General features: G+C 38.3%; 2 protein-coding genes across 2 annotated transcripts; both read left to right on the top strand.

Annotated features, from left to right (window-relative positions):
* Positions 1-52255: 52255 nt before the first annotated feature.
* On the top strand, positions 52256-56627 carry SRF2 (STRUBBELIG-receptor family 2). Its single transcript, XM_079063501.1, has 15 exons — positions 52256-52784; positions 53228-53360; positions 53491-53562; positions 53655-53720; positions 53801-53872; positions 53946-54017; positions 54097-54168; positions 54256-54321; positions 54399-54788; positions 54870-55143; positions 55235-55500; positions 55590-55737; positions 55812-55942; positions 56008-56164; positions 56259-56627. The coding sequence occupies exons 1-15, from the start codon at positions 52691-52693 to the stop codon at positions 56436-56438; spliced, it is 2193 nt and encodes a 730-aa protein (XP_078919627.1). The 5' UTR covers positions 52256-52690; the 3' UTR covers positions 56439-56627.
* Positions 56628-62464: 5837 nt separating this feature from the next.
* On the top strand, positions 62465-65195 carry LOC145133163 (alpha-soluble NSF attachment protein 2-like). Its single transcript, XM_079068098.1, has 9 exons — positions 62465-62596; positions 63374-63583; positions 63709-63758; positions 63837-63909; positions 64006-64085; positions 64177-64328; positions 64401-64608; positions 64707-64787; positions 64912-65195. Exons 2-9 carry the CDS (start codon positions 63439-63441, stop codon positions 64993-64995), a joined length of 873 nt encoding a protein of 290 aa, XP_078924224.1. The 5' UTR covers positions 62465-62596; positions 63374-63438; the 3' UTR covers positions 64996-65195.
* Positions 65196-72089: the final 6894 nt, after the last annotated feature.

Raw genomic sequence — 72089 nt, 5'->3', positions numbered from 1 at the left:
GTTGGGTCCTAGCCCTAATATTACATTTGGGTGTCTTATTAAGTACTATCATTTTATCTAATCTAAACTTGTCTCTCTTGTTTTCAAATGTCTTCCAACAATGCTGCTTTTGGCTCAAACCCTACCGGCTCCTTCTCTCTCATGAACCTTTGTGGGAGAGTCATCTTCGATGGATCCAACTTTATGGATTGGATTAGGAACATCAGGATGGTCACTCGGTATGAGGACAAGGAATATGTCCTCGACAAGGAGCTTAAGGAACTTGATGAGTCATCTGCTACTCCTGAGGAGATCGTTGAATACCAGGCACATGAGAGAGATGCTACCAAAGTGGCATGTATCATGTTGGCCACTATGACAGCCGAGCTCCAAAAGTCCTATGAGGACTTCTACCCTTTTGAGATGCACCAGGACTTGATGGACCGCTACCATCAGAGTGCTCGTCAAGAGCGGTATGAAATCATCTCCTCCATGATAACAACCAGGATGAAGGATGGTGAACCCATCACGGGCCACATGCAGAAAATGCAAAGGTATGTGGACCGTTTGCTGAAACTGAATGTGAACTTCCCAGAGGAGTTGGCAATTGATATCATTTTGCACTCTCTACCTTCGTGTTATGATCAATTCTGCATGACATACCACATGAACAAGGAGGAAGTTACACTCAGCAAACTTCAAGGACTTTTTAAGACCGCGGAAAGTGGTCTTAAAGGTAAATCGGTTGTTACTACTCCTACTCCTACCGCGGCCCCTGTCTTGGCAATCGGGCAAGGCAAAGGAAGGAAGAGGAAGATCCCTTCGAAGGGTACCAAGGGAAAGTCCCTTGATGGCTCCTCTTCAAGTGGAACCAAGAAAGGTTTCGTCACTCCTTCTGCTAACCCGAAAGAGGTTGAATGCTTCTATTGCCATGAAAAGTCGCATTAGAAGCGAAACTGCCCAATGTACCAGCAAGATGTTAAGGATGGGAAAGTAAAACCCAACCATGCGGGTATTTACACTATATTGTCTAATAACTCACCATATTCTAATTCTTGGGTCCTTGATACAGGTTGTGGTATTCACATATGTTGTGATTTGCAGGGACTAAGAAGAAGTGAGAATATGGAGCATGGGAAGATAAACTTGATCATGGGAAATAGGAAAGTTACACTTGTCACCAAGATTGGAGTTTATTCTGTGTTGCTAAGTAGTGGGTTAACATTAGATTTGAATAAATGTTGTTATTCGCCTGAAATGGCAAGAAATATTATTTCCTTTCATGGTTTGTACAAACAAGGTTTTACCTTTTCATTTGATAATGATAGTGGTGGTATTAATGCTTTCTTTAATAATGTTCTTTATTTTAAAGCATTACCTTGTGATGGTGTGTATGAAACTGTGTCGGTTGTAGATAACCTAGGAAATAATGTATTGTGTATCGACTCTTCCACTAGTTTGGATAAAGCATCATTATGGCATTATCGTCTTAGACATGTAAGCAAGAAACGCATAGGCCAACTCCAAAAGGATGGAGTCTTGGAGTCATTTGACCTAAAATCAGATGATAGTTGTGAATCTTGTTTGCTTGGGAAAATGACAAAGTCACCCTTCACTGGTACTTATGCTAGGGGTGAGGGTTTATAGGACCTCATACATACTGATGTGTGTGGACCCTTCAGAACCGCCACAAGAGATGCTAACCATTTATATGTGACTTTTACTGATGATTTTAGTAGATATGGATATGTCTACTTAATCAAGCATAAGATAGAGACCTTTGAAAGATTCAAAGAGTTCAAATAGGAAGTGGAGAATCAGTTGGGCATGAACATTAAGATGCTTTGATCCGATCGAGGTGGTGAGTATCTTAGTACAGATTTCCTTGACTCATAAGGAATGTGGGATTGTCTCACAATTGACACCTCCCAGGACACCGTAGTTGAATGGTGTGACTGAGAGGCGCAATCGAACCTTGTTGGATATGGTTCGTTCCATGATGAGTCGAGCTTCGCTACCAATCTCGTTTTGGGGGTATGCCTTAGAGACTGCCGCCCATATCCTTAATCTAGTCCCTACCAAAAGGTTGCCAAAACACCTCATGAGATGTGGACTGGAAAAGTTCCCAATTTGGACCACATCAAGATTTGGGGTTGTGAGGCTTTCGTGAGGCGCGAGTCTCACGATAAGCTCGAACCTCGAAGTGAGAGGTGTATTTTCATCGGCTACCCACAAAGATCCTTTGGTTACCTCTTCTACAAGAAGTTAGTTGTCGAAGTTGTGATCACGGCTTTTTGTGTTAAAATACTCCTATAGTATTTTTTTAAGTTTGATTCTTGGAATCTTTGGTAAGTTGCAGACTTGTTGCTCACCATGATCCTTCTTCGGCATACATTGGTCCTACCTTGGCTAAATATAGTTGATCAGGCTATATTCATCCAAGATCTGACTACATACCCCGCAGCTGAATCATGGTGTTCAACTGGTCTTGATACTTTTATGTTATTGTCATTATGATACTGAATTAGTATTGCGATTGTGCGAATACTTTTATAAAAATATAAATTTTTATTTTAAAGTATTTTTGAAAAGCTACGTCAGAGAATTTTATCCCGTTGTATTTATAGTTTGTATATCATACGTGGTTCGATATACTTAGTTCACTATAAACAAAGCTCTGATACCAATCTGTCACACCCCCAAACCGGAACGGCGGAAACGTTCGGGGGCGAAGGACGTCATGTTCAGTATCATAACCATAGTGAAGAAAGTAAACACAACCATCATAAATATAATTTAAAAGGTTACATCGTTGCAAAATACATGTTTCCAAATAAATTACATATGATGTCAAAATAGTTCAAAAGAAATCTACGCCTTAGCGTCTTGCCTTCAAAAGTCTTGTGGTTACCTGAATTACTGATTACCTGATAATACAAGTTGTTTTTGAAAGAGTATCAGCATTAAAGCTGGTGAGTTTATAAGCAATTTATGAATGAAAAATGAATGTTGTTCCTTAAAGTTTGTTACAAGTTTGTTTCCAGAAAATCCGATATTTTCTAAAAGGTTTAGTGTAGTCTTAACTGAACCAAGACTTAGTATATGTAAGTAAATTATCATACTTATATGTGGTTTTATATTTAAATAAAAAAAACTCCTTTTTGTGAAATCCTTAAATTCCCGTGAACGGTGTGTTTGTTAATTTCCCATGTGAGTTGTTATAACCATACTATGACTCGAACACCTCGTACTCAACGTTCTTCAAGCGTCGGAATGTTATGACACTTGTCACCCCAGACCTGGCGGTCTAGCTGTTGCAAGCAGCTCAGGTGCGGGTTGTCAAACCCAATATAGATCTATATACAACTATCACGCTCTCCCTACAAGAGATTCTGGCTATAACTACAGGACTTTTCTGTTGTACTAAAGAGTACTCCGAAGATGAATGTCTCACAAATTTATTCATTAACATGTTCACGTAGTTTGTAATAAAATACCCGCTTTGTAAATCGATAGTATTACCACTTCTTTGTTAAATGAGGTGTCCAAACTATACCTATTATAGTTTTATCAAAATGCTTTATGTTGTAAATGAAACCTTGTTATGCATGACCTTGTATTTCAATAAACTGACATTGAAAATGCTAAGAATAAAATCTTACATACCTTGCTCAGCATGTTACAAGGTGTGAATAACTCTTAAACTTGTTTTGACAATTTAACTCTTAACTGCCACTGTTTTAGATTATTTATAGAAAAATCATCGTAAGTCGAAAACTAAATCCGTAAACTCGGAGAGTTTGGAAAAAGAGTCTACTATGTTCACAGATTTTCTTATACATTTTGGTGGTCTCAAACCAGTGTGAAAATGTTCATTTTCACGACCTGGTCTGATTTCGTTGCTGCAGTGATAGGCAGTTTTGTAAAAATCACCAAAAATTGTAGAAACATCATATGTAGATGTTCAAGTAGTCATTTTAAAGGTATAAACCTGAACCATTTGCATATTGAACAGTTTTGAAAAATATTAAGTTTAAGTTGGGTAAAACAGCTCGTGAACAGGTCACAACTTTTCTGTTGTAAGCTGTCAAGTTAAGTTTCAAATATGTTTTGGTGTTTTAACTTGTATTCCCCCCCTGAAAACTAAAGAAAACTAGAAAATGTAGGGGTATGAACTCACCTTGAGTGATTCTTGGAATAGTGGAAGGTCGAAGACGAGGAGTATCAAGTCAAGAACACTTGATGAACACGTAAGAGTTTGGATGATCCTAAGAACGATTTTTGGTGTTAAGATATGAGTCAATGATCCAAGAGTGTTATGAAATTATGGAATGACACTTGAGTTTAGATGGAATACTTACCAAAAAGTGCAGTAGCAACTCAAGAACACTTGCACAAGGTGGTGGAAAGTAGAGAGAAAGAAGCTTTCTTGAGGTGATATGAGAAGTGTGTATGTTTGAAATGAGCAAGTAAATCAAGAAATCCTCCAGGGATTTCCTTATATGGAAGGTTGCTGGAGCAACTTGTGAGTTTGAAGTGATGTGTGCATTGGTTTGTGTGATGTGGATAAGGTGGCAAGTGTGAGGGTGACACATGGAAGGCAAGTGGGCACACTTGACCCACTTGTGGGTTAAATATCCTCTTAATATAAAATAATGATTTTAATTAATAAATCCTTGAGAAATAAATAAAATATGAGTTTTGGGGGTTAAAAATGGTAAAATTATGAATTTGGTGAAAAACTCCCGTCAAAAACGGGCTTAGGAAGCGAAAGTAGTCGAAAACCGGACAATAGGGACCGAACCTGCGAGGTTCGGCTCTAAGAGGTTGAGAACCGAGAGAAGGGGAGAAGGAACCGAGAGAAGGGGAGAAGGACCGAAGGTGCGAGGGGGAGGGCCGAAGGTCAGGTCTCGGTCCGAAGTACCTAGGGAACCGAAATAGACCGAGCCCTCGGTCCATTTCGGTTGAGAGGGTTTCGGCTCTGATGTAGGTTCGGTCCGAGAGTGGGAGGTTCGCTTCTAACAGGTTCGCTTCTAACAGGTTCGCTTCTGACAAGTTCGGCTCCTAAGAGGTTCGGTTCCTAAGAGGGGTTTCGGTTCCTAAGAGGGGTTTCGGTTCTATTTAGCTGTTTTTCGATATAACTCACCGTTTCGAGCGGTTTTTGGCCAAGTTAAGGGTCGGGATGACTATAAAAAGTTGAGAGAGATTGTGGAGAGATTTTGGGAGAGATTTCACATACTTGGAGAGATTTGGGAGAGATTTCACATATTTTGAGAGATTTAGGAGAGATTTCACATACTTGGAGAGATTTCACATTCTTGGAGAGATTTGGGAGAGATTTCACATATTTGGAGAGATTTCACATGCTTGGAGAGATTTGGGAGAGATTTCACCTTAGCCATTATTATCGTATAATCTCGTAATGCAAGGTTCGTGAACCCCGTTATGCTTCGTTTATGATTGTTTTAAGTCCCTGAAAGGGTCCTTAGTCGTGTTTTGATGCGTTTAACTCCCTTTTTAGGGTTTTTACATTGATAACACATAGATTCTTCGAGACATTTGAATCCTTGACATACAAATGTACAATTTTATACATAGAATAAGTTTTAACATTCAAGTACAAATTAAGTTTGACCGGTTTGACTTGTTGACCTTGGCTTGAATTTGATGGTTGTCACATTATCCCCCCGTTAGAAGGAATTTCGTCCCGAAATTTGCATTTTGAGTGGGACTTCAAGGGTTGGGAAATAGATGTGGGTACTTTTGTTTCATTTGGTCCTCACGTTCCCAAGTAAATTCGGGTCCTCGCTTGGTGTTCCACCGGACCTTTACGATGGGAGTGCGGCTTTGTTTCGTCGATTTGACCTCTCAATCCATGATTTCAACAGGTTCCTCTACAAAGTGGAGGTTCTCGTTGATCTCAATTTCCTCCAAAGGAATGACGAGGGTCTCATCAGACAAACATTTCTTCAGGTTTGACACATGAAAGGTAGGATGGACGTGGTTGAGTTCCTGTGGTAATAGTAGCTTGTATGCCACCGGGCCAATCCTGGCGAGGATTTCGAATGGCCCGATATACCTTGGATTTAATTTCCCACGTTTCCCAAAACGTACTAATCCCTTCCAAGGTGATACTTTTAGAAGTACTCGATCTCCAACTTGGAACCCCAAAGGTTTTCGTCTCTTGTCTGAGTAGCTCTTTTGTCAGTCTTGCGAAGCCTTCATTCGCTCTCGAATTTGGACGATCTTTTCGGTCGTTTCCCTTATGATCTCCGGGCCAGTGAGTGTGCTGTTAGGAACTTGCCCTTTTGCTAGTTGCATATCGCCCACCTCAGCCCAGCACAGGGGTGATCTGCACTTACGGCCATAGAGGGCTTCGAACGGAGCAACTTTGATGCTAGTGTGATAACTATTATTGTATGAGAATTCGATAAGGAGTAGGTGAGCATCCCACGCTTTACCAAAGTCCATCACACAAGCTCTTAGCATGTCCTCTAACGTTTGAATGGTCCTTTCACTCTGCCCGTCGGTCTGTGGGTGGTAGGCTGTACTCATGTCCAGCCTAGTTCACATAGCTTTCTGCCGTGACTGCCAGAATCGTGACGTGAACCGACTATCTCTATCGGAGATAATGGATATCGGTACTCCGTGAAGTCGCACAACTTCTTTAATGTAGATCCTTGTCAGTTTCTCCATTTTGTCGGTTTCCTTTATTGGCAGGAAGTGAGCGGATTTGGTTAATTTGTCGACGATTACCCAAATGGTGTCAAGTCCACCCGTTGTCTTAGGTAACTTGGTAATGAAGTCCATCGTAATCCGCTTCCACTTCCACTCGGGTATCTCTGGTTGTTGAAGTAGTCCCGAGGGCTTTTGATATTCTACCTTAACTTTGGCGCAAGTCAGGCACTTGCCCACAAAGGTAGCTATTTCAGCTTTCATGTTCGGCCACCAATACATCTTCTTGAGGTCTAAGTACATCTTGTCTGAGCCGGGATGCACGGAGTAGCGAGTTTTATGAGCTTCATTCATGACAACGTCCCTGAATCCACCAAATTTTGGTGTCCAGATCCGGTTCGTGAAACAACGAACTCCGTCATCCCTGACTTCAACATTTTTGTCCATTCCTCTCAATGCTTCACCTGTCACGTTCTCTGGCTTCAAGGCTTCCTCCTGAGCTTCCTTGATTTGTGCGGACAGGTGTGAGTGGATGGTCATGGTTAATGCCTTTACTCGGCGGCCCGAGTACTCCTTTCGGCTTAAAGCGTCTGCAACCACATTGGCCTTTCTGGGTTGATAACGAATCTCGCATTCGTAATCGTTTAGTAATTCCACCCATCGCCTTTGTCTCATGTTGAGTTCCTTCTGATTGAGGATATGCTGGAGGCTTTTGTGATCGGTGAAGATGGTGCACTTGGTGTCGTAAAGGTAATGCCTCCAGATTTTTAGGGCGAAAACCACTGCTCCTAATTCAAGGTCGTGCGTCATGTAGTTTACCTCATGCGTCTTCAGTTGTCTTGAGGCGTAGGCAATGACTTTTCCTCATTGCATTAACACACACCCTAGACCTTGGTTTGATGCATCGCAGTAAACCACAAAGTCTTCGGTTCCATCTGGTAGGGACAAGATCGGAGCACTGCATAGAGTTCGTTTTAGTGTTTGGAATGCAGCCTCTTGCTTATCTCCCCAGATGAATGTCACCCCTTTTTGAGTCAGGGTGGTAAGTGGTTTTGCGATTTTGGAGAAGTTTTGGATGAACCTCTGGTAGTAACCGGCGAGTCCTAAAAATTGTCGGATCTCCGTGGGTATTCTTGGTGCTGCCCAACTTTCAATTGCCTTGATCTTTGAAGGGTCCACATGGATTCCTTCCTTGCTGACTACATGCCCGAGGAAAATCACCTCTCGAATCCAGAACTCACATTTTGAAAACTTTGCATACAATTTCTCCGCCCTCAGCGTCTCCAGGACTCGACATAAATGTTAGCTGTGTTCTTCCTTACTTCGGGAGTAGACTAGTATATCATCGATGAAAACAATTACGAACTTGTCTAATTAAGGTCGACACACCCGATTCATCAGGTCCATAAACGCTGCGGGTGCATTTGTTAAGCCGAAAGGCATCACTACAAATTCGTAGTGACCATAGCGCGTTCTGAACGCTGTCTTGGGAATATCCTCCTCTTGAACTCGTAGTTGATGGTATCCAGATCTAAGGTCAATTTTCAAGAAGAAACTCGCTCCTTGTAGTTGGTCGAAGAGGTCATCGATTCGAGGCAAAGGGTATCGGTTTTTTATGGTGAGTTTGTTTAATTCGCGGTAGTCAACGCACATACGGAACGATCTGTCCTTCTTCTTAACGAACAAAACCGGTGCTCCCCAAGGCGAGAAGCTTGGTCTAATGAAGCCTTTGCTCAGTAGTTCGTTCAGTTGACTGGACAGTTCCTGCATCTCGGCTGGAGCTAGACGGTATGGCGATTTGGCTACGGGGGTAGCTCCGGGAATTAAGTCGATTCGGAATTCGACTTGTCGAGGACGGGGCACTCCTGGAAGGTCTTCCGGGAATACATCGGGGAATTTGCAGACCTCCGAAACGTCCTTGATGTCTTTCATTCCTTGACCCTTATCTACGACGTGGGCTAGGAAGGCGTGGTACTCCTTGCGGAGATACTTTTGGGCCTTGACACACGAAGTGATCTGAAAGTTTGAACTGGGTTTGTCGCCATAGACGAAGAGGGTTTCGCCATTTGGCAGATTAAGGCGAACGGCCTTTTCGTGACATAGGATTTCGGAATGGTGAGGGCACAGCCAATGATGACATCAAAACTTTTTATGGTGACCGGCATAAGGTCGATTTGGAAAGAGTGATTGTTTAGGGTGAGGTTACACCCGATGTAAATGTCGTTAGTGTTCTCTGTTTTTCCGTTAGCCATTTCTACGGTGAATGTATCTTTTAGTGTTTGTGGTTTTTGTTTAAGCAAGCGTTTAAATTGATGGCTCACGAAGCTTTTCTCCGCGCCACTATAGAAAAGAATGCATGCGTATGTATTGTTGATGAGAAACGTACTGGTGACCACAGTTGGGTCTGATACCGCTTCCTTATGACCTATCGCCAGAACCCTGCCCACTCCACCAGGGTTGGGGTTTCTTGCCTTCGGGCAGTTCCGCTTGAAGTGTCCTGCCTCTCCACAACCATAGTAGGTTTGACTTGCTCCGGCGTTGGCAGCTTGTGCGTTTTGTTGGACTGGAGCTTTACAAAATCGAGCGGTGTGCCCCTTTTTGTTACAGTTGGTGCAATGCATTTCACGGCATGCACCGTTGTGGTGGTAGTTGCATTTGTTGCACTTGGGCAGGTTCCCGGCGTATTGCCTTATCGGAGTGGGGTTGGCAGTGGTTGTGGCGGCGTGCACTGCAACCACTTGTTGTTTCTTGGCAGGGTCTTGAGTAGGCTGGCCCTTTTTCTTATTCCAGAATTTTCTTTTGTTGTTTCCCCCTTTTGCTTGCTCGGAGGTGGTCGTTACAGTGCCATGGCTGGCGTTATGGTCGATGAGTTGTTGTGCCAGTTCCTTGGCACTGTCGAAGGTAGTTGGCTTTGAGGCCAATACGTGTCCTTGGAGTTGTTGAGATAGTCCCCATACGTATCTTTCCACCTTCTTGCCTTCAGTAGGAACCATCCCAGGACACAGCATGGCTAGATCGCTGAACCTTGAGGTGTACGACAGGATGTCAGAGCCTGTCATTTTAAGACACCAAAATTCTTCTTCCAGCTTCTGTATCTCACCCCTGGGGCAGTACTCCTTCATTAACATGGTTTTCAGATCTTCCCATGTTATCGCATTAGCCACCGGGAGCGTTAGTGCCTTGACGTTACCCTTCCACCAGGTGAGGGCTCTTTCGAAGAATGTACATGAAGCAAATTTGACCTTGCTTGCTTCAGGGCATGCGCATATTTCGAAAATGGTCTCGGTTTTCTCGAACCATTGTAGCAACGCTATGACACCTCCGCTTCCGTTGAAGGTTTTGGGCTTGGCGTTAGTAAAGTATTTGTAGGTACACTCTCTCGAGCGTCCCTGGCCGTCCCCGTTATTAGAATTCAAGGCACCACTGCCTGCACCTCCTGAATTACTGGGGTTGATTTGGGCTATCACGGTTGCCACTGCGGCCGCCACCGCAGCCTAGAACATGGCTGGGTCGAACTGAGAAGGTGGTGGTGGGGGTGGTGCAGTCTCAGCTGCGTCGCCGCGTCTAGGATTCCTACGAGGTGGCATTTTCTGCCATACTCAAGAATGAAAAGACAATAAGTCTTTGATACAAGTCGAGTGTTAAACTAAACATTATTAGTTCTTTATATGCACCATGATTCCGACTTGTAAGAATGTTGTAAGAATTCATTCATACTAGAAGTCTATAAATAATGAAATATAGACTTTATGAATTTCGATAGTATTGATTCTCATGAAATGTCAGTGATAGTATCTATACCGGGTCCAACCAACAATCACTTGATGTATAATATTTACATGTAATTAAGATTAAATAAACTTTCGAATCTAATGGTTCTGCCATGGGCCCACAACCAAACAAGGAACAGGATCCAAGGCGGAACCACCATTTCTAGGTCGACATGGTCTCAATTACATATAACTTTGATTTATACTTCGGGCGATCGTAGGTTGGTCACCAATAAATTTTTATCTGAAAATAGTTCATGTTATGAATTTGATGTAGTGTTCTCAATAAAACAATTAGCGTGTCAATATCATTGATATAACTTAGTATACAATACTTGGGAAAATTTGACCCTACCAGGGGTCTATGCTACATCAATGTACGGAAAATTTTGACCGCCTACTGATCCCGGAAGTGAAAACACTTAAATCACGAGATCGGACACAAAATACTAGAAAATGATAGCAATATTTATCCGCAAACTAGGTTAAACTAAAGCGAGCAGTGCAAACACTACTTGCGGTGGTTGAAGTTCTGAGGATCACGAAGTGTAGACACGAAGTTCCTCATTTCAGCTCAGGATTCCGCCGCTTGGCGCTCTGCTTCGGCCAGGCGTCCTTCAAAAGTGGCTCGGTGTTCTCGGAGTTCTTGCACTTCGGCTCGGGTCGCGGCCATTTCCCGTCGAAGAAGCTCGGTGCGGTCCCGAGTTCGATCGTGTTCATCGTCCAAACGGCGAATGCGAACGGAGTTGACATGGCTGGTTGCACCAACTTCCATGAGGTGGCGGAGGTTTACTCCTGTTTGCTCCTCGTGGTGTGTAACACGGTGAACTATGACAGGGAGAGCTCGGTCGGCTGACCCTCCTCTGCTGAGATCGTAGAAACCTCGTTGCATTCCATAGGGAGGTCGTTGACCTTGCTCTCGGCTCCATCGATGTATAGTTTCAGCCCATTGGGGCATCGGGCCCTGGAAGTGTTGCGGAGGAATAGGGGCAGGGTGTTGATTGTAAACTTCGGGTTCGGAGTCGGTTCCATCCGAGTCTTCTTCCTCTTCACCGTCTACGGATTCTTCTTCTTCCATGGGTTCCTCGTCCTCCATGGGCTCTTCTTCGGGTTCTTCCTCTGGGTCTTCCACAAATCCAACCAGCATTCCCTTGGTTGGGAAAGTAGGGATCACCTGGTAAGTGGAATCCTGCCATCGTACCTGTACGAGAATGGAGATAAGGAGGAATGTCGCGAGAAAAACTTTGGGAACAAGAAGTTAGTTGTCGAAGTTGTGATCATGACTTTTTGTGTTAAAATACTCCTATAGTATTTTTAAGTTTGATTCTTGGAATCTTTGGTAAGTTGCAGACTTGTTGCTCACCATGATCCTTCTTCGGCATACATTAGTCCTACCTTGGCTAAATATAGTTGATCAGGCTATATTCATCCAAGATCTGACTACATACCCCGCAGCTGAATCATGGTGTTCAACTGGTCTTGATACTTTTATGTTATTGTCATTATGATACTGAATTAGTATTGCGATTGTGCGAATACTTTTATAAAAATATAAATTTTTATTTTAAAGTATTTTTGAAAAGCTACGTCAGAGAATTTTGTCCCGTTGTATTTATAGTTTGTATATCATACGTGGTTCGATATACTTAGTTCACTATAAACAAAGCTCTGATACCAATCTGTCACACCCCCAAACCGGAACGTCGGAAACGTTCGGGGGCGGAGGACGTCATGTTCAGTATCATAACCATAGTGAAGAAAGTAAACACAACCATCATAAATATAATTTAAAAGGTTACATCGTTGCAAAATACATGTTTCCAAATAAATTACATATGATGTCAAAATAGTTCAAAAGAAATCTACGCCTTAGCGTCTTGCCTTCAAAAGTCTTGTGGTTACCTGAATTACTGATTACCTGATAATACAAGTTGTTTTTGAAAGAGTATCAGCATTAAAGCTGGTGAGTTCATAAGCAATTTATGAATGAAAAATGAATGTTGTTCCTTAAAGTTTGTTACAAGTTTGTTTCCAGAAAATCTGATATTTTCTAAAAGGTTTAGTGTAGTCTTAACTGAACCAAGACTTAGTATATGTAAGTAAATCATCATACTTATATGTGGTTTTATATTTAAATAAAAAAAAACTCCTTTTCGTGAAATCCTTAAATTCCCGTGAACGGTGTATTTGTTAATTTCCCATGTGAGTTGTTATAACCATACTATGACTCGAACACCTCGTACTCGACGTTCTTCAAGCGTCGAAATGTTATGACACTTGTCACCACAGACCTGGCGGTCTAGCTGTTGCAAGCAGCTCAGGTGCGGGTTGTCAAACCCAATATAGATCTATATACAACTATCACGCTCTCCCTACAAGAGATTCTGGCTACAACTACAAGACTTTTCTGTTGTACTAAAGAGTACTCCGAAGATGAATGTCTCACAAATTTATTCATTAACATGTTCACGTAGTTTGTAATAAAATACCCGCTTTGTAAATCGATAGTATTACCACTTCTTTGTTAAATGAGGTGTCCAAACTATACCTATTATAGTTTTATCAAAATGCTTTATGTTGTAAATGAAACCTTGTTATGCATGACCTTGTATTTCAATAAACTGACATTGAAAATGCTAAGTATAAAATCTTACACACCTTGCTCAGCATGTTACAAGGTGTGAATAACTCTTAAACTTGTTTTGACAATTTAACTCTTAACTGCCACTGTTTTAGATTATTTATAGAAAAATCATCGTAAGTCGAAACTAAATCCGTAAACTCGGAGAGTTTGGAAAAAGAGTCTAATATGTTCACAGATTTTCTTATACATTTTGGTGGTCTCAAACCAGTGTGAAAATGTTCATTTTCACGACCTGGTCTGATTTCGTTGCTGCAGTGATAGGCAGTTTTGTAAAAATCACCAAAAATTGTACAAACATCATATGGAGATTTGCAAGTAGTCATTTTAAAGGTATAAACCTGAACCATTTTCATATTGAACAGTTTTGAAAAATATTAAGTTTAAGTTGGGTAAAACAGCTCGTGAACAGGTCACAACTTTTCTGTTGTAAGCTGTCAAGTTAAGCTTCAAATATGTTTTGGTGTTTTAACTTGTATTCCCCCCCCCCCTGAAAACTAAAGAAAACTAGAAAATGTAGGGGTATAAACTCACCTTGAGTGATTCTTGGAAGAGCGGAAGGTCGAATACGAGGAGTATCAAGTCAAGAACACTTGATGAACACGTGAGAGTTTGGATGATCCTAAGAACGATTTTTGGTGTTAAGATATGAGTCAATGATCCAAGAGTGTTATGAAATTATGGAATGACACTTGAGTTTAGATGGAATACTTACCAAAAAGTGCAGTAGCAACTCAAGAACACTTGCACAAGGTGGTGGAAAGTAGAGAGAAAGAATCTTTCTTGAGGTGATATGAGAAGTGTGTATGTTTGAAATGAGCAAGTAAATCAAGAAATCCTCCAGGGATTTCCTTATATGGAAGGTTGCTGGAGCAACTTGTGAGTTTGAAGTGATGTGTGCATTGGTTTGTGTGATGTGGATAAGGTGGCAAGTGAGAGGGTGACACATGGAAGGCAAGTGGGCACACTTGACCCACTTGTGGGTTAAATATCCTCTTAATATAAAATAATGATTTTTAATTAATAAATCCTTGAGAAATAAATAAAATATGAGTTTTGGGGGTTAAAAATGGTAAAATATGAATTTGGTGAAAAAAATCCCATCAAAAACGGGCTTAGGAAGCGAAAGTAGTCGAAAACCGGACAATAGGGACCGAACCTGCGAGGTTCGGCTCTAAGAGGTTGAGAACCGAGAGAAGGGGAGAAGGACCGAAGGTGCGAGGGGGAGGGCCGAAGGTCAGGTCTCGGTCCGAAGTAGCTACGGAACCGAAATAGACCGAGCCCTCGGTCCATTTCGGTTGAGAGGGTTTCGGCTCTAATGTAGGTTCGGTCCGAGAGTGGGAGGTTCGCTTCTGACAGGTTCGCTTCTGACAAGTTCGGCTCCTAAGAGGTTCGGTTCCTAAGAGGGGTTTCGGTTCCTAAGAGGGGTTTCGGTTCTATTTAGCTGTTTTTCGATATAACTCACCGTTTCGAGCGGTTTTTGGCCAAGTTAAGGGTCGGGATGACTATAAAAAGTTGAGAGAGATTTTGGGAGAGATTTCACATACTTGGAGAGATTTGGGAGAGATTTCACATACTTGGAGAGATTTAGGAGAGATTTCACATACTTGGAGAGATTTCACATTCTTAGAGATATTTAGGAGAGATTTCACATACTTGGAGAGATTTCACATGCTTGGAGAGATTTGGGAAAGATTTCACCTTAGCCATTATTATCGTATAATCTCGTAATGCAAGGTTCGTGAACCCCGTTATGCTTCGTTTATGATTGTTTTAAGTCCCCGAAAGGGTCCTTAGTCGTGTTTTGATGCGTTTAACTCCCTTTTTAGGGTTTTTACATTGATAACACATAGATTCTTCGAGACATTTGAATCCTTGACATACAAATGTACAATTTTATACATAGAATAAGTTTTAACATTCAAGTACAAATTAAGTTTGACCGGTTTAACTTGTTGACCTTGCCTTGAATTTGATGGTTGTCACATCTGAGGCGTTCCACGAGAGTTAGGAATGCACCTGAGCATTACTATGGTTTCCATATTACTGCGGAAGGTGATAAACTTATCAGTGATAGCACACTGGTGAGTCTGGATGAACCTAACAGCGACACGGAAGCCATGGCAGGCCCTGAGGCTGCTAAATGGAAAGAGGCTATGGACAGCAGATACAATCTATGTATGAAAATCAAGTTTGGAACTTGGTTGACAATGTACCAGGTCGTAAGACAGTTGGGTGCAAGTGGATCTTCAAGAAGAAGACCGACATGGATGGTAATGTACACACTTATAAGGCGCGACTGGTTGCAAAGGGCTTTTCTCGAACTCCGGGAGTTGATTATGATGAGACCTTTTCACCAGTAGCGAAGATTAAGTCTATTAGGGTTATGCTAGCCATTGCTGCATTTCATGACTATGAAATATGGCAAATAGATGTCAAAACTGCTTTCCTTAATGGAAACTTGGCTGAGGATGTTTACATGAGTCAGCCAGAGGGTTTTGTCAGTGCAGAGTACCCTAATAGAGTGTGTAAGCTTGAGAAATCCATCTATGGATTGAAACAAGCACCTCGCAGATGGAATCTTTGTTTCGATGAGAAGGTCAAAGAGTTTGGCTTTTCGAGGAGTGAAGATGAATCCTGTTTATATGTCAAGGCTAGTGGGAGTATAGTTAGCTTTTTGGTACTGTATGTGGATGACATACTACTCAGAGGAAATGACATCCGAACTCTGCAGGAAGTGAAGTCCTGGCTTGGGAAGTGTTTCGCTATGAAGGACCTTGGTGAAGCTGCCTATATCCTAGGGATAAGGATTTTGAGAGGCAGGAGTAAAAGACTAATTGGACTTAGTCAAAGTACTTACTTGGATAAGGTGCTGAATAGATTCAGCATGCAGAATTCCAAGAAAGAAGAGTTACCAATCCAGAGTAACGCCAGACTGAGCAAGACTCAGAGCCCGAGTACAGAGGCTGAGATAGCTGAGATGAGTCGAGTACCTTATGCTTCCGCTGTAGGCTCGATCATGTATGCTATGACTTATACTCGTCCTGATGTGGCCTTTGCACTGAGCATGGTCAGCAGATATCAGGAGAACCCTGGCAAGGCTCACTGGACTGCGGTAAAGAACATTCTCAAGTACCTACGGAGGACTAAGGACTGGGTCCTTACCCTCGGTGGGAGTGATGACTTCAGAGTATTAAGGTATAGTGATGCTAGCTTCCAGACTGACAGGGATAATTTCCGCTCTCAGTCAGGCTGGGTCTTTACCTTAAACGGAGGAGCAATTTCTTGGAAAAGTTCCAAGCAGGAGACAGTGGCTGATTCAACTTGCGAATCAGAGTATATAGTGGCAAGCGAGGCAGCAAAGGAGGCTATATGGCTAAAGAACTTCATTGGAGACCTTAGGGTTGTACCAGCTATAAAAGGAGCCTATGGAGATTTTCTGTGATAGTGAAAGTGCAGTTGCCTTAGCCAAGGAACCAAGGGATCACGGGAGATCCAGACACATCGACAGAAAATACCATTTCATCAGACATCGAATAGAAGAAGGACTCCTCGTAGCAAAGAGGGTATCATCGGATGAGAACCCGGCAGATCCCCTCACGAAGGGACTAGGCAGGGTTAAGCATCTCCAGCATGCAAGGCGCATAGGGCTGAAGGATGATATTAGTTTTAGTATTTAGATAGCTTTGAAATGTGTAAAGTGTAATTGACATTTGATGATGAATAAAAGTTGTGTTTATTTATGAGTAAAGTGTTGCTATCTTTTGTCAATCGTTTACTATCGTTTCATTTTGCATGTTTGACTTCCAGAATAATTATGTTATTGTATCTCATATTATTCAAATTCTCCATATTCGGTCATATGTAGGAAGTAGATATGAATCAAGACTGTCATGAGTTGGCTTGTAGATGTCCAAGGTACTGGACATAGCAAAGTGTTGCTACAACACTCATGAGTGCTCATAAGTTCTGAGTATTGGATTCAACCCTTGCTCGCTGGTATCACTTCATGGAATTTATCTCGAGAGATCGCGAGATGGTAATATCATATAAGTCTTCAAACCTAGAGATATGACTTGTTGCCTATGAGTTGGTTATACATTGATTGTACGAAAACGCATTGGTAACTAGATGTTATAAAACGTGCCTTTATGTATGATTCAACAAGTAGTAGAACAAGCATATGAGTCGAAGTTTATCTGTTCCTTCTTGGATTAGAAGCGATATCTGGGCCCCTCAATGATTTTGTGTTGACCCATGTACCGGGCCCGGTCAGAACTAAGTTGATGTGTTCAATTAAGTTCTATGTCAAACAAATCGGAAATCGAGAAACAAACTAATGGACAATAAGTAAGACATTGTTCCATGTATTTGTCCGGCTGATATCTAGAACAGAGGATTATATGATCACTTATCTTAAATGGCGTATCATCATCATCTCAGTTCCGCAAGACCTTGGAAGAGCTACGATTGCTGATCGGTTCCTGAAGTCATTCTTGCAGTTATAGTTATTAGACTTATCCAAGTGGGAGACTGTTGGATTAGGTGTCTAAGTTCATAGCTATTCCTGGAATGTACTTGACCCGATTAGCATGGTCCATTTGGGTTGCATGGCATTGCAATACTTGGATAGACCAAAATGAGAGAAAGGACACTTAAGGATTATTAATATATTATAAGTTCTAATATATTAATAATATTATTTAATTAGTATTGATCAAAAAATTAATTAAATGCTCAAAAAGAGACTAATTAAATATATGGGGTTGATTGTGTAAATCATCTATTCTTGTATAGTGGGCTAATGATCCATGGTTTGTATGGATTGGGTTAAAACCCATAAGATGCTCCATGGATAGTTCATGGAGGTTACAAACCCATGGATCATGGAATATGGAAAGCCATGACAATTAGGGTTTACATGGTGTAACCCTACTTGTGCCACAACTATATAAAGAACCCTATGCAAGCAAAATCGGGCACTACTTGTACAAGTGAGAGGGCAATCCGATTTTGAGGCTTAGTGAACTTCTCTCAAGGTTATTCCAAGTGTTGTAGTGTTGTGTGAGACATTTGAGGCATCACACTTGAGGTGCTAGGCTCACGAGGTTCTCAAGGAATCCAAACTACAAAAGGTATGTTCTTCTTCTAGCATTTATGTTTAAAAGTTCCCCATGCTATGCTAGATAGGTTAAGAACCTTGGAAAATCAATTTTGCATGTATCTTAGTAAAACATAGATCCAAGGTTTCTAGGGTTGCATGTACACCTTAGGAGTGTTAGAATGCTCAAAACCCTACAGTAGCATGGTATGTGGAGAGATGCTTGACCTGCACGAAGGTCAAGGCCAAGCATCAGAGACAACATGGTAAGATGCAGCCGCTGGACATTCCCGTGTGCAAATAGGAAGATATCACTATGGATTTCATTACCAAGCTTCCCAGGACCGCACGTGGAGTAGATTCGATATGGCTCATCGTGGATCGGTTGACCAAGTGCGCTTATTTTATCCCGATCCAGGAGAGTATCTCGGTCGAGAAGTTGGCCGAGATATACGTGTGCGAGATAGTGGCACGACATGGAGTGCCTGTCTCGGTGGTGTCAGACCGAGATGTCCGTTTCACTTCCATATTCTGGAAGCGGTTTCATGAGGAGATGGGTAATCGGCTCCATTTCAACACCGCTTTCCACCCTCAGACGGACGGGCGGAGCGAGAGGACGATACAGACTCTCTAGGACATGCTACACGCATGTGTTTTGGATTTTGGTGGAAGTTGGGATACGTATCTTCCGTTAGCGGAATTTTCATATAACAATAGTTACCACGCCAGCATAGACCGACCTCCCTTTGAGATGCTCTACGGGAGGAAGTGTAGGACCCCAATCTGTTGGGGTGAGTTCGGTTAGAGAGTCATGAGGAGTACTGAGGTAGTACTCAAGACTACAGAGCGGATCCAGCAGGTCCGGAGCAGGCTCCAGACTGCTCAGAGTCGGCAGAAGAGCTACGCCGACAAGCGACGTTCAGATTTAGAGTTTCGGGTGGGCGATATGGTCCTACTGAAAGTGTCAGCTTGGAAAGGTGTCATCCAATTCCGGAAACGGGGCAAGCTGGGCCCCATGTACATTGGTCCTTTCAGGGTTATAGCCCGGGTGGGCAGGATGGCTTATCGGTTGGATCTACCGGCAGAGCTCAATCACATCCACAACACCTTCCATGTTTCCCAGTTGCGGAAGTGCTTAGTGGATGATTCAGCGATTGTGCCCTTGGAGGATATTCAGGTTGAAGACAGCCTGAACTACATCGAGAGACCGGTGGCGATTCTGGATCATAAGACGAAAACCTTGAGGAACAAGGTTGTTCAGTTAGTGAAGGTGCAATGGCAGCACCGCAAGGGTTCGGAGTGGACATGGGAGCCCGAGGAGAAGATGAGGGAGCACTACCTAGAGTTGTTTTCAGATGCAGCAGACTTCGAGGACGAAGTCTAAGACAAGTGGGGGAGAATTGTAACGCCTGGTTCCTTGTATGCATTTAACTTATTTATTTATTCATTTTAAGAGAGGGACTCGACGAGTTAGTGGCCCTAACCCGTCGAGTAGAAGGCAGATTATGCACGGGGTTTAAGCTATCTACTCGACGAGTCAAGAGCCTCGAATCGGCGAGTAGATCGGCCAGAATGAAAACCTAATTTCGGGGTTTTGCACCTTATTTAAGCTCCTTAACCCCCATCCCTTAGCCTCATTTACAGCCTCCTTGTCCCAAACCCTAATCCACGAAACCCTAGAGCATCTTGTGAGTGTGTGATCCATTTGTAAGCAATCTTTGGTGTTCTTGAAGCTTGAAGAAGAAGAAGGAGTTAGAAGGCTCAAGAGGAAGAGAGTAGATCCATAAACTACACTTCTTTGGCTACATTTTCTGGTAATCAAGTTTCTATCTTGACCTCTATTTCATTAGATCTCTTCCTTCCCCTTTTATGAAGGTTTTGGCCCAAGAATGATAACCTTTGGAGAATGGATGACCAAAGTGGATAATCTTCTAGATCAAAGACTTAGAGGGATTTTTATTGTTTGGTTTTGTATACTACAAAATCCTATGGTGCACATACAACCATAAATGCCTTGGATCTATGTTTTCTCTAATTATACATGTAATGGTGTTTCCAAAGCATTAATCCTATAACTAGCATGCAAATAACATATGTATAATAAAACAAGTTTTAAACATACCTCTTGATGTTGTTGATGTTGCTAGAAAGACTTTGGCCTTTAAGAACTTAGTGCCCCAAGTGTTGCACCCCAAATGGAATCACAACTCATCTAGGACAAAGGTGACTCTTGAGAGAGAATTTCCATGCACCAAAAACACCTCCATGAACCCCAAGAACATGTCTAGGCATTTTTAGGTTATAGAGCATATATTTATATGTAGGATTCCAAGAGTCATGGGTATAACCAAAATCCATACCCATGGGTTTTATGATCCATGGTACATGTGGCCCAACTCATTATGTATTCATACATAATCTTAGTCCAACATGGACCATAACCCCAACACATATAAATATAACTAATTTACACAATTAGTCCCCATTAATTTAATTAGTCTCTTTTGATCACTAAATTAATTCCAAACTAATTCTTGATCAATACTAATTAAATCATATGATTTCATATTAATATATTAGAACTTATAATATATAAATAAATCATATATAACCTCTTCTCAAAAGTCCATCCTAACAAATTGTCCTGATGTTATGCAACCCAAATGGACCATGCTACTCTCGGGTCGAGTACATACCAATAATAGTTATGGGCTTAGACATCTAATCCAACAGTCTCCCACTTGGATAAGTCTAAAACTATTATTGCAAATATGACTCCAAAATCCCGACTAGCAATCGTAGCTCTTAAAAGTCGTTGTCGAACTCTGACCTAGTCAATGACGTGTCCATTAGATAAGGGATCATATATTCCTCCATTCTAGATATCATATGGACTGAGACATGGATTAAAATCATTCTCTCTGTCCATCTGTTGTTTCCTGATTCCTGATTTATGACAACCGACTAATTGAACAAATCAAATCAGTCCAGGCCCGGCCGAGCACTTAGGGTTGTCATCACTAAATCATCGAGGGGCACACAGATATCGCTTTTATCCACATGGGGTAAAAGGAACAGATAAAATTCGACCCAAATGCTCGCTTGTACTCACTCATCAAATTACACACAACGATATGTTTTATAACATCCAAGTTACTGGTGTGTTTACATATGTCAATGTGCAACCAACTCGCAACTACAACTCACACGTCTCCGTTTGAAGAATATAAGATATTATCTTCCATTGAATACTCATGATAAAATCCATGAAGTGATTCAAATGAGCATGAGTTTAATCCAATACTCGAATCTTATTCCAGGAGCACTCATGAATACTGCAGCTATGTCATACCACAAACCCATTCATGACAGTCTTGCCTCAATACCTACTTCCAAAGTATGATCGACTGTGGATGGTTTGAATAACCTAGTTATTCGGGAAGTCAAAACATGCAAAGTGGAACACAAGAATAATACTAATCCTATATGGCCCCAAAACTTTGAGTCATATTGATTACTCATTATTCATTGTATAATGTTTCAAATAATCAACTTAATACTTGAACTAAAACAATAGTTGTCCCATGCTACAAGCATGCACACTATGTTTACCTATGGTCCTCTCTTTGTGGAATAGATCAATTGAAAACATATCAATGATGCTCATTTCATAATTCCAAATCCTTATGACAAATGTAAGAATACAAGATTCTTTGCGAATGTGTTAGATTCTAAACTTTTATGCAATGATCCTCTGGTAATGACTATGCACAAAAAGTCACAAAGACTTGGCTACAGACATTACAAAGTATTCCAATGGAGAGCAATTCCATGGAAACGAAGTCTCACATTCAAAGTACATTCCTTTGAACATCCTTCTTGCATTAAGTTTTCTAATCTTACACAGATTTAATGAATAACTTCCACCTATGGAAACATTTTCCATATTCCCATTTTGACTATCACTTCTGAACAAGAGTTGCCTCTTTTCAGAATATGTCAATATGGTCCTTCCAAAATTAACACTATACTTCCAACTGTCCATGAGAAACCAATCTTTGGTAAGCCTCAGATTGTCCTCGACAATTGCTTAATCATTTTAGCCATATACAGTTCTGGTCCTTTTTCCTTCTTAATGCCCTAGGCATTTGGAAAATTCAGAACACATAGAAATATTATAGCATATGCAATCGATCCTATACCCTAAGCATATGGTATACGATTCATAATGTCTCACATAAAGACATGATCCTAGACCAGTCTTTTGCTATAATTTTTTCTATTAGCCATGTTCTCAAAATTCTGACTATGAAGAGGGATGTCGTAATCATAATCGAATATTGAGAACGCAATTAATATTTCCATATATAGAATTTCCTTACGTTGAACCATTCCAACATAACATTCATATATATACTTGACTAAATTTGATTAAAATCTCAATCTAAGCTTTTAGAATTGAAATGAAGTATGAATTCCTCTCCCTTAATTATAGCAAAACAACTTTTCAAACCCTGCAACTTTTCAAATTGAAACTTTTGTTTTCTATAACTAACATTGCTAACTTGCAACACTTAACATAATAATCATGCTCCCACTAACATGATAATTATATCCTTATCAGCATAACACTTATGCTCCCACTAGCTTTGACATGTATCCAGAAATCAGTTGGACTTCTAGAAGTCAATACTTTATTAACTTTCATTACCATAGTTCAGGTTTCTGATACGAGATGCTTTGATAAGACTTTATCTAAGCTTCCCAATATCATACACCTTTCCTTAGATAGCTCACATGAGTGTCTAAACAATTTTAGAACTATGAAAAGAGATGTCGTAATCACAGTCTCAAATGTTTAGACCTTTGCCATTGCTCATAATTCGAATTATGAAAAGGGATGTCGTAATCATAATTGAATTTGAGAATGCAAATATCACAATTTCTATCTCCTTAAAATCTACTTAGTGAAAGCGTTTCCTCACCATCATTTTCATGAATCGAAGAGAAACCTTATGACACTTAGATTTTATGGTATATGTGTTCCTATCCATGTGAATTTGTCAAAAAACATAACCACAAGAGGAGGTTAGTGACAAATCCAAACTCATATGGACCGAACTTGTTCAATCTTAACTTCTTGCCACCTTGCAGCACAAGGGCCTACCATTGCTTCCAAGTAGTTATGCAAACAACTGAGAACTCATAGAACTCACATGCATAGTCAACTTTAACTGGAATGGGCACAGAAACAAGAATATGTCAGCACGATAGGTTATAAACCTCAAGTCGTGTGCTAGTGATAAACAATACCCTTGATTAGTTCTTGAAAATTTTCAAGATCTTTAAGACTCCCACTGACCTCTTGACATATAAGATTCTCTTGTCAAGAACTATTCCTTGACAAATCAAATATTCAAGAGTTAGTGTTGATTCTTATCAAGACAAACACTTCACACAATTGGCCTTAGTTGGTCTTTGTTTTATCCAAAACATCACAACTCACCAATTTCAAATGTACAAGAGTAGAAAACATTTTACTCTACATTTGATAAGTGCTTTAAACCTTCTTAACATTATGTCACTCAAGGCTCGATCTTGGAGTATGACTATAAGACTTGTTTTGGAACGAAGTATGACTCATCTTCTTGATTTAACCATTTCAACAATTCACGATTCCTCTTCTTACCCAAACAAATTCACCAAGATGTCATTAGAGGATCAATTGTGATATGGTTTTTCATAATCATTAAGATGATCATAAAACATGATACTGAAGTACTCTCCCATCTTTCAGATTGGAGAAACTTTTATCTTTCTGCCTAATTTGATTCTTCTCATTCGTCCTGCCATACATTGAAACTTTTCCAATGTTTCAGAATTATACTTAAACTTGTAAGCACAACCATATTTACTAAACTTTAGTAAATCATGACGAATAGCCTTATCGTTCTTTGTGGTGGACCTGATCAGCACACAATCAAGTGTACCTGATCTCCTAGTCCTTCACTTGACTCCCATATACATGTGAACAAGGAATTAGTCTTAATTTCCCAAAGATGAAAATTCTCATTCATCATACAATACAAGTTTCATGATTCCAAGTTTCTATCCAACTGAAACTTGGGTGATGAAAATCTTTCCTTATTTGGTAAATTATGACACTACCAAAAACGAAAGAATCAAATCCATTTTCCAATATTGTTATCAACGGAATCATATAAACAACAATTTTCACAAATCCCATTGTAAGGATACTTAAAATAAATAAAATCAAAAATTTTCCTTTTATTTTAAAATTGCGGAAAAACTTATCCTTACAATGCAAATATATATGGAAACTATGTTGTTATCTATTCAAGCAGTCTATCATAACTCTTAAGCAGCGGCTCAAAATTCTGATCTTCGAATCATGCGATCGAAATCCATCTTCGCGATCAGATTCAACATACTCTTCTTCTAACCTTCCTCTCCTTTTTCGATTCTACAAAACATCAAAATGCGACCTAGTCACATCATGTAATAAGAATCTCCAAATAGGAACTTAATAGAGTTAGATAGTGGACTTTACCTGAAGCATAGTCAAATTTTTTGACTTTTACCATCCTAGTGAACTTTCAGGTAAATAAGGCAGCTTCGAAACCAATGCCCCTTCCTTTGGCAATAGAAACATATGGACTCTTTAGTAATGGTACATGGGACTATCTCAGACTTAGCCTTTCTCTTTACCATTTGGTCAACCAGGTTGACTATGGCCGATCCCTTTCCATTGGGAAGAGTAGACTTTTCTGGACTTCCAATGTTTTCCATTTTCAATGTCCATGTAAGTTTAGGAAGCAGATCTTCCAATCAAATTTTGCTTTACCAGTGCTCCAAATCATTGTTGATTCAGCAGCAACAAGCAAATAGGTAAGATCATTAAGGGTCATGTCGTGGTCTGTCAGATAGTAGTCCTCAAAAGAACCCGTTTTTGACTTAGGAAGTGACTGAAGAACCCAGTCAACAGCCAACTTCCTTGAGACTTCGACACCCAACTCTCCTAGCTTTGTCAATATGAGACTTCATCTCCAAGATGTGAGTACATATAGACATTGCTTGCCAATAGGGATTGAGTGACCTTGAAATTTTCAAGAACTTGTGGGTTAGGGAGAATAATTGGAGGAGGTGGAGGAAGTGAAGTATGATTTTCAGTCCCATTAATGCACAACAAAGGGATTAATCCTTCACCTTGATCGCCATGTGGGATATCATCTTCATTAGGAAAGCTTTACCCAAAAGGATAAGGAAGACCATAGTTGTCATAACTAGACATCTATGAGGGAGAAATTCAAGTTTAGTTGATTTAAGTCCTTAATATAACACCCAATATGAAATATTAAGGCTAGGACCCAACACAATATTTTATAACTTGGAAGAGGGATGTCGTAATCAAAGCTACAAAATATTTGAAGATAGGTAAATGACGATTTACCAATTTCCACCATGAAAAATGAAATTTAACATTAGGTTTTAAATGAATTGAAACTCCTAGATCTTTTGAGATTCATTGAACTATTCAATGGCATGTTTAAATCTTGATTGTGCCCTTCAAGTTTGTGACTGGGATGCCGAGGATCACAAACAAGGAGTGAATAACCATGCAAATTAACTTGGTACACTTAATGTTACAACCACCTAATCAATGTGCCGGTTAACCACACACGCTCCATTGATCTATGATTAACATCAAGCTACCCTTTGCCACACATTATCAGTCCCAGATTAGTGTGTCGGTTAACCACACACGCTCCACTAATGACTTAACAAGGTGCAAAGTGCAATTTCATGGGTTAGCACCAAATTCACATTTTCCTAAAGTAACTAAGATTGGGAATTTAATAAAGTTTAGTTACTTTATATTTATCATTATACTTTTAATGAAGGGAGAATTAATGTCCTGTCCTACCCGTTCGGCTAACGACCCTCCACCAGTCAAGGAAGCGGTGGGTGAGAGTGGACACCCATTAAACTGCCATTTTATAGGCGGTAACCTTATACCCCCCTTATAGACCGGCTTCGTGAATGAGGCCTACTAACGGTAAGACTGACTTATTCTTATACATATATATAAGTATTAACTTTTAATATTATAATAGTATAAGAGTGTATTTTAAACATTTAAAATACTTGATGGTTTCATCTATTAATTAAACTATACTCTTAATTTAATTAAACTAAACCATGTCATTATGGAATTATTAATCTCCTTTAATCAAACACTTTAATTAATTTAATAAATTCCATAAGGTTTGAATTTTAAACTTTTGAAATTCTAGGGGTTGGAATTAAAGTATTCATGGGGGTGACTTTACAAATTCCAAAACTTGAGGGCAAGTTTTGAACAATTCAAAAACTTTTGTTTTCCATAACTTATGAGTTTAAAGTATTTTAATGGAAAAACTCTTCAAGTTCCATAACTTGAGGACAAGTTATGGAAGACTTTAAAAACATTAAAAATGAGACTCTTCATTTTCATAACTTATGGAAATTTTATGAGTTTTAAAATTCATAAATGAGACTTTTCATATAATTTAACGACAAGTTACAAAAACTCATATTATGAACAACTTTTAGATCAATATGAATCGAAAGCCAATTATCACATAATTTTTCTATTAATCTAAACTAACTCATAAGAACAAAATAATTCATATCATCAATCTTCAAGAAATTAGCATAAACATATAAACTAATACAAATCTTGAAATTATGAAAATTATCTTTTAATTGGAAGAGAATCATCATTACCATAACAACAAAATCAAATTTTATGAACAAAACATTTTGTGGTATTGATTCTAATCCAAAACAAGCCAAAAAAACGAAATTTTGCTCACATGTGCATCACCACGTCGTGGTAAAAGCTGCCACGTCGTGGTGAGCAGTCAAATCCATACCCATTTATATGGTGGATTCCAAGGGTCATGGGTATAACCCAAATCCATACCCATGGGTTTATGATCCATGGTTCATGTGGCCCAAGTCTTTATGTATCCATATATAAACTTGGTCCAACATGGATCATAAGCCCAACACATATAAATATAACTAATTACCATAATTAGTCCCCATAGATTTAATTAGTCTCTTTTGATCACAAAATTAATTCCAAATTAATTCTTGATCAATACTAATTAAAACATATGATTTCATATTAATATATTATAACAAATCATATATAACCTTCTCTCAAGAATCCATCCTAACAAATTGTCCTGATGATATGCAACCCAAATGGATCATGCTACTCTCGGGTTAAGTACATACCAATAATAGTTATGGGCTTAGACATCTAATCCAACAACATCAACTTCTTTACCACCATTTATTTATCCAATTCCATCTTCGTTACCTGCTTCTACCATTTCACCCACTTTTTCCAACATTATGCATCAACCTATTACATCACTTTTCTCTTCTCAATCCACTGAAGGTGAAAAGTCAGTTCCAAATGATGATGATGTGATGGCAACCTTTGCAGAAATTCAGTTCGACCTTGAAGAAGATAACATTCCCGATCACATGCTCATGTCAGGGAAGCAGTTCAAAATTCCCAGTCATAAGCTGAATTTGTTATTACAGATTCAGGCAGATACAAGGGGTCGAAATTCAGTATCTGGGATTGATATGGATGTTATGCTTAAGTCACAAGAGAATCGTTTAAAGATGGTTATGGAGCAGATTGAGCAGAAACATGAAGAGCGTTTAAAACTTCATGTTGAAAATTTCCAATATGAGGTGACCAAGCTTCGTGATGTTGCAAAAGAACGTCATGTTCTTTTTGTTGAGCAAGTTAAGAAAATGGAAGAGACTGTCCATCTCAAAGTGGAGGAACTCAAATATGAGATGACGAAGGAGGTGGCCAATATCGAAAAGAACTATTTTGGTCATCATGGCAAGGTAGACGTTATTGCTGAAGCGATATAGAAGCTTGTGGAGTATAACACTTCATTTTCTACCAAGATTAATGCCAAGTCTGACTAAGATTCGAAAGTGTTTGAAAATCTCGAAGAGTTTTTGGGAAGATTGAAAGAGTCTCTGTCGAAGATTGATTTTTCTAAACAATCTTATGTCTCTCAGGATTCTATATCTCAGATGATTTCTTCTCTTGAGTCGAATCTCAAAGCAGAACTTGCTCCTCTTCTCAACTTAGTTCATCTGATGCCAATGAATGCCCCACATGTGATACAAGTGGTTCAAGGGGGAGAAAAGGGGGTTGAATCTTCGAAGGACTCTGATCAAGGCAAAGAGGTAGAGAAGGTGATGTCAACTTAAATTCCAACATCACTTCTTGTTTCTCTAACAACCACTTCTACTACAACAACTTCGAGACCAATAATGAAAGGCATAGTTATTGGAGAATCTGTTGGGGATCGAGTTCGAGTTCAAAGCCACCACCTTCTAAGGATGATAAAGGTGACAAAGGGAAGGCTATTGAGAAAGTGATTTCTGATGAAGAGAAAAAGAAAAATCTGGAAAAGGAAATAGAGAAACAAAGATAGATAAACATCATACTGAGACAAAGACAAGGTGATCCACCTATTTAAACAAAGGTGATCCAAGTAAGCAGTATTGTTATGAGACAATCGAACAAATCGTATTATCTACAAAAATGCATGATTTTGAAAAGATTCCTAAGAAAATCTATGAGATTGAAAATATTGATTTTAATCATCTGGATTTTCCAATCAATCATATGATGTTCATCTCTGCTCAGTATCATCTGGTAGATAAGTTTAAAGATAAGGATGAGTATAAGAGAATGAAGATAAGGTTCCATGCTGTTTTGGGAAAGAAGGAGGAGGAAGTGTGGTCTTATGTTAAAATCGTTAAAGTGTTGAACATTTCAAGAGAAGGCTTGTTCGAAGGTTTCCTGCAAAATTTTCGCTTCTATGTGGTTAGAGCAAACAATGTAGCATGTGACTTTTCAGTTGCAGACTTTCCTCTGATGAACCTTAATGATCTTATCAATGTGGCGAAGATATTAAGCATTGTCGATGTGTCAAAGCTTCAAGTGAACAACAAAGATGATTTCTTAATTGGTTTTGCTTATATCAAAGTTTTCATAGATAACTACTATGATTGCTTGGTTGTGACGGATATCAAGCTTGCAATGGCAGTGAATAGAACCTCGAAGGTGCCTCAGTCGATGTTGAAAGGGCAAGGTAGTCTCAAGGACTATGAGGATGGGGAGATTGTTCACAAACCTTTGGGTGTTGTCTTTGTTGGAAAGAACAAGGATAATAAGATAAAAAAAATTTGTTCCAAGTTTGTGATGTGGAGAGGTACACGAACTCTCAGTATACAAGTCTTCTTGTTCATCTTGACAATTGCAAGAGGAATACAGCAGAAGAGAAAGTTGAAATCTGAAACACGATCATCTGGTATACGGAGGTTCGCTGAGTACTTCACCAGGTCGTGAAGATGATGATGACATAGATTTGACACTTCTCACTAAGGGGGAGATTGTAAGGGTCAATTTATATAGTGAGGTATCAAAGTATACTCAGGCCTGGGTAATGTCGAATGTCGAGGTCTTGTATTTCGAATGTATGTATTACATAAGGCATTATTATAGGTCGAAGCTCTCATGTCTAGTCCTTATGTATTTTTTGTACGCGTCTGTATGTCCCTATAAATAAGGATAAGCAAAGGAGTCGAGAGTAACTTTGGAGAGCTAAAGTGCTCGTACTCTTTGTTGTTCCTGTATTCTTTCAGACGTAATCAAAGTGCTAAACAGATTCTATTTACATCTTTGATCTTAACGCATTCAGTTCTTTATTTCATTCTTAATACTTGATTCAAACGAACTACATCTTATCCTTATCTCTTTATTTATGTTGATTTTTCTACTTATATTTTTGTGTTTTGTTTTAGGATCGTTCCTTGTGAACGGTATCTCTGCCTTGGTATTGTTTTATTCGGGGGCTACCCGATCTTTTGTATCTCTTGCGCTAGCAAGAGGTTTGTTGGTGCTCTGGGGGAGATAGATTGTCCATTATAGGTTGAGATTGCGGATGATCGATATGTCCGGGTATCGAGGGTTTATCGGGGTTGTGTTCTAGAGATGTTCAGTGAGCAATATCTAATTGATTTGGTTCCTATTCCTTGTGCAGGAACAGGGTTATTGTAGGGATAGACTGGTTGAGCCCCAATGGGGCAATAATTTATTGTGAGCATCAGATGGTACTTATTCGAACCCCAAATGGGGGAGAGTTAGTGGTTCAGGGAGAGAGTGCTCAACGTGGGCCGATTCTATGTACAGCAACTAGGACCAAGCGTTATCTTCAGCAAGGTTGTTCCAGATATGTTGCATATGTTAGGGATACCCGGGAGAAGGTTAAGGCGACTGTGGATGATGTGTTGGTTGTTCGGGAATACCCGGATGTGTTCCCGGAGGACTTGCCTGGAGTGCCTCCGGAGAGGCAGGTGGAGTTTAGGATTGACTTGGTTCCTGGTGCGGCTCCGATAACCAAAGCACTGTATCGGTTAGCTCCTCCAGAGATACATGAGTTATCTACACAACTGCAGGATCTGTTAGAAAGGGGTTCATTCGACTTAGTAGTTCACCATGGGGAGCGTCAATCCTGTTTGTAAAGAATAAGGATGGATCACATCGTATGTGTATTGACTACCAGGAGCTGAATAAGCTAACGGTGAATAACTGTTATCCACTCCCGAGGATTAATGAATTGTTTGACCAGCTTCAGGGTACATCTTGGTTTTCCAAGATCAATCTACATTCAGGTTATCATCAGATGAGGTTCAGAGAGTAGGATGTGCAAAAGATGGCCTTCCGGACTCGTTATGGTCATTTCGAGTTCGTGGTGATTCCATTCTGGCTCACCAACGCTCCAGTCGCATTGATGGACCTCATGAATCGCGTATGCAGGCCTATGTTGGATGGGTTTGTGATTGTGATAATTGATGACATTCTGGTCTATTCTAAGACACAGGAGCTGCATAGGGAGCATTTTAGGGAGGTATTGGAGACCTTGAGGAGGGAGAGACTTTATGCAAAGTTCTCCAAGTGTGAGTTTTGGTTGCGCGAGGTGCAGTTTCTGAGGCACCTTATCAACCAGAACGGTATTCTGGTCGATCCGGCCAAGGTCGAGGCGGTAATGAGATGGGAGGTTCCGAAGTCTCCATCTAAGATTCAGAGTTTCCTTGGTCTGGAAGGTTACTATCGTAGATTCATTCAGGATTTCTCCAAGATAGCGGTTCCTCTGACTCGATTGACGAAGAAGACTGTCATTTTTCGTTGGGGGCCTGAGAAGCAGGCAGCTTTTGAGACCCTGAGACAGAAATTTTGTGAGGCGCCGATTATGACCCTGTCGGAGGGTGTTGAGGGTTTTGTGGTTTATTGTGATGCATCGATCACATGTTTGGGTGCAGTTCTGATGCAGAGGGGTCGCGTTATTGCTTACGCTTCGAGGCAGCTAAAGCCTCATGAGGCAAATTATCCAACGCATGACTTGGAGTTGGGGGTTGTGGTGTTCACCCTCAATATTTGGCGACATTACCTCTATGGGGTCCATTTTACTATTTACATGGTTCACAAGAGCCTGAGGTATTTGATGGATCATCCAAATTTGAACAAGAGGCATCGTCGGTGGTTGGATGTGGTGAAGGATTATGATTGTGAGATCCTTTACCATCCGAGGAAGGCCAATGTGGTAGTCGATGCTCTCAGCTACAAGGTGGTCACGGATCCGATCAGGGATATTTATTTGAGGATGACAGTGATTACTCCACTCTTGGAGCAGATTCGAAAGGCTCAGGTTGAGGCTATGAAGGAATAGAACCGGAAGAGTGAGCGCATAGTGGGTCAGGTGGCTTCATTTGATTATGATAGTCGGGGGTTATTGACTCTCCATCGGAGGGAGTGGGTTCCTTATTGGGGTGGTGCACGTCAGGTTCTGACGGAGGATGTGACATCCCCATTTTCACGGCCAGAAAAGACCGATTTTTTATGCTTTATAAAAATCAAAGTACTTCTTTTAACAAAAATGTTGCGGAATTTGTTCCCAGAAAACATGATAAATAGGTTATCAAAGCATTTCCGAGGAAATGTATTTTTATTCATTTTCGAAACATTGGGATGTCATTGTCAATACAGAAACATAAGCATAAACAGAACTTACATTATTTACACTAGTGATCTACATCTCTTTTAAATCTCTCAGTGTAAAGTAGCTTCGTATCGACACCTGTGATACAAATAAGCTTGAGTGGTTCAGGTTGGGAAACCTGGTGAGTACATAGGGTTTTCAACCCACAATAATATAATTATTATGTTTAAACAACAAACAATCAACCCCATTTACCCATCCCCATTATCTTCCTTACTCTCAAGGGTCTACCCTAAGAGTCATCTATTCGTTTATTCCGAAGTCCCTTGCTTCCAGGGTTATAAGACCGGCACTAAGTCCATAGCTGCCAATGCACTATTCCATAGCTGCAAAAGTTCATTCATCGGTTACTAAATCCATAGCTACCAGTGTAGGTACTAAGTCCATAGCTACCAACGTTTATCTAACAGGTACTAAGTCCATAGCTACCAGGTACTAAGTCCATAGCTACCAATACCTAACGAGTACTAAGTCCATAGCTACCTATGTTTACCTAATATGTACTAAGTCCATAGCTACCATCGTTTGTCCAATAGGCACTAAGTCCATAGATGTCGGTGTTTATTTATTGGGCACTAAGTTTATAGCTGCCAATGTTTACTCACATCATCTTTTATCTCTCATCATTCATCTACCCATGTTATACCCAACATATTTGTAGATATAAAATACGTATACAGTTTAAATCAATTAAAACATGTATAAAAACGTTCATCCAGCATAGATAGCAAGTATACAGATAATATGCACACATAGCACGTAATTTATATTAAATACTTCATATCTATGTGTAAGATGAAAGTAACTATGCACTCACTTGAAAAGGTGGTGACTCGGTACTCGGACAACACTTCGTTATCTCAAAACAATTTACCCTTGACAAAATCTAGTATCAATACCACTAGGGTTTAGTCTAACGTTAACCGCGACTAATTAATAGTCTAGCGATTATTATTATTATATAAGCGTTAAACAACACCCTATATAACTCATAATAATAGCCCAAATAATTATTTTAAGGTCCTAATAATGTTACTATAATTAAATAAAATGTATATTAAAAATAGCGTAGGCGTAGCTCACGTACAGCGGGTTTTATAGAAAACCGGACTTCGCTTGGAGCAGCGTTTCTGAACCGAAAGACCCTTTTTCTCGGGACTCCGGGAGCCTCGGGGCTTCCTTCGGGTGCTAGGGGTTCACCTAGGCTTTAGGGGGGGTTAGAAACCCTAGAGAGAGAAAGTAGTGAGAGAAAGAGTGGAGAAATGTGTGAGAAATCCGGGAGAATTCGCATGGTATTTATAGGGCCAGCAGCTCGGACTTACGCTGGGCGTACCGAAGGCTACGCTGGGCGTAGCTTCGGATGAGGCTGCCAGCTCGCATCCAGCTGTCTCGCATGTGCATCGGACCCGGATAAGACCGGAGTACGCGGGGCGTACTCGACCTCGGACGCAGGGCGTAAAGCGAAGCGACGTGTCGCAATCCGAAGCGAGTTCTGAGATCAGCGATAGATAGCTGGGATCTTGCCACATCATCGTTCTTGCAACAGACTTCGCAATTTCTCATCCCGACTTCAAAAATTCGCATCTTTCCCATACGAGCTCCGTTTTCGACGTTCTTTATATCCACGCTTAGGCGGGAACGTACTCCACAACTTTCGTTTAGACTCTGTCGGCTAATTTTGACTTTATTTTAAAAGTTATACTATTAACAGGCCGGGACAGGATTGGTCCGTTAAAATCTCATAACTTCTTCATCCGACGTCCGTTTTCGTCTGTCTTTTTATCGTTACGCTACTATTAACGAGATCTTCAATTCTCGTTTAGGTTGTGTCGGCTAAAAACCGCTCGATCTAATATTCGAACTTCGGGTTGTACACTGCTAAGCTGAAACTTCGAAAAATCATAACTTCCTCATACGAAGTCAGATTTGGGCGTTCTTTTTATGCACGCTCTCGATTTAACGTGTTCTACGACTTTTGTTTAGATCGCTAAGGCTAAAAGTTGCTCTATCGTAAATTGACTATTTACGCTTCCTGGTATTGTGTCGGTTCCGTCGCGAAACTTCGACGGGTCATAACTTCTTCGTTATAACTCGGATTTCGGCGTTCTTTATATGTACGGAACCCTTGAGACATATTCTACAACTTGGTTAAGATTATTTATTCTAAATAATCTTTTGTCGAAAAGTCATTTTCGACCCCTATTATCTCTAAATTGACCAGCCCGGATCTATGGGCGTTACAGAGGAGGCACACAAGTCGAGGTTCTCTATCCATCTTGGAGCAACAAAGATGTATAGAGATCTTCGTCTTGATTATTGGTGGTCCTGCATGAAACGGGATGTAGCTTGGTATGTAGAGAGGTGCTTGACTTGCAGGAAAGTCAAGGACGAACACCAGCGGCCTCATGGCAAGATGCAGTCGTTCGACATTCCCGTTTGGAAATAGGAAGAGATTACCATGAATTTCATCACAAAATTGCCACGGACAGCATGTAGAGTGGATTCAATATGGGTCATCGTGGATCGATTGACCAAGAGCACGTATTTCATCCTGATTCAGGAGAGTATCTCTGCAGAGAAGTTGGCCGATATCTACATCAGAGAGGTTGTGGTGCGGCATTTGGTGTCGGTTTCGGTGGTGTCTAACAGGGATGTTCGTTTTACTTCCAGGTTTTGGAAGAGGTTTCACAAGGATTTGGGTACTCGTCTGCACTTCAGCACGGCTTTCCACCCGCAGACTGACGGAAAGAGTGAGCAGACTATCCAGAACTTGGAGGATATGTTGCAAGCATGTGTAATGGATTTTGGTGGGAGTTGGGATACATATCTCCCTTTGGCGGAGTTTTCGTATAACAACAGTTATCACGCCAGCATCGATTGACCTCCTTTTGAGATGCTCTATGGGAGAAAATGCAGGACCCCGATATGTTGGGGTGAGGTCGGTCAGTGAGTCATGGGGAGTACTGAAGTGGTACTCAAGACTACTGAGTTAATTCAGCAGGTTCGGAGTAGACTTCAGACAGCTTAGAGTCGGCAGAAGAGCTACGCCGACAAGCGCCAATCAGATCTGGAGTTTCAGGTTAGGGATATGGTTCCCGTGAAGGTGTCACCTTGCAAAGGTGTTATCCGATTCAGGAAGAGGGGCAAGTTGGGCCCCAGGTACATCGGTCCTTTCAGGGTTTTCGCTCGGGTGGGCCGGGTTGCTTATCGCTTGGATCTTCCCGATGAGCTTAGTCAGATCCATAGCACATTTCACGTCTCTCAGTTGCAGAAGTGTTTGGTGGATGATTCTGCGGTGGTTCCATTACAGGATATTCAGGTGTATGATCACCTGAATTATATCGAGAGACCGGTGACGATCCTTGACCGGAAGACGAAAACCTTGAGGAACAAGGTTGTTGAGTTTTTGAAAATCTATTGGCAGCACCGCAAGGGTTCATAATGGACGTGGGAGCCTGAGGACGAGATGAGGGAGCATTATCAATAGTTATTTGCGGCAGTAGATTTCGAGGGCGGAGTCTGATTCAAGTGGGGGATAATTGTAACACTGCATTTCCAGGTTTTTTCCTTAAACCCTTCATTTTTAAAATCTTTGCAATAATGGTCTGTATCTAAGTACATTGGGCGTACTCTATCAGTACGTTGGGCGTACTGGCTCTCAAGATGGTCACGGAGGCGCCCATGTACGCTGGGAGTACGTGGGAGTATGCGGGGCGTATGCTTGGCTGGACAAACCCTAATTTTTAGGGTTTGTGCCACATTTAAACACCTTAAGTTGTCTTTGGGGTTCTTATGACCATCCTCCATCTCCCAAAACCCTAAGAACGAAACCTTAGCCTTCTTTTGAGTGCTTGTGAGTCATTGTTGTAACATTGAGGTGTTTTTAGACCCTTTAAAGAAGGTGAAGCTTGGTGTTGAATCCTTGGTGGACTTGGAGCTTGAAGATCCAAAATCTTCATCAACTTTGCAAGCTATTTGAGGTATAAAGCTCTTAACATGATGAATCCTTTGGTTGGATCTAGTTAGGGCTTGTTTTTATGATTTTTATGGTCCTTTAATCCATACTTGAGAGTATGAGCTACTCCAGAAGCTAGGGATGGTAGATATTGGCATTTTTGAGGTCCCTTGTTCATAAAAATGCAATCTTGATAAGTCATTTTGGCCCATGCATGAGTTAGAGTTACTCTTATGGTTCTTTTTGAGTTTTGGGCCCCATTAAGTCATGAAAGTGTGTAAAGTTGTCAACTTTACATGTTAAGACACCATTTAGGATCAGATCTGAGAGTTTGGCTTAGTGGCTTAACCGATTAAGTGCTTAATGGGATGGGTTGGTCGTCTGTGGAGTACGATGGGTGTACCCAGCTCGTACATTATGCTACAGGCCCCGAAAGGAGTACGCTGGGCATAAGTCTGAGTACGTCGGGCATACTCAGCAGTTTCACTTTTTGTTGACTTTCGCCTTTGGGGCCATACTTGGACTTTTAGGGTTTGGGCCTTGTTGGGCCAATAGTCTTTTAACCTTGGGGCATTATAAGGCTTTGGGCCTTCTTGGATTAGGCCCATGATGGGTTTTGGGCCCAACTTGGAAGTTGGGTCATATTAGGCTTTTGGTGCTATTGGATTGGGCCTCGGATTTTGGGCGGAGTGAGGAAAGGGTAAAATGGACTTTTAACCTGAGTGTTGGACAATCGGACTAGGATTCCAGCTATGGGATGTGGACCAATTATTAATTGGGTATTATTTGATGATGCTAGCATGGAGATTTTCCGAATCAGCCGTCCGAGCTTTTATCTGAGATATTCAGCAGCTTGAGGTGAGTTTCCTCACTGTGCTTAGCGGGTCGAAGGAACCAATGCTGACCCATGGTTTATTATGATTAGGATGCTAGTTTTCTGTGTGACTCTTGCATGTATGTTATCTGATATGTATACCGGGCGGGGCTCGATGCCAGGCGAGGCCTGATGAGTATATTGTATGTTATTTATCTTTGTGATTCTTGCATGTAGTCATGTGTTTGTATGTATACCGGGCGAGGCCTGATAAATGTGATGAGGTGGGGCCCATCGCATATTATTGACAGATCTATTTTGTGCGGTGCCCGATGTTGTTCGAGGCCCATTATATGTTTGATATGTATGGTATGTGGTGTTTTGGGGAAATCACTAAGCTTCGTGATTATGGTTTTCAGTTTATGTTTCAGGTACTTTTGGTTCGAAGGGGAAGTGCTCGGGATGACCGCATTGCACACACACTATGATTTCCGCTTTATATAACTCTGATGTATCGGATTGGTTGTTTGACATACTCTGATTTTTGTGTATAGTTTTATAAAACACGTTTGGGTTGATGGTTTTATTATAATTAAAATGAAATTTTTGGTCTAAATTTTTGGGACGTTACATTCCCAATAAATTTTCTACGCTGTTACGAATGTTTACAATCAGTTTAAGTTTAAACTAACAGTAAATGGATCCAAGTATAAGTTATAGTGTAGAATTTTTCAAGACATTTGCAAGGGTGCTAAGGTCCTTGTCCATATAACTGGTTAATCCAAACCAACCAGTGAAAAAGATGAAGATTGGAAGTTTATTATTCAAGAGTCAAGTCATGGTTCTATTCCACTTATGACCCGAACTTACTCCAAGTTATCTCGAATGATAATTGCACCGCCAAGGACCTATGGGATCATCTCCATGAATTCTATCTCAATATCAAGATGTGTTGCATGCTCCAACTTCAAGACCAATTCAGAAATTCGAAAAAAATGAGCTTTGTCAATTACTGAATATTGTCACAATCTCAAAAATCTTGTTGATGCATTATCCAAGGTTGATTATGAGATTACTGAGGTGGAACTAGTAATGCAAATACTTCAGCAATTACTTCCCTCGTATCATAGCATAGTGGATGTTATCACTAACACCAAATTGTTTCCATCTTTTTTGCAAGCCAAGAATATGCTCTTAGTACATGAGTCACGAGAGGAGATTGTCGACTCAATGCTTGAAGCTCAAAAAACCACTACTGCATCCCTATATTTAGTTTCCACCCAACCCAAAAAATCAAAAAACAAATGGTCTAAGAATCGATATAATAATTGGGGTGCTTCCATGGGTAATTCTAGCATGTCAACTGGTCCAAACCATTTTGCAGGTACACCATCAAGTCAAAACTCACAATTTGTAGGAATTATGGGAGCAAATTCGGGTCAATACAACCATTTTTCTGCAATAGCATCAATTTTCAGCTTTTGGCAGCCCTCTACAGTCCAATACAGCTCCTCAGCAACCCAATGTGACCTTCCAGCAACACAATTCAGTGTATTCACCTGTTGCCTTCAGTCCGCTGCCAAAAGCTCCGAGCCCATCTCAGTTTCGGCCCAGCAACACTTCCAGCCCATCTCTTTGCTCCCGCAGACGCAGCATGTCCAACAACTTCTTGGACAACCTTCTTTTTTTACAAAACAGACAGCTTATTCCCGGTTATTCACAACAAAATGCAATTAAATTTGTTGGCAACCAAGTATCTACTCCACATGTTCCACAACAACCAACAAACTTAGCTTTTGTATTCAGGCCATGTCGCTACAACCACCGCCATACAACCAGTTTTACGTGGATACGGGTGCAATATATCACATGTCATTAAACTAACGTAACATGCTATCCCTTACACTGTGTACTTCTAAATTCATTATGGTTGGTAATGGTGTTGTCATCCCGGTTACTCAAATTGTTCACTCCTCTCTTCCGTCCACTAAAACCAATTTTCTCTAAAATAATATTCTTATTTCTAATTATATGGTTAATAATCTAATTTATGCTCACAAATTTACTCACGATAACTCTTTCTCTGTCACTTTTGATCCTTTTGGGTTCTCTATAAAGGATCTTAATTTAGGTACCCTTCTTCAGTGATGCAATACTGATGGTGATCTCTACATGTTCCTCATGTCCACTGTTTCCTTTTCGACTGCTCAAGCTTTCACTATTGTCTCTCTCCCTACTTGGAATACACGTCTCGGTCACCCTGGATCATTCGTTTTAATTTTTTTACACTCTCAAAATTTTATTTCAAGCACTTTTAGTTAAATGTCTCTTTGCCACGCTTGTCAGTTTGTAAAACACTGTCGATTTCCTTTTACTTTATCTACCTCAAAAACCTCCTGTGTGTTTGAACTCATCCATTCTGATTTATAGACATCACATGTCACTAACATGAGTGGCTTTAAATATTATATCTTGTTTCTTTATGATTTATATAATTTATTGTGGGTGTTTCCATTACGTGCTAAATCTGAAGTTTATTTTGTCTTTTGCAACTTTCGCATGTATGTCAAGAATCAATCTAAAACTGATATTCAATATTTTCAACGTGGCAACGGACGTGAATTTAATAATCAACTTCTTATTTACTACCTTCAGTCTAATGGCATAATGATTCGCTTCTCATATTCTTACACGTCTCAACAAAACGACAAGGCAGAACGCTTCATTCAAACAATTAATAACATTGTTCACACCTTCCTTTTCTAAGTGTCTCTTCCCACCAAGTTTTAGACCGAAGCCCTCATCACCGCTGTCCACACGCTTAACCTTCTTCCAACCACGACATTATCCTATAAAACCCCTTTTGAATTATTATTATTTTATTTTTTCCCCACTTATGATCATCTTCGTGTCTTTGGTTTCTTATGTTATCCTAACATTGCATCAACTGCACCTCACAAGCTCTCCCCTCGATCTACTGCTTGTGTGTATCTTGGTCCCTCTCCTGCTCACAAAGGACATACGTGTCTTGACCTCCTTTATCAATGTGTCATCATTTCTCACCATGTTATCTTTGATTAGGAACACTTTTCATATTCTGATTTCCACCCTACTCAAGTTACTCCTGACTACGACACCATTGTGTCTCTAAATGATGATCCTCCCATCATCATCCCTCCTTCTACCTCCAATAGCACCCCTTCCATCTTGATCACACATGCCAGTTCATCGACACCCTCAATCAAACAACCTCCATTTGATGATCACACTTCCATATCTCCTCCTCATTTAACCATTCATCCCATGACTACTCGCTCACGCATTGGTTCTCTTAGACCTCGCATTCTTATGAATATTTCTGCTACCAGTGATGTCTCTCCCATTCCGCGATCCACCACTCAGGCTATGTGTCATCTAAACTGGAAACTTTCCATGGATGTTGAGATGTCTTCTCTCACCTCCAATCATACATGGGATCTTATCCCTCGCCCTCCCTCCGCCAACATTGTTGGTTGTCGTTGGCTTTATCGGCACAAGTTTGACTATAGCAGTAAACTTGATCGTTACAAAGGTTGTCTTGTTGTGCAAGGGTTTCCTTAACAACCAGGTTTAGACTTAGATGAAACTTTTAGTCCTAGTGTTAAACCCGCCACCATCCGCATGGTTCTCAGTATCGTTGTCTCCTGTCAGTGGCATATCCATAAAATTGATGTTAAGAATGCCTTTCTGCATGGTGATCTCACCGAAGAGGTCTATATGAAGCAACCCCTGGCTTCGTCCGTCCTGATTACCCTAATCACATTTTTTTTTACGCAAAGCTCTGTATGGTCTCAAATAGCCCCCCCCCCCCCCCCCGCGTACATGTACCAGCGGTATGCTATCTATATCTTGTCTATTGGATTCATCAACAACCATTTTGATAGTTTCCTTTTTACCTTTCATCGTGGTAAGGAGACCGTCTATGTCCTTTTATACGTTGATGAGATCACTCTCACTGAATCTACTTCCGCATTAGTCACGAAAGTCATTTCCCTTATGTCTGTGGAATTTGCTATGATGGACTTAGGTCCTCCATCTTTTTTTCTCGGCATTGCTGCTACTCGTACCGCTCAAGGTTTGTTTCTTTCACAAATTGAGTTTGCCAAAGAGATTTTGTCATGCACTGACATGACCTCTTTTAATCCCTGTAGTACCCCATGGATACAAAGTTGAAGCTTTCCGGTTATGGGAACTCGGTTTCCGACCCGACCTTGTATCAAATGCTAGTTGGGGCTCTACAATATCTGACATTTACTCGTCCAGATATAGCCTATGTTGTGCAACAAGTTTTCATGTTCATGCATGACCCTCGTGAACCACACATCCTTGTTCTTAAATGGATTCTTCAGTATCTTAAAGGCGTTCTTGATTATGGTCTCTATATTCGTCCGTCGCATGTCGATCATATGGTTTCTTACTCTGATGCTGATTGGGTTGGGTGTCCTGAAACCTATCGATCCACCCCGGTTTCTGTGTCTATATAGGTGACAATCTCATCTCTTGGCCTTCAAAACGTCAACATGTTGTCTCTTTTTCAAGTGCCGAAGTCGAGTACATGGGGTAGCTAATGTAGTTTTTGAAGTTGTATGGCTTCGCAACCTGCTTCTCGAACTTTCATGCCCCTTAACTTGTACCATTGTTGTATTTTGTGACAATGTGAGTGGTATGTACCTAGCATATAATCATGTTCAGCACCAAATAACCAAACATGTGGAAATAGATTTATATTTTGTTAGGGAATGCGTTGCTATTGGTCAGGTTCGCATTTTTCATGTTTGTCACACCCCAAAACCGGAACGGCGGAAACGTTCTGGGGTGGAGGACGTCATGTTTAGTATCACAAGACATGCATCATAGTAATCAAAGTAATAAACAACCATTTCATTAGAAAGAAAGTGTTTACAAAGTATGCGATTCACATAATATAGAATACATAGCAAATAACAAAAAGACATGAAGCTATACTGCTCCATCTTCTGAATCCCAGTGCGCGTACCTGTCTACTGGTCTCCTGAGAATACAAGTTATTTTGAAAGAGTAGATCAGCATTTAAGCTGGTGAGTTCATAAGATTTTAGTGATGTAAGTGAGTAGTAAGAAAGTTGTAGAAAATTGTAGTAAGTGATAGTAAGTTGTTGTAAGTTCTGTTTAGAAAAGTTTGCCTGTTCCTCCAGAAAATCCTATATTTCCTGTTTTGATGAAAGATAAGTAAAAATGACTCAACAATCCTTTCTATGAGTATTAAATGAATACAAGTTATATAAAACTCAGAGTAAACAAACAATCGGTTGTGTGTATCTGCCCTAAGCCCACAACCAAACAAGGAACAAGAAATGAAGCGGAAAGCACACATCCCATTGTTTGTTAGATCATTATTGTATATAACCATGGCGTATTCACTTGGTACTCATGGAGTTAACTGTAATAGTTCCTTTATATTTGATGAAAAGATTCCTTAAGAAAACCCTTATTTCTTATAATAAAATGGTAACCACAGTAGTTCCTTCTATAATCACTTAGTTTATACTAGCTATATATAATCTAATATCGAACAGATAGTTAATTGTGTGAATCTGCCCTAAGCCCACAACCAAACAAGGAACAGGGAATGAGGCGGAAAGCACACATCTAACTACCTATCGGGTATTAATTATATATAACTCTGATGTATAAACTAAGGTATTATAGGATTAACCACCTAAGGTCCTTTAAGTTATACTGGTTTAATAAAATGGATTAAACCCTTTACTGGTAAGTTTCTAGTTTTGTATATCAAAAGTTCTTTACTTGAAAAGTATGATTTGTACTAGAAAACGATGCCTTGAATTAGTGTCCTATGACCTGGCCCATACATGGTACCCCTTATGATTACTTGGTGTATACGGAAACATATATATATATATATATATATATATATATATATATATATCTAAGATCGGATAGATAGTAGGCTAGGTGTATCTGCTCTAAGCCCACAACCAAACAAGGAACAGGAAATGAAGCGGAAAGCACACATCCTACTACCTGTCAGATCTGATTAATATATATCCCTGAATGCATACACTAAGGAATCATAAAGTTAGCATTATAGGCCCCCTTCTACTGAATGTACTAGACTCGACTGTTCTGTGTGTCGGTTGTAAAATGTAAGTTTTTCCCTAGTTTATAACTATTTTGACTCGAAAATAGTTTGTATTAACTTTCAAGTGGAACTGTCACAAAATGAAAGTATTTGGAAAAATATAAGTACACGGTTGTCTTTTAAATTGACATCCTGACGTACTGATTACCTTAAAACATGTTTGTTTTATTAAGGTCATAATGTGAAGACTAGTACCCATACTATACGTTCTCCCTGCAAGAGATTCTGGGAACCAAACACGACTTCCGCAAACCAATTGCTAGGCCGTGTAATTTCACATTAAAGTTATTTGATCTGGTATACCCAATATAACTATCACTAATTGCCTAGAACATTGAGTTAGTGATTCATTGGTATTATTGGATCCTGTAGTTGTCCCATGCTGCAGCACCTTATTATATCTGTTCTGTTATAGTATCATAGTATGCTCTCGTTATAGTATCTTAGTATCTTCTCTTGTTATAGTATCTTAGTATTCTCTAGTTATAGTATGAACTGAACCCCTAAACTATACCCCTTATAGTTTACTAGTAATTTACTTGAACTGTTGTTGAAAAGACTCATTTTTCTACTAAGTTATGCTTGTACTTTAAAAACGGAGTTTTGTCAAACTATAAAGTAACATAACGTTAAAAGAGTTTTTGAAACGCTTTGACTACTTATAAATGACATAAGCAATCCTTTGAAAATGTTTATAACAAACAATTACACAATTATTATTGTGTTCAACTTGTATCCCCCCCTCCCTAAAAGCATTTAAAACAGTTTAAAAGATTCATTACTGTCACACCCCCAAACCAAGGATGGCGGAAACGTCCGGGGGTGGATGACTTCATGTATAGTATCATAACAACAATTGTAATAGTAATTGAAGCAAACACAACCAACATATATATAATTGAAAAAGTGACATCATTGTATGAATTACATGTTTACGAATCAATTACAATATGTTGACAAAATATGAAATAGTAGACGCCTTAGCGCCCCATCCTCAAAAGCACTTGGTTACCTGTTTAATGATTTCCTGAGAATACAAGTTGTTTGAAAAAGTGTCAACACAAAGGTTGGTGAGTTCATAAGGTTTTGTTTGGTATTATTAAAAGCCTTTCGTTTGTAAAAGTAGTATTTGTGTTAGAAAATCCAATATTTTCCTTAATGTGTAAATGTAGTCTTAAAACCCAAAGACCGAAATGTACAAGTAATTTGTCATATTTATAGTAAAACAATGCAAGTTTAAATCGACATAAACTCGTTAAATTTTAATGAAGTTCCCGTAAATTCCAATGTTTATTAATACTTTATGTGAGTTTATTATAACCATACTATGACCAAGGTTGCCTAAAACGACGTTCTTCAGGCGTCGGAAATGTTATGACATTTGTCACCCCAGACCTATCGGTCTAACTGTTGCATGCAGTTTAGGTGTGGGTTTGTCAAACCCAATATAGATCTATACACAACTATCACGCTCTCCCTCAAGGAGACTCTGGTTACAATACAGGACTTAATGGTAATTTGAAGTAAATGTCTCACAAAGTCATTAACGGAATTACGTGTTATGAAAACTTGGTACCGTATGGCCGTACCTTGCTTAATGAAAATATCTTTTGTATAAATGTACCCTTTTTAAATGTATGTGTTATGTAATGTATCATAAACTATACCTATTATAGTTTATCAACCAAGGGTAGTACGTAGTAATGTATGCAAACTATATTCAAAATAGTTTATTAAATGTTTGAATGTATCGGTTGTACTTTGATTATAATCACTTGTTATTCTTTATATTTTATATGTCCAAATCCATTTGTAAACTGATGTGTGTCTAAATATTAAGATAAAATGTCATATATTGCAATAACATATAATCACATAAAGATATACACCTTGCTCAACATGTTACAAGGTGAAATGAAATTGACAGCAACTTTTCGTTGAATACAGTTTCTGTTACTGTTCTTAGAAAATTTATAGAAAAATTATCAAAGCTCTAAATCCAAATCCGAAAATTCTGAGAGTTTGGAATATGAGTCTAGTTTGTTCATAAATTTTATCATGATTTTTAGTGATCTCTAACAGAGGTGAAAATGTTCATAATCACAGACTGGTCCGGGTTTGCCTCTGAAATGATAGGCAGTTTTGTAAAAATCACCATAAATTGTAGAAAAATCATATGGAGATGTGCAAGTAGCCATTTTAAAGCTAAGAGTTTGAACTACTTGCACCTGGAACAGTTTTGAAAACTAAAATATTTAAGTTGACCAAAACAGTCCGTGATCGAAGTTCATCTTTTCTGATGTAATCTGATAGAAAAAGTTTAATTGTGTTCTTGATGATTTTACTTGTATTCCCCCCTTAAAACTTAAGAAAAACATGTAAATGTAGGGGTATGAACTCACCTTATGTGTTCTTAGAGGATGGATGTTGGAGAAGAGAAGTGTTCAACTCAAAAACACTTAGAAGATGCCTTGACGAATCGAGAACCAAGAGTGGAAGAAAGCTTGATGATTAACCTTGGAAGTCTTGAAATTGAGAGAGAATGGTGTAGAAAATGAGTGACTTAAGCCTTGTATTTATACTAGTAAGAATTACTATTCATATATAATTCTTTAATAATAAGTGTTAAATGTTGACATTCTCCATATAACTAGTTAGTGTATATGACATATTCATGATGTAATCATGACAAATGTTTCTAGAAGATGGTTAATACTAATTGGCTAATAATAGTAATTTTTAAAACGTAAATAGTAAATAGTAGGTAGTAAATAGTAAATAGTAAATAGTAAATAGTAAATATGATGAGATTTTTACAATTGTCATATTTGTAAACCCCGTTAAGCCATGTTTAAGAGTCTTACACAGCCCCCAATAATTGTGCAATAGTGTTTTATCGCTTTGGTTCGTTGTTTAGCACTGTTAAGGCTAAGGAAAATCAAACACATGAATTTTCCAAATGATGTTTTCTCATTAAAATAGCGAATTGTACAACGTAAACCTTAACATACAAGGGTTAATGGAGTTGACCGGTTTGACTTGTTGACTTTGTTTGACTTTGACTTGACCGAAATTTGACGGTTGTCACAATTACGGGGTATGAACTCACCTTATGTGGGTGATTCAAACGAATATGCGCGTAAGGATGAGAAGTTCCACGAATGAAGTCCTGAGACTTAACGAGTCCTAAATAATATATAATGGCATATATTGACATAAATATAGTGTTTAGAAGCAACCAAATGCAAGGAAACACCTTACGGGACTAGAAAACACTTTGACCAAGTGTTGGAATCACATGTTATTCACTTAAAGGGAGTGTACGGCCACTTTGAGGAGTGTGCGGCCATGGGTGTGCGGCCATGGGTGTGCGGCCAGGGAGTGTGCAGCCGCACACTCATGGTAATGAGTGCACAAAAGTCTATTCTAATGATAGGGAAGCTTGTAGGACTAATGCTCATCAAGTGTTGAAGCTAGAAAGGCACTTTGGAGGCCCTTAAGCATTAAACAAAGGGGTGTACGGCCACATGGAGTGTGTGCGGCCGCACACTCCTTGATGAACATGGTTTGGACGTTTTCTAACGCTCATATCTAGTAAGTAACAAGCTTAGGGGATGGTACTTACAATATGGAAGCCTTTAGGGGTGTTTGGAGGGTGTTTTGAGGGTGTTTGAGGGGTGTACGGCCACACCTGTGTGTGCGGCTGCACACACCATATGTTCTTGAGTTTTGGGCATTTTCTAAGACTAAATCAAGTGTTCTAAACAAGATTCAAGCATTGGGAAAGAGTACTTACGATCCGGAGGCTCGAGAAGGCTCAAAATCGCCAAGAACAAGTGTGTGTTCTTGGTGTTCTTGGTGAAATGGATGAAGATTTGAAGATCTAGCCAAAACATGATTTTAAATGGATGAAATCAAAGGATGTTACTAGTTTATGAAGATTAACAACAAATCAAAGGAAGAACACTTACAAACTCGAAGATCTAGGCTGCAAATCGGATGATAGTTGAGAGAGAAATCGTGTTCTAGGCTTGGGAGGGTGAAAAGGGATGAAAGGAGGCTGAGTTCTAAACTTATAAATGTGAGTGTGCTGCCAGGAGAGGGGTGTGCGGCCGTACACTCCTTAAGTTGGAGTGTAAGGCTCGATTTTGATGCGAGACGTGTACGCGATCCATTCCTATACTCGAGGCTTGAATGTACTGAGCTTTGAACCTTTAAACGGATTCTAAACGAGGCTAAATGATAGCAGAAATGAGTCTGACACTCAGTTGAGTTGATTGGCTGAGCTTTACGAGGCAAAAATAAAAAAAAAATTCGGGTTGTCACAATGTTTCATATGCTCATCAGTTTGCAGATATATTTACTAAAGGACTACCCACACAGTTATTCATTGATTTTAGAAGCAGTTTAAGCATTAGACAACCCACTGCTCGAACTGAGGGGGAGTGTTAGTCTATTATTTATTGTGTATTGTATAGTTATTTATTCTCATATAGTATAGGGGTCTTTTATGTAAATGTACTAGTGGTTGTATATTTAAAGGTATGGAATACATACAAACCCTAACATGGTATTCTCACTATTCAACATAGTATCGAGCCTATGATTTTTTTTCGGTGCCTACTACTTCCTACACAAAGTCGACGCCTCATGTTCTTGTCCATGGCTGACTCGTCGATCATCACAACAACTACTATTTGAGTTCTTCTTTCTTAGGATACAACCCATTGCCATCCTCCTTGATTAGGGTTGTCACGCAAGAAGACCTACTACCAATTTTTGATCTTCAAGTCTTCCTATTTCCGCAGCCATCATAGCATCCCCCTCACGTGTGTAGTACAATTTACATTGCTATAATTCTTCAACTCGTGGTAAGTGCCTTGATCTTTATTTTGTTTTTTCTGTCATTTTTAAATTTATTATTTGGTATCATGTCCTCCACCCCTACATCCTCATCTACTACTGTACTTACTGCCCAACAACTTGTCTACACGGTTACGAATGTTTACAATCAGTTTAGTTTTAAAATAACAATAGATGGATCCAAGTATAAGTTATGGTGCAAAATTTTTCAAGACATTTGCAAGGGTGCTAAGGTCCTTGGCCACATAACAATCCAAACCAACAAGTGAAGAAAATGAAGATTGGGAGTCTGTTGATTCAAGAGTCAAGTCATGGTTCTATTCCACTTGTAACTCGAACCTACTCCAAATTATCTCGAATGATAATTGCACCGCCAAAGACCTATGGGATAATCTCCATGAATTATGTCTTAATAACAAGATGTCTCGCACTATGCAATAGTGTCGATCTCCCTCCCCCAAGGCTTTAAAACACAGCCATTCGGGATAGGTATCCACACTATTATAAGGAGTGATGAGTTCTCTCCCTCCCCCCCTCCTAATTCATGGTGGGTCCAAAAGTTCAACCCCGTGAGATTAATGTGTGGAAACTTACGTCAAGTTCAGTAAGAGTCATTGGTGGACCATATGTACAGAGAATGTTGGTGGCGATTGAGTTTACAAAGACGGATATGATCGAAATTTGGGATTGTGGATATACCTAACACACATGCTCGTATAGAATTGAAATAAGATTTATACGTAGTAAATTTCGTTTATATGGAATTACAAACATTTATATTTATACTATATGAGACTTATAAGTATATACTTATTTGGTAAGTAAACCATTATACCTAGGATATATATACTAAACGTTGGAGAGTCAAAATAATACTTTCAAAACTATACTTTTGAACGTGGAAAATGTGTTATTTTATGGAGTCAAAACCTGTGGACTCACCAACTTTATGTTGACGTATTTTAAAATGCATGTGTTTTCAGGAACTTGAAAAGCTGGTATGTATTCGAACAGAAGAAGTTTTACTATTACCTTTCTGTTCATTAAGAAGTATGCCATAGTCGGATATTATGTAATAGGTCCTAGAAAAACAGTTATGTAACTTTCAGTTATCAATAAAGGTATGTATTTTCTTTAGTACTGTTCAATGTATGTTATATAACTGTGATACGAAGAATGACGTTACACCACCCGGTGTTTCCGCCGATGGCTGGGGTGTGACAAAGGAAATCAAGAAAGCTAGTTGTGGACAACATTAATGAAGTTTTTAAAGACGACGAGGTTGCGAAATCTTTAGAAGAGGCGATAAACAATGGAGGTGGAAAAAGTAAACAACCAATCAATATTCCCGAATAGTTAATTCTTGTTTGACAAATGTTATTTTGGATATGGTTAAGAACTTAAGATTCATATTTTATTTTGGTTGTTGAATGTTTAATGTTTAACTTATATGGATTTTTGGGTGTTTAATGTTTAGTATGTTGCTTCATAACTATATCTCAAGTTTTTGGTGTTTGGATTTTACATTCTTATATCTCAAGAATAGTTAATTCATGTTTACATTTTTACTACACAAAAATAGTTAATTCGTGTTTACATTCTTACTACATAAATTCTAACTTTTTTTTTTTTGCACATTAGAAACAATTATGTATACTTTGCATTATTTTTAATTAACAAATTTGTTTCTTTAAAAGATTTGTTTTGGAATCATAACTTATGATTTATAAGCTACAAAAGTCATACAAAATACAATGTTTATAATCATATTATAAATGTTGTTCAGGTTATAGAATCCTTATGCGGTTTATTAGGTTCTAAATCATCTTGTGCATGTTATTCGCGTTATTCGAGTCACAACCGAATCGAACCGATTAATACCCGAACCGAACCGAACCCGTATTGTTTATTTGATCCGGGTTTCGGTTCATGCAATTATCCTTATTCGGTTTTCAGGTTATTCGGATTCTCCGGTTCCGACCCGAATAACATCCCTATGCTTTAATCTCATATACAAGCTTAAACAAGTTTACAATGTTAGAAAATATGTTTTCATAATTAGTAAAACTAAAAGAAAAGAATTTATTTTATAACTAAGGAGAGTTGCTGTGGCGGAGACAACAGGGGGACATGCCGGTGCTGCGCCCCCCCCTAATTCTCATCTCATTTTAATGGGGTATTTTACCAACAAAGCAAGTTAGAGCCATATTGGATGTAGTGAAAAGCCCCAAGAGCCCCCTTCAACTATGAGTATAATACTTGTTAATCCCTCTAGCCTACATACTAAATCGGCGGCGATTAACAAAAACCTATTGTGACTTTTCATTTAGATTTAAGAATCTTTGCTCCTACAATTGCTCTCCAAAGTTCAAATATCATATTCAATAAGAAGGTTAGTTTAATTCTAATTATATATCGTATTTAGTTTTTTTTTTTTTTTTGTAATTTGTATTTGATAATTTTATTACGATTGGTAATTTAATTTTTTTTTTTTGTAATTTGTATTTGATAATTTTATTACGATTGGTAATTTAATTTCTTACAATTATAGGATAAATCATCTTGTGCATGTTATTCGCGTTATTCAATAAAAACAAAATGTTCATGAACCACAGTTATATAATGTAAATGATAATATTAGGTATAATGTTCATAATACTGAAAAATGTTCATAATACATGCCTTGATAATTAAGGAGCCAATTATATGCTAAATCATAAGCCCTCGTTATTTTAAAATTCTGGCTCCACCCTGGAGAGTTGTATTTTAGATCAGTAGATTATATACCAATTTAAACGGCTCCAATTACATTTTAAATAGATCAAAGAGTTGGGAGACATACCACATTATCAAATTTTTTAAACGTTTCATATATTACTTTTTTTACAATTTACTAATTTTGCAATAAAATAAATTTTAACATGAAACCGTGTTTTATCAATATTCATATATCTAATGATATAACACTAGTTAAATATTTATTTATGTAATAATGTCTCACGGTGTATGCAACAGTATTCATTTTATTCAATTTATGTTACAACTTACAATATATCATTTGCTTATCAATTTACGTAAGGTTAAATAGGTAATGCATGATGTACTTTTTTGGTACTAAAATAAAACGTCGTGTATACTCGGTATAAAAACAATTTTGTTACATAATTCAAAAAAATATAAAACATATTACCTGTATACACATTGTTAATTAATTTTATAAATACTTAATTACTTTTTTTTAAAATAGTGTCTGAAACAATGATAGAACACATTGACTTTTTTAAGTATTTCATTTTGTAGGAATAATATTCCAGTAATATACGAAAACAAACAAGAAAATAAAAAAACTGAGGCATGTGTTTAACACATTGTCCTTAAAACAAATTCGTTCGATACCGGGTGTTTGTTTCTCATGATACAACAGTTTGAAGTGGTTCTTCTAGACCACTCAAACCCTCAATAGGCTTGGATTACATCCTTAATATAACTAGAAAAAGAAGAAGATGAAGTGGGGAAGAAGAGAGTTTTCTTGCATTCTTTTTTGTCTTCAAATGGTTATAGAGTAATGGTATTTATACTACACATTCTATAACCTCTCATTTAAACACATTTATTAATCATAAAGATTAATGTGTGTTAATATGTAATTAAATTGTAATATTAATTACAATTTCAGTTACGAAAGAAAGAAATATTTGCAAAAAAGGTTTATGAACTTTTCTTTTCTTTCTTCTATCCATTAAACTCTTTTATTTACTTCTTCCAACACATTATTTTAAATATTAATTTCTCATTCATATTAAATCTATTTTGAAAGTATTAAAAAAATAAGGAAAACCATTTTTATAAATCGGTTATCACCAATTTTCCAACACGTTTTTCCAATATACATACATTTATAAAATAAAATGATGATTATTCCGAATTGGTCCCTTATGTACACCTTATTAAGCACAATTTACAACATATATATATCATGTATGCTTTATTCGTAGCACCATGGGCGCGCGAACGTAACAAACTAACTGTTTATTTGCTGACGTTGCACTCCGTAATCTTTTTACCCTGCCTATCGTTCTCTGCAACTCACCGCCATTCCATCTCTCCCTCTCTCTCTCTCTCAACACTCTCTCACTAAATGACAGTTTTACAGAGAACAGGCACTTCGAAGATAGATCGAGAACCCTAATTTTCTTTAATGGTTTCTTCGATTGGTTTCATATTCATAGGTTTATGCTTTTGATGGATATACTGGTCGTACGTTTTTGTTTATCTCTTAGAACAGTGAATATTTTGTATCAAATGATCTAAATCGTGTGCGAATTGTGGATTTTTATGAGAATATTTGATTGCAAAGTGGTTAACTGATGCTTTTCTCGTTTTTAACATAAATCGCGCAGTTGATTTATCGTGCAGTTAAGTATAAATCACATTTTGATTCTTATAAGTGAAATACGCTCTTTATAATCATGTTCTTTGATGTTTTCAGGCGGTTTTGAAGAAGTATTTGGCTAATTTGTCTACCGAGATAACTTTCAACAATGACTTGTCGCTTTAGATGCTTGTACTTCAATGTGTTTGCGTTGTTGGTGTTTCTGGTGCCACAGGGTTCAACGCATACTGATAATTCCGATGGTATCTTCTCGATTCTCAGAGACTTCTTCTGATTTGTATGTTCTCTTAGTGAATTATCAACTGAATTTCTGTTACGAACCCTAGTTTCATTTTCTTCCAAGTTACAGTACAGTCTATGAACTTCTTCTCTTGATGATGAATTACAGAGATTTGATTTCTTATTGTGAACCACTGCAACTTTTCATGTTTATAGGATTTAGGGTTTATCGTTCTTTGGAGAGAATGACAGCAGTCAAAATTTGATTTCAGCCTTTGATTAAAGTTCGTACTACAGTGAAAACGTTTGATTTTGGCTTTTTTCTACAGTTTGTGTTATATTGAATGATGTTGGTGTATCTATGTAATGCATACCCCACAGCAGCAATTGCAAGAACTACTTGATAGCCTAGGAATTAATCCTAATCAAAGCACAGTATCTAATACTCTTTGTGCAATCTCTACAGTTAGAGCTCTACAAGATCTGTATAGGTCTTTTAATACGCCACCTCAGCTCAAAGGATGGAAATCAAATGGTGGTGATCCATGTCAAGAATCATGGACTGGAATTTCCTGTGCTGGTTCTTCAATCATCCAAATGTAAACTTTAAGTATTTCCTCCATTCAGTTTAATCCCACAATTTCAAAGAGTCACTTTTATGGCATTGCAAACAGAGTATACTTTCTTGATAATTTACAATGAACTTACCTTCCTTCACTTTACTTACAGTAAACTTGACAACCTAAACATCACTGGAAACCTTGGTTATCAGCTCAATAATTTCCATCACTTGAAGCAACTGTAAGTGCTTTTGATCATGCAATTGTAAATCATGATGCATTTTATTGTGCAAATATATCCAACCTTCTAAAGTGAGGTGCTTTCTATACTAGGGATGTGAGCAACAACAACATTTATGGTGAAATTCCATACGGTCTACCTTTGAATCTAACTCATTTGTAAGATTCACTGAACTCTGTTACAAATATTTTGTATATAAAATTACTCATTCCATGAACCTAAAATTCAATGAATGCAGAAATTTGGCTTGCAACAACTTAAGTCAATACATACCTTACTCAATCTCTTCCATGAAAAATCTTCGACACATGTAAGTTATCCCCCCTCCCCTTAATTTTTCCATCACTTAACAATCACATGATCATAATCTTTCTCCCTTGCAGGAATTTGAGCCACAATTTTTTGTCAGGGCCTGTTGGGAATGTATTTACAGGCTTATCATGTCTCAAAGAAATGTATGCATGATATGAAGTTTTCTCACTATGAATCAGAACACTTGCATACATGTTTGACTCTTATTGACTTCTTTCACAGGGACCTCTCATACAACCAATTTATCGGAGACCTACCAAGTTCATTTGGAACACTGAGAGGCCTATCAAGACTGTGAGTTTACCTTCCAATTGACTAATATTTACACTTATGCCATCTTTATTAGTTCTATTGATTGTTGGAATAGAATGAATCTTGCAGGTTCTTGCAGCATAATGAATTCACAGGGTCAGTCATCTTTCTAGCAGACCTTCAACTAACGGATCTGTAAGTCCTTTTTTGACATCTTTCTATAGTTCTTTTTCTTTTCATGATGCTGAATATAAAAATACACACAATTTCAGGAACATACAAGATAACCATTTCAGTGGAATCATTCCAAAACAATTCCAAACTATACACAATCTATGGTTTGGAGGTAATATGTTTGATAAAGGGGACAACAGTCCACCATGGGATTTCCCCATGGAAAATCCAAATGAGCAGCAAAACAATACTTCTCCACCATCTACAGAGTCATCAAGTGCAGTCAAGAGTTATCCTTTGACTGAGCCTGTCAACCACAAGAAGAAAAAATCAGGCCACATGGTCATTTTTTATGGTGTAGGTGCTCTTATGGCAGCATGTTTAGTAATCTTCATTGTGATTCGCTTGCGTAATCATTCTAGAAAGCTTAGAAGACCAGCCAGCAGTGAAGGGTCACAACCCTCTCTTCCAGTCAGTATGCCCAGAGGCAAGTCAAATTTAATCTTTGTTCAAATCATAAATGTGTTTCTGTTATCTTCTTTTTTATTTTTTAATCAAAAAATTTGTGTTACAGATTGTTCATCTACAGCTCTTGATGAGAGCCCAGAAGTGTCAGTTATCAGCTCACCCACCACTGGCCCAAGGCATGCAGCTCCTGTTCGTACAAAAGTTGTGAGAGTGAATAGAAGAAGAAGTTTTGCTAAAAAGAGTAGAATGCCAATTGGTGCAACTTTATACACAGTGGCAGAATTGCAATTAGCAACAAATAGCTTTGATCGAAGTAATTTCCTAGGAGAAGGCTCTCTCGGATCTGTGTACAAAGCAGAGTTTCCTGATGGACAAGTAATCAACTACATTCTGAATCAATTTACAAAGTTTTGTAACAGAGTATTGATCATAATTGTAGACATGATGATTGTTTTTTGTGTTTTAGGTGTTTGCAGTGAAGTGTATAAACACGGTGGCATTATCTCTTCACGAAGAACAGCAGTTTTTGGAGGTGATTTGGAATGCATCGCGTGTAAGACATCCAAACATCATACAGCTTCATGGATACTGTGTAGAACAAGGGCAGCATATGCTTGTGTATGAATATGTAAGAAATCTGTCTCTTGATTATGCTTTGCATTCGGAAGCATACATGCCTTTATCTTGGGGGCTTCGTCTTCGAATCGCTCTTGGAATCGCTCGAGCTTTGAAGTAAGCATATCACAATTTTCAATTTTCCTTTTTTCTCTAGGGTTTGATTCCGTAATTTTGAATGTCAATTTCGTTGCTGTTTAATTCAGCTACTTGCATACGACATGTGCGCCTCCTTTAGCTCACAGAAATTTGAAGGCTGCTAATGTTTTACTTGATGAAGATCTAACGCCTCGGATCTCCGACTGCTATCTCGCTGTTTTGAAGCCCCTAACAATCAGCAGTGCTAGAGCTCAGGTACGCTCGCACAACAATTTATTTATTTATTTATATTTTCTGATTGTGTTGCTTAATGATGATGATTTAATTAGGCTTCAGAGACTGATACTGGTGGCATTTCTTATGAACACACAAAACCTGGAACTGGTAACCAAAAGGACGACGTTTATGCGTTTGGAGTGCTGCTTTTGGAGATTTTGACTGGAAGGAAGCCGTTCGATGGGTACGTTACATTCATCTTCGTCTTTTTCCGTTGAGATCTGTTGTGATTTTTTTTTGAAAAAACAGAGATCCACTGAGAGACGAGAGTTCGCTAGTGCAATGGGCTTCTTCCCGGCTTCATGACAGTGAATCGTTGGATGAAATGGTTGAAGCAGGCATCAGGAAGACAATTCCCCCAAAGGTTCTGTCGCGATTTGCTGATATTGTGTCGCTTTGTACTCAGGTATTGGCTTATGCATGTATCATGTATGATTATGAAGATGAAGTGAAAGGAATTGATTTGTTTGTAAAAGACAGTTGATGATTGTTGTTAACAGGCGGAGAGGGGATTCAGACGTTCGATGACGGAAATCATGGAGTCACTGGGGCAAATGCTGGAAGAGTACCGGAGAATGAGAACGGGGGTGGATACTGATTTTGATCCGTATGAGAGGTCTTTCCGATCAACAAACTCACGCTTCATTGGATCACCAACAGTGAGCTATATGTCTATCTGAATCTGATCGATGATGAATCATTTGATCACTTCCTTTTACATGTGTTACTGTTACCATGGTTATGTTCCAACAAGTCATCATATATGATTGTCAAAACTCAAAACTCAAAAAGATTTTGCTCTAATAGGGAAATACTATATTTTTTTGAATGTATCAAGTCAACTTCAATAATTTGTAAAGGGAAAACATAAACGTAAAAAAAAACAATCAATCTCTCAAGAAATATTTTTTCCTTAATCTTTTTATGTTTATAACATTTTTTTTACATGATGCAAAAACTCGTATTTGTGTATTCTTACAAAAATAAGGATTAATTTGTTGCAAAAACTCATAGAAAATAGAATAATGATTGTCAAAACTCAAAAAGTTTGATAGCATTATTGTAGATAAACATGTGTAATAAGTTCATTTTTAATTGCAAAGTATAGATTTAACTATTACAAAAAGCATGTCATATGCCATTTGATGTCAAATAAATCAATGTAAAAATGATTAGCAACCTACAAAATTATATCGGATGGCAAATAATATCAACCAAAACATTTTACTAAAATTATGTCAAACCAAACATAAATGCAAAGTTGGTTCCCTTTTTTAATCATATGGAACGTCAATGTGGATTTTGTTGGAAATGTTTTTGTTACTAGGTTAGTTAGGGCTGACAATTCTCGACACGACACGAAATAAATGGGTTTGGGTTGAGTTTTTCAACCCGCCAACCCATTTATTAAACGGGTCATATATGAGTTTCTCAAAAAATAAACGGGTTGACCCGTCAACCCGTTTGTATTTTTAATAAAAATATATATATTTTATTTTTAAATGTATTTATGTATCAAGTATTAATATTTAATATATATAATATATACCATTGATTCATAGACCACTTGAATTATCTATGACTGTATTAATGTTTAGTTTGAATATGTTTGTATTAATGTTTAGTTTGAACATGTTTCTATGAATGTTTTTAATTTTCGTTTTGATGTTTAAGACTTAAGTGTCTAAAATTCGGATATGTTTGCATCAACCATCAAGAATTTGTTCATGTTTAAATGTCAATTTTATTTATAAAATCTGACCCACGAACCCACCAACCTATGAACCCGTATAAATAAATGGGTTGGCGGGTCATATATGGGTTTATGTTCCAAACCCGCTAACCCGTGACCCGCCAACCCGTGACCTGTATATTTAAATGGGTTGTGTTTGGGTTAGCATATTTTGACCCGCCAACCCGCGACACGCCAACCCGAACACGACACGATTGTCAGGCCTAAGGTTAGTTGGTTAAGATTTAAGACAGTTAGTAGTTTTTAAGTATTTAAAAGAGGAATGTTAAAGATGATGATAGTGTATGGGATAAAGAGAATATGTATTATAATCAAATGTATCCCACGTTAATATAGAAAATAAACTTAAAGAGATAAGATGTTTTATAACTAGGAAAATGAGAAAATAGAAATGATACTTTTCATTTTGATGTGGTGCTTGGAAAGGTTAGTACAAATGGACAAATGGTCGAGTCCACATCATAATTTATAGTAGGTCTCGGATTTTATTAATTTTCTAACAAATAAATTTTTAAGTAAAGAAAATATAACATTTTATATTAAGGCTAGAAACGAGCTTGAGTTTAATAAAATTTTATAACTTTCAAACTTGATAGATCTTTCACAGGCCAAGCTCGGGTTTCATATAAAAGGCTCGAAACGAGCCACACTCGAACTTAATTGGGCTTAAGTTAGACTCAGCTCGTTTACACTCCTACCCAAGGGTTACGAAAGAGGTATAAATCCATATAACACCCAATCTAAGAGGGCAATCAACTATAAAACAAAGCACAATAAGAACTCATAAGGATCACATACTTGTTTCAATGACGACACTATAACGATTAGATTTTATTAAATCAACTTTTGGCTTAAGGTTTATTGATATGTCATGTAAGTGAAATTGTTCATATCATATATGATTGGCTAATTTTTCGACCTTTATGAGGCATTCATTTAGCTTCATTAAAAACCATATTCATGATTCACCTCTCTCTCTCTCTCTCTCTCTCTCTCTCTCTCTCTCTCTCTCTCTCTCTCTCTCTCTCTCTCTCTCCATATGTTGGAGGCAATATTTAATGATTTTCATCTGTAGAAACCGCTAAGAACATGGTTTCTAATTTTTTTTAAGAGGTTTTGTCTATTATGATCAATGGTTCTAAGCAGTTTAGAAACACTTGGATCTAGGAATTATTTGATAAACATTTGTAACACTTTAATCAAACTTAAAATGCAAAAGTAATTTCATATTAAGAATGAATTTTACCATGCAACCATGTCAACAAATAGGAGCTCAAACCGATCACAATCATCTTTTTTCAAAATGTGGAAGGCTAAAAAATCTTTTTGGTTGATCTGGTTGGATGGACTCACTCCTAATATCATATGTGTGTTGCTGGTACTTGAGAGATAGATTAGATTGTCAAAATGTTAATTAACATGATATAGGAATTATTTATTGGGCTTGAAATGGTAAAGGTTGTATAAAATGAACAACATTGGATCTAAAAATGGTTGTCTCAAATAAACAACATTGGATAAATCATAAATTAAATAAATAAATAAAATAAAAATTTATGGTGTGAATCTTGAAAGTCCATTTTTAGAATAAAAACTTAGTTCAATATGAACTGAGCCAATGCATGACAAGGAAAATTAAAAAATAAAAAATAAAAAAATAGATGCAAAAAATTATAAAAAAAAATGTTTATGGTGTAAAAATAGTTTTAGGTGTGACTTGTTAGAGATTTTACAAAAATCTATGATATAAAAATGTTGATCTAACAAAAATACCTAATACAAAGTCATTTTGCAAAATAAAATAAAAAATTGTTGTTTGACTTATAAAATTACTCATATTTTATAAAAATCTTAAATTTTTGTTAAGAAAATATATGTACATCTTTTGATGTTTTTTAATCAGAATATTCAAATATATTTTTCATAGAAAGTTTTATATTGTTAGAATACAGTCATTGATAGATTTTACAAAAATATAATATAAAAGTGATAAATCTTTTTTTATACTTGTATATTAAAAGGAAAATTGTTTAAAATGGTAAAGATTATCACAATTTTATAAAACTGTTATTGAAAATATATACACATATTACCCAAATTATAGTTTTTGTACACATATGACAATTAAACTTTATATTTTGTTCAAAGAATGTCATTGCATTATCAGTAAGAGTAAGTCACCTGTCATGTGGCATGTCACATGGTTGCTAACGTGTATTTTACTCTTTAATATGTAGACATTATACCATCAAATTTTTTTGTATATATTTATCATTTATTTTTTTACACACGTTTTACCAATAATCCTTTTACAATTTTCTCACAAAAAAAATATCATTTCAAAAAATACACGTTATAGCATAGATATAACGTATTTTTACATGTATGCTCAAAGTATTTCAATTTATGAATACATGTTTTTACATACATATAAATTACTTTTTTACAATATGTGTGTTTTTGTGTAATCATGGTTGTAGAACTCGCTACTCGGTACCTGTTCGGCCGACTACCGAGTAGCAAGTACTTGGAAATAATCGGGAGTACTCGTGAAGTACTTGGATTCGGTAATTCATGTAGAAATGTTTTTAGGGAAATTATATATGTCAAAATCATAAGTTAAAACCATAAGTTGATTGAAACATATAACAAAATTAGATACATGTGAATACACAATAAATGAAAAACACACAATGGTCTTACTTCGTGAACAATTACTGTCAAAATCAAATGTGTGTCTTACTTCGTGAACAATTACTGAAAAACTTTACAGCACTGTTCGCATCAGTAAGGGACCGATCGAAGAGTACTCGGATTCTGTAACTCACATCGATAAGGGGCCGAGTAGGGAATACTCGGACGAGTAATCGGCCAACTCGACAAGTTTTACAACACTGGTACAAATAGACATATCATTATATCAATACATATTTTTATATTTAAAAAAATCATAATATGGTATAATTTTACATCTGGAAATTAGTCGTGTTTATATATTATTATATTTAAATATTTAAATACATAAATACTTAATTATCAAAACTATGATGGCTTTATACTATATGTTTAACTTCGATTAAAATAATATATAATTGAGCGTTTATGTATTTTTACATTTAAAAATAATAACTTCAATTAAAATAATGGATAATTGAGTATCTATGTTTTTATATGATTTTGATATTTTGTTGTTACCCTTTTAAATTATTTTCCCATATAAAATATTTTATAAGTATGTTATAATATAAACCATTAGCTTGGTTGCTCACCAGGCATGGCTCAGACATCCCATAGGTTGTTAAAATCTTACTTTTTATCTTACGATTTTATGATTTTAAGATCCTACAAGTGAAAAACGATTACGATCTCACCTCTTTAGTTTTATTGTATAGCTAAGTATCAAAAATTCGTTTACTCAACTTCAAATCGAGCGTTACAAGTTGTAAGAAGTCTTCTAGAGCATCATAACTTTTTCAATTCCTCACGAGTTAGGCAGTGCACACCTATTATAATCCCTTTTGTGATCTTATGTCTTACTTGTACATGATCAAAATGATCTTATTTCTAATAGATGTTTGATTCTTAATGTTTACGGATGTAGCAACAAAAATTATGGATAAGGCTTAAAAAGTTAAAATTGATTACATTATCTTGAGAACAAATGTGATTATGAGTTCATTTTTTAGGATCTTACGATCACGATCTTGCAAAACATAAAACGTTTTTAAATAAAATCTCGGTTTTGACAACCTTGCAATAAAGGATACTTTAAACATTGTGAGTTTCAATCAAGAGATGACCAAAAGATGTGTGCCCTTTTTGTAATTATACACATTTCAAAAGTTTCTAATCATTTTTGTCAAAAATTCATATAATAAAAGTTACAACCGTCCAACTAATAACTATTTGTTTAGGGATGTCAACGGGGGCAAACGGGACGGGGATTGCATCCCCCGCCCCCGCCCCCAAAATTCTCTCATTCCCCCGCCCCCGCCCCCGCCCCGCCCCTGAAATCTCCATCCTTTCCACCCCCGCCCCCCGAATTCACCTTCTTACCCCCGCCCCCGCCCCCGTTCCCCCGCCCCCGATTGATTTTGGGCTACCTTATGTGGGTTAAAAAGAAGTTCTTGTTTAGGCTAAAAGAACTATTTTTTAGGTAACAAATAGTTATTTATAGCATAATTTTACATGTTACAAACATCTTAAAAACATGTTTTGGTTGAATTTTAATACGTAAAAATCATTCTATTGTTTATTATATTTATATAATTAATATATGTAATTATATATAATTTATTAACGGGGCCCCCATGGGGGTTTCGGGACGGGACTGCCAACCCCCGCCCTCGCTCCCGTCCCCGCTCAAACGGGACGGGCCCCCACAGAATCGGGGTCCCACGAGACTTTTTGACATTCCTATATTTGTTATCATCTAGTTTTTTTTTGTCTCCGAGTTTATAATAAAGCTTAAAAAGAAAAAAAAAAAAAAAAAAAAAGAACTCCGCCTGAGCGATCAGCCCTCTATTCCATCACCGGCTGATCCTCTCTTTCTACCCCTATTCCATCTCTCCTCAAAATCTTGACTTAGGGGGTGTTTTGATAGGGAAAAAATGGGTTGTTTATTGCTTATTGCTTAATCCCACCGCAATAAGCAAATTTAAGTGTTTTGATAGGAGTCTTTAAAAATCAGCTTATTGCGGTAGAAATAAGCAAAATAAACTGATTTTAATAAGCAATGGAGGAATGCTTATTGCTTATTGCTTATTGGTTATTTTACTCATATAAGTTGTTTTGTTTGCCAAACACTTAAAATGCTTAATGCTTATTGTTTATTCCCACCGCAATAAGCTAATCCAAACACATTTTAAAAAAATGCTTATTTTCGCCGCAATAAGCAAATAAGCAATAAGCAATAAGCTAATAAGCTAAAAACTATTTATCCAAAACCCTCTTAGTCCAACCACACTCTTCAAATCTAATCTCTTCTTCTTCTTCGTCACATATCGAATAAGGAAAGAGGACTTCGCACGCCATACCGATCCTCTTCATCGTCGCCTTTCTTGTGCTTCTCCTGCAGTTACCTGTGTGAGTCTTTTTCTTCTTGTTCGAGTAACCTAATTTGTTTTGAGTTGTTTCAGACTGTTCTATGGATTCGATCGTGTTTAGAGTAAATGATGATTACTTCAATTTCATATTAGTTTTCAATGTGCTCATTTTAGGGTTTATTGCCTACCAGTTGCATCGTTTGTTTTTGAAAGGCAAGTACTTGTATCGATGCTAAAATATTTCCTTCAAATTAAGTATGCGAAAATGAAATTTGATACGTGTAGACGACATCTAATCAAGGATTTAAAGCAGTTTAGCTAATTGATCTAACGATGCACAAGTAGGAATTCAGATAACCTACATGTGTCCATGGTTGCACTAGCGATTAAATTTGATTAATTCAACTTTTGGCTTAGGGTTTACAATTACACAACAGATGATATCTATTTTGCCTTTAGATCCTGCATGCCTGCAACAACATCATACTTCACATCTTAGAGCATATTGCCCATGATCATTGGTTGGTTGATCCTGAGGCAGGATAAATGTTACTTGTTCCTTTTTTTCTCCATTCCAAATTCACTTTCTATAAAGCTGAGAAATGATTGAATCTATTGATGTGGTAAACTTGCCTCCTAGGATATCTCTATGCTCCCCAATACTACCTCATTGTTAGTTCTAGTTTGGTTCTAGCTAAGGTCAAGGTATAAACTTGCAAAGAGAAAAGAGGAAGGCAAACCAATTTCCTTTTTTTCTATTTCTTTTTCTTAACTTAAAATCTTCTTCTTTTCTATTCTTCTGTGTGAAAACTCACAGAGTGGGAGAAACATCTTGCAAAGAACAAAAGGGATCTATTGAGAAACATCTCACAGAGTGGGAGAATGTCTGATCAAATAGCAAAAGGTCAGGAATTTGAGAAGAAAGCTGACAAGAAGCTCAATGGCTGGGGCTTCTTTGGGTCCAAGTTTGAAGATGCTGGTGATTTATACGAAAAAGCTGCCAATTCTTACAAGCTTGCCAAATCATGTTAGTATTAAATATTAATCCTGAAACATTCATATCATTCTTTCTTACAAAAAAACTTTCATTTATGTATTTTAATCTTTTAAACCGTAATTTTCTTAAAGATGGCTTATTGATAATATTTTCAGGGGACCAAGCTGGATCTGTATATGTCAAGCTGGCTGAGTGTCATCTGAAAGTAAGTTCTTAATAGTTAATTCTATCATCAGTTTTTGAACCCCATAATAATCTTGATTTTGTGTTTTCTTTTTTCTAGATGGATAGCAAACATGAAGCTGCTAGTGCTTATGCTGATGCAGCTCACTCATACAAGAAAACAAGCACCAAGGGTATAAACTAAAAAGATAATGATTTTTAATCCATTATTTTTCCTGGATATATAAAAAATGTTTTCTTTTTTTTCTTGTTATCTTAAATGTCTGCAGAGTGCATAGCTAACCTAGAGCAAGCATTAAACATTTTCATGGAAATTGGAAGACTCAGCATGGCTGCCAGATATTGCAAGGTACATACATCATAGGATTATCATTTATTTCCCAGTTTTTTATTTATTAATTTTAATTTAGTTTTTTATACAATTTGGTTTCACTCTGTAGGAAATTGCCGAGTTATATGAACAGGAGCAAAATTTGGAGAAAGCTATTGCTTACTATGATAAAGCATCTGATCTTTTCCAAGGTGAAGAAGTAACAACTTCTGCAAACCAATGCAAGCAGAAAATCGCACAATTTTCTGCTCAATTGGAACAGTAAGTTTCATATATATATGAATTAGGGATTAAAATCATGAGTAATAATACCCTGAAAATGTGTTGTTTCAGATATCAGAAAGCTATAGAGATATATGAAGAGATAGCAAAACAGTCTCTGAATAATAACTTGCTAAAATATGGAGTGAGAGGGCATTTATTAAATGCTGGGATTTGCCAACTCTGTAAAGATGATGTTGTTGCAATCACAAATGCTTTGGATCGTTATCAGGAACTTGATCCCACATTTTCAGGAACACGTGAATGCAAATTGCTTGCAGTATGTTTTATTAAATCCCCCCCTTTTTTTTAATGTTTTTTTATATTAAATCCCAATCCCATCAGTTTATATTTATATATATTTTTTCTTAATGACAGGATTTAGCTGCAGCTGTGGATGAAGAAGATGTTGAAAAGTTCACTGATGCTGTGAAGGAATTTGACAGCATGACTAAGCTGGTAATACAAAAATGTTCCTAACTTTTGTCATACTGACAAATGCATGTCAAACACAGTACAAATTTGTTGTAGTGTTGTAACAAAAGGGGTCTCTAATGTTGTTGGTTGGTATTTTTTTATATAGGATGAGTGGAAGACAACACTTTTGTTGAGAGTGAAATTGTTGTTGAAGGCAAAAGAGGAGGAGGATGATGATGATCTTACTTGAGAGTTCAGAATTTGATTTGTTCTTTTTGTGGTGATGTTTTTCACTTTTTCTTTCTCATGGTGGTTTTTAATTGTGCGTGTTATTATTCTCTATAAAGTGTATGTAATTGTAACTCCATTTGAGGGACTATATCTGCATTGTGGTATGCTTTTCTAACAATCATCTACAACCGAACGTTTAGATATATTTTTGTGATTTCATGAGTGTGTTCTGAGAAGTTGTAGATTTTCTATAATAACATGAACCATTGCTGCCCTTGATTGTAGTTAGAGAGATGGATGAAACAGTCTGAATAGATCTCGAAACGGGTTCTAAAATGGATTGGACTGATTAATAATCCATGATCAAGGACTGGTTTAGGATAGACATGGATTAGACCTAAACCCATTAAAATTTGTAACCCATTTAAAACTGTACTGAAGTCAAATTCTAAACAAGTTAAAAAATTAAAATACGTTTTTCACTCAAGTCAGAGCTACATCTTAAACTGGACAGGTTCTAAACTAGTTTTTCATTAATTTATAATAGAATCTTTTAACATGATACATATTTAGACGATAACTTATTTATAGATGCAAAAACTGGTTTCATATAATGCTAAATGGTATGAGTTTGTTAAGAACGCACCCAAGAAATGGGATTAAAAACCAATCCGTCATGCTTATACGTTGTTTCATTGAGTCGGCTCGATGCTCCGTGTTTCTCATGTGTACAGATAGCGTAATTGTTTAATGAGGTTGCGTATCAATCTATTATGTGTCACGTAATCCTCTAGTATGCGCCGCGTACTAGACATAAAATCATATTCAATCTTTACACCGTATTCTCTTCATGAGTATGTTCTCTCACACACATTGAAATAAGATTTGCATTTAATCCCTCTTACTTGTCCTATAGACAAACTATACCATTCATAATAGACAAAATGGCCATAATGGTCCCTGTGGTTAGGTGGAAATTGCCACTTTGGGCCAAAAAGGTTTGGACTAACACTCATGGTCCAAAGGTTTTCATTTTCTTGACACTTTGGTCCAATTTATTTTAAACTTTTTTGTAATGACGATTTTGCATTTTATTTTTGTTTTTTCAGTTTTTATTTATTTAAATACTTTTATAATTAAAAGAAAATTCCTCTCTCTCTCTCTCTCTCACATAAGCTCTGATTCATATCTTCTCATAAAACCCTAGATCTACAGTTGTCACTACAACCGTTGCTTTCCACCAACTATCAGTTTCCTGACCCCGTAGCACCATCAAAACTACCGCCGGACCTCCACCTCCACAACCACCACTACTACACTACTATCAGGTTTCTCAGCATCTCGATTTTTGTCCCTCTTTAGAGAATATTTAATCTGAAACCGCCACCATCTCTTTCACGACCAAAATTCAGATCCACAACTACCGTCTTTCTCTCATATTTAGAGACTCCTTACCATCACTCGACTAAGATAAAGTTCGAGGTCACCGAAGCACAACAAAACTCTAGGGTCGTCGCCATCTTCAGATCTGTAAAGACGAAGCTCCGGTTTGCAGCGGCTCAACCATCGTCATCGTCGAGTTGTAGATCGGAGCGATGGTGGTTTCAAGTTGCTAGGGTTTGTAGCGGCGCTGGATCTGGAATGTTGACGAATCTATGGATTTGTTGAGAGAAAAACTTTTGAGACACACTTGAACAAACGTTAGAACAAGTTGTATATTACGGAATAAGTTAATCTCAAATGATCATAAAGCTCAACAATAATTAGAAGTTAGAGTTGTTAGATTGTTAGGTGCGGAAATGTAATTGCTGAAAAGTAAGGAAATGTAAATGACAGCAAGTTGTATATCAAGTAAACACTAAGTTGATCCGTGACAAGGTTTGCAATCAAACACAAGTCAGTAAGAGTGATCAGCTAAAGTGAAGAAGTCTCAAGGACTTGATCTGAAGGAGAGTTCGAGAGTTTAGATCTTAATAAGTGAATATAAGTTCAGATAGATCTTTTAGAGAGAATATAAGATATGAAAGATAAGAGATGAGTAAAAGAGAGATGTAAGATCTGTATTCAATCAGAACATGAGAGCTCTATATATAGAGTCTCGAGGATTACAAGAAAATAAACAAAGTCTAAATCCTTCTTAAGTGGCCATGCAAGGCATACTGGATAAAACAATGTAAAGTGAAAAGATAACAGATAAAACTAAGTCTATGTTTGATGAAGACAACTGCGGATGCGGTCGGTGATTGCGGTTGAGAAGCTGAATGCGGATCAGGAGATGGCTTCGGATTGACTAAATTGAAGAGGGTCACTTTCTTGCTTCAACAATTTCCCCCTAAGTGACCTCTTCAACTTTTCTTTCATCTATTGAGCTTTAGGAATCTGATGAGAAGCCACCAGAACTTCCTGAATTCTCCAAGCCAAACAATTCTCCAAGAGATTTCAAACTTCACTTCATCAGTAGTGTGTTTTGATTTCTGGACTGCGGTTTGAGTGATCTCCAGCTGCTTCCGGGTCAAGCGATGCATGGCAGTCATTGGAATGAAAATTTTTGTTTCATTATCTTTACGCTTGAAAATGACTCCAAGATCTGGGAAGTTAGTTGCTCCAAGGGATCTTTCTTGATAACCTTCAGTAAGCACCGGAGCTGGATCAAGAGGAGGAAGGTTGAACTTCTGAGCAAGAGTTGGGTGGATATTCGCATCGATTTTAGCAAAATCACATACTGTTTCTTTCAGATACATACAAGCCCTTTCATAAGTAATCTTCATCTTCGGATATTTCTCAGACTTAATCTGAAACACCCTAGCAATCAGGAAGACTTCCTCCGGATTCATGCAAGGAAAGTCTGCTTGGGTTCGGATATAGTCTTGATTTCTTCTTGTGAGAGTATATTGAATGAAGTCTGATTTCATAAACTTTTTGGGCTTATAGTTCTTGACTGCGGTAGGTTTGTCGTTTGACCAGATGCTTTCGATTTTAGATCCATGCTTGGCATGAAATCTGTTAATTCTTTCAAATTCAAGGGGCAACCTCTGATCATCAGGGAGGCTGCGGTCGAATGGTTCAAAGACGACGAAGAACTTTGCATTGGGGGAGATAGGAATGTCCCAATAGCCGTCAGAGGGAGGTTCCGCAAAAGTGAGAAAATGTTTGTAGTCTTCATCTAGTAATCTTCTGGTAGGATTGATCCAAGAGTTGACTAGGGTCTCATCCATAGTGATGTCAAAACCGTGTTCCCTCCAAATCAACTCTGCGAACTTTGTTGATTTCCAGTCAGATTTTCTTTGCTTGGATGCGGGGGAGTCGTTGGAGTTTTCGGATGACATGGTTGGAGCTAAGTCTTTGAAGTACGTGGGAGTCTCCGGTCGCGGGGAAGATTGATGTTGAACTTCTTGAACTTGTTGTTGCGGCGGAGACTGATGGGGAGAATGAACTGGACTTTGATGAGGAGAAGGCACGGGAGTCTTCTTTTGAGGTGATGGTTGCGGAGTGAGAACTTTTTGTTGGATGATGGGTTGTTGAGTGATTGGTTGTTGGTGACTTGGGCCGACTCAGATGGGAGAGTGCAAATGTTGATGCTGATGAGAGTGTTGATGAGATATGCGATCCGAGTCACGGTCTTCACTTCCCCCTTTTGTTGTTGTTCCTCAAACCATTGTTTAAGACCGTCGATTTTCGAAAAGACGTCGTTAAACTGTGACTTGAGAACGTCACTTAACTGCTGATTGTTGGGGATTGCGGTGTTGAAGAGAAGGTTGTGGATCTCCTTGGTGAGTTTCAGAATCTCCTGGCCATGAAAGTTGGTGGATAAGGAACGCCTTAAGCTGTTGATTGTAGATTGCAGGATCGCAATTGTGGACTCGTAAGCATTGTGAGTTTCCTCAACAAGCTTCTTGGAATGAACAGCTTGACCCGCAATTGTTGATTGAAGTTCAGCTTTGATTGCGGATACTTCATTGATGAGACGTTCAGCAGTGACCATGAACTCTTGATGATCAGCTTTTCTGTTAGTATCCAGGGCTCGGATACCTATTTCCACCTTGAGAGAAATTCTCTCAGCCGCCAGTCTTTCCCGTGCTTCTAAATGTTCTACTCTTTCCACTAGTGATTGCGGTCCGGGCAGATCGTCAGACTGCGGTTGGCTGGACTTCACTGCAGCCAATATCTGATCAACTTTGTCTTGGAGGCTGAGGAATTATTTTCTTGTTACAGCCAGTTTCTTCTTCTTCTTTTTCTCCTTGGGGTTAGAAGTTGAATGTTGGGGTCCACTGGATTCTTCTTCTTCGTCAAATACCATCATAAAATCATCTGATTTCTCCGGTTGGTTTACTTCATTTACATCGAAGTCATCAAAAACAAAAGTTGGTCCGGAGCTGATTTCGATTGCGGTTCTGTCATCATTGGATTCAAGGACATTAGAAGTTGTAGAGGGCTTGGACGGACCTGCACCACCATGAATGTTTTGAGCATTGCGGATGGTTTCAACCATATCAGTCATCCAGTCTTGAACCTTCAGGATGGTAGCAACTGTGTTGGCATTGTTTATTGCATCTGTCCAGTACTTGGCAACCGTTTGAATTTCCTTTTCCTTCTGTTGTGGTTGCTTTGTCCGTTGATCCTTACGTGCCTGAAAAGCCCTACGAAAAGCCTCATATTTTCTGATACCGGACTCGGTAGTGGGACGTTCCCGAGTCCAAGTATCGTCAGAATTGTAACCGTCAAGTCCTTGATTTCGCACCGGGGTGTCCCCCGGGTTCGTGGATCCTTGCACATTGGTGCTCACCACGCCTAAACCACCTGATTGTAAGGTAAGCAGAGTAGGATTTCCCGAGCTTCCTTGGTCTCCTTGACCCGTAGTCAAGTGTGGCCTCGACTCAGTTCTGGAAAGGGATGAAGAATTGTCCTGCTGTTGGGAAGGTGTATCAAGTGTTTGTGTAACGACAAGAAGGATGGAGCACAACTCCTGTTCATCAAAGAAATGGAGGTGGGAAGCCCTGGAGACCTTAGGGCGTTTAGAACCAACTAGATCCTCTTGGGATTCAATTGGGGTTGAGTCTCCATTATCTGATGAAACAGACACACTTGTTGTGTCTGAGTAGCTGGAGAGGGATGAAGCGAGTCGGTCTGCGGGGACCACAAGGACTACCGGAGTCTTTTAAGAGACTGAGGTATCTGTCCGGTCATGCATATGACTAGGACTTGGGTTGGTCTTCCTTCTTTTAAGATGGAGAATGGGAGCAGAATCACCATCATCTGAATCTTCTTCAATGTTGACCGCAACATCTTCTTGAAAGTTGGAGGGAGGAACTGGAGCGTCATCCAAAGATTCAATTGTTCTTGACTTGCGTTTCTTGGATGAGCTTTCTCCTTTCTTGTGTTTAAAGCGTGGAGCTTTCTTAGAGAACACTATCTATTTGAGACGTTTTGATTTTGGTTGTGTTGACTGCGGTTCTGAATGAGGAGTTGTTGTTGTGGTAGCGGGTGCGAATCGAGAAGGGCCTTGGGTTGCGGTAGTGGCTAATATAGGTTGACTGGGGTGAGGCGGGGAAGAATGGTATGGGTCAATACCATCCGTAGCCTTGAGGTGATCAGTGACCTCTTGGGTTTCAAGTCCAATGGTTTGGAGAATGTGTGCAGGCAGTCTTCTTAAAGGTCCAAAAATAGATTGATCTTTTGAGAGTGTGTACCTTTTGAGATCGCGGGTGACAAAGAGATTAATGTCATCTCCCATGCTGAGCTTTGCATCCTTGTGAAGTTCTGAAATGCAGAGTGACCAGAAGCGTGCACAAGTGAGTTCGGTTGGGTCTTCTCTTGGATTCTCCTTAGGAATGTATTGAAGGAAGTCATCCCATAGAATCTGTCCGAAGTTAACAGCATTCCCAGTAAAGATGCTCCACACCAGTTCTAATAGCTTCAAACCCATACTCCATGTGCCTCCGGTTCTGCCAGAGAGACTCCGGATGATAAAGTGACAGACAAATTGCCAAACCGCATGCAATTGATTCTTCTTAAATTCTCCAATCCCCTTGATTCTTTTCTGGTAACCCATCTGCTATAGGGTTGATGTGATGTCGTTCATGCTTGGGGAATAGACTCTTGTAGTGGGAGGAACCCTAAGGTTGATGTCATTCAGGAACTTTTCCTTGGTCAAGATGACCAAAGAATCATCGATTAGGTTTAGATGAACCTCTTGCAAGTTGTCAATTGGGCGGAATGCAGAGAATGCACATTTGAAGAGGGTTGATAGAGGAACAACATCAGTGAATGAATCGAAGGCTCCAAATAGAGGGTGGGTTGACAAGAACTTGATCATCAGACGGATTGAGTCGTTGTAGGACTGATGATCTTCGAACACAACCCTAAAGTTGCTTGAGGCAATTGTTGGAGATTGGTTCTTCATCGTGGAGTCAGAACTAGTTGGTTGTACTGATGTTAAAGCCTTGGATTGCTTCTTTGAGATCCTGGATTTTACCATTTTTCTTTTGAAAAAATTAGGAACTTGCAGAAAACTATAAGCAAGAAGGTGAAGAAGAGAAGGATCGTCTTGAGAGTTCAGAAAGCGTAAAGCTTTCTTTGGAGGGAAAAAGGGTTTTTATAGTTCTGAATTCCAAATAGTTATGTTATTTAATTTATTAACAGTTGTTAATGGTAAAAACCCTTGGGTTTAAGCCATTATCAGCCATTCATAAAGTAAAAGAAAAGATTTATTTATTTATTTTTTTAAAAAAAAGAGCATTTATTGAATGTCAGCCCACGATCAAGGATCGTGTGGAGGGGGTTGAAAATCCGTTGGATAAAGAAGAAGTTGAAACAGATTAGACGTCTTGGGTAGGGAGATGTGACAGAAAAAAGGTAAAAGATTTCTTAAAAGATCTCTTTTATGGGAAAAACAATTTATTTGTCACATAACCTAAAATAGGTCTGACATAAAGATTGATTTTGTAAGAAACTGAAACGTTGTATGCTACAAAACGAATGTTTTTTTGAGAATTATTTTCTTATTTAATGAAGATCATTAAAAAGCACACAATATTATCAGGCAATTTATGAAGTTGTTGATGATTCATTCAATGCGACTGCGGATGGAGTAGTGACTGCGGTAGCAAGATCTGA

This window comes from Lactuca virosa, chromosome 8, assembly GCF_052849685.1.
Source record: "Lactuca virosa cultivar CGN04683 chromosome 8, Lactuca_virosa_CGN04683_v6, whole genome shotgun sequence".
NCBI classification, from domain to species: Eukaryota; Viridiplantae; Streptophyta; class Magnoliopsida; order Asterales; family Asteraceae; genus Lactuca; species Lactuca virosa.
Note: the sequence above shows the minus strand (reverse complement) of the source record. Positions and strands in the feature narration are given on the sequence as shown.

Excerpts from the sequence above, each read along its gene's own strand:
- SRF2 (XM_079063501.1), top strand. The coding sequence starts at position 52,691 with ATGACTTGTCGCTTTAGATGCTTGTACTTCAATGTGTTTGCGTTGTTG. Across the intron at positions 54,018-54,096 it reads TTATCATGTCTCAAAGAAAT|GGACCTCTCATACAACCAAT; the intron begins GTATGCATGATA and ends CTTCTTTCACAG. Across the intron at positions 54,789-54,869 it reads CCAGTCAGTATGCCCAGAGG|TACAGATTGTTCATCTACAG; the intron begins CAAGTCAAATTT and ends AAAAATTTGTGT.
- LOC145133163 (XM_079068098.1), top strand. The coding sequence starts at position 63,439 with ATGTCTGATCAAATAGCAAAAGGTCAGGAATTTGAGAAGAAAGCTGAC. Across the intron at positions 63,584-63,708 it reads TTACAAGCTTGCCAAATCAT|GGGACCAAGCTGGATCTGTA; the intron begins GTTAGTATTAAA and ends TAATATTTTCAG. Across the intron at positions 64,788-64,911 it reads TTGACAGCATGACTAAGCTG|GATGAGTGGAAGACAACACT; the intron begins GTAATACAAAAA and ends TTTTTTATATAG.